This window comes from Syzygium oleosum, unplaced genomic scaffold, assembly GCF_021117445.2.
Source record: "Syzygium oleosum isolate NSW1041296 unplaced genomic scaffold, Sole_v2.1 Sole_v2.03, whole genome shotgun sequence".
Taxonomy (NCBI): Eukaryota; Viridiplantae; Streptophyta; class Magnoliopsida; order Myrtales; family Myrtaceae; genus Syzygium; species Syzygium oleosum.
Window position 1 is genome coordinate 5,481,492 of NW_026607487.1, and position 65,893 is coordinate 5,547,384.

Below are 65,893 nucleotides of genomic sequence, written 5' to 3' on the forward strand. Positions count from 1 at the left end.
TCATTTCTGTCTTCGTGTCAGAAATGGCTACAACATCGACGACGCCTATTGCGTCTGTTCCAACTCATGGAGAGAAGCCGGAAAAGTTCAATGGGGCTGATTTTAAGAGATGGCAACAGAAGATGTTGTTCTACCTCACTACATTGAACTTGGCAAGGTTCCTCACGGAGGATGCTCAAAAGTTGGATGAAGGAGAGACAAACAAGGAAAAGGTTGCTGCTATAGATGCATGGAAACATTCTGATTTTCTGTGTCGCAACTACGTCCTCAATGGTCTAGACAATTCCCTCTACAACGTTTATAGTCCGCTAAAAACGGCTAAGGAGTTGTGGGAAAGTTTGGACAAGAAATACAAAACGGAAGATGCTGGATTGAAGAAATTCATCGTCGGCAAATTTCTGGACTTCAAGATGGTAGATTCTAAAACTGTCTTAAGTCAAGTTCAAGAACTTCAAGTGATCACGCATGACATTCATGCTGAAGGTATGATGATTAGTGAATCATTTCAAGTGGCTGCTTTCATTGAAAAGTTACCGCCGTCTTGGAAAGATTTCAAGAATTATCTCAAACACAAGAGAAAGGAATTATCACTTGAAGATTTAATTGTTCGATTGAGGATAGAGGAAGACAATAGGAATTCCGAGAAGAAAGTTGGCAGCAATTTGGCGGTCTCAAGAGCCAATGTTGTTGAAGAAGGATCAAAACCCAACAAGAAGAGGAAATTGCCTAGCAAGTCTGGAGAGGGATTCACCCAAGGCCTGAAGAAGTTCGTTGGCAAGTGCTTCAACTGTGGCAAGTCTGGACATCGAGCCAAAGACTGCAGAGCCAAGAAAAGACAGAAAACTCAGGCTAATGTGGTGGAACAAATTTCCAATGGTGTTGATGATATCAATCTAACTGCTATGATATCCGAGTGTAACATGGTGGGAAACCCCAAGGAGTGGTGGATTGATACTGGAGCAACTCGTCATATTTGCGCCAATAAATCAATGTTCTCATCTTACATGCCTATGGAAGGTGATGAAAAACTCTACATGGGTAATTCATCGACCTCTAAGGTTGAAGGTGTTGGAAAGGTTGCTCTAAAGATGATATCTGGGAAAGTTGTGACACTAAATAATGTGCTACATGTGCCAGACATACGCAAGAATTTAGTGTCCGGATCTCTTCTTAGCAAGAATGGCTTCAAGTTGGTTTTTGTATCCGATAAGTTTGTACTCTCCAAGAATGAGATGTATGTAGGAAAGGGTTACCTCAGTGATGGTCTTTTCAAGTTGAATGTAATGACTGTTGTACCCAATGATGTTATGAATAAAGTTGTTTCTGCTTTTGTGCTTGAGTCTCCTAATTTATGGCATGCTAGATTAGGACACGTTAACTATAAGTCGATAAAGAAATTAATGAACATGGGATTATTGCCAAAATTCGAATGTTCTAGTGAGAAATGCCAAGTGTGTGTTGAATCTAAATTTTCTAAGCCTCCTTTTCATTCTGTAGACAATAGAGTCTCAGAGCCTTTAGATTTGATACACACAGATATATGCGATATGAAATCAATACCGTCAAGAGGTGGTTATAAGTATTTTATCACATTTATAGATGACTGCTCGAGGTATTGTTATGTTTATTTGCTTAGTAGCAAAGATGAGGCTGTGAATGCTTTTAGAATTTATAAGTCCGAAGTTGAAACTCAGTTGAATAAGAAAGTTAAAATGATAAGAAGTGACAGAGGAGGTGAATATGAATTTCCTTTTGAGGAAATTTGTACTGAGTTTGGTATCGTTCACCAAATGACTCCTCCTTATACGCCGCAATCTAATGGAGTGGCAGAAAGGAAAAACCGGTCTTTAAAGGAAACAATGAATGCATTGTTGAATAGTTCCGGTTTACCACAGAATTTGTGGGGGGGAAGCTGTTTTGACGGCGAATTTTATTTTAAATAGAGTGCCCCACAGAAAAACACAACAAACTCCCTATGAGAAATGGAAAGGCAGAATGCCTAACTTGAATTATCTCAAAGTGTGGGGGTGTTTGACTAAGGTTGCGGTTCCTAAGCCTAAAAAGGTTAAGATAGGACCAAAGACCTGTTGATTGTGTTTTTATCGGATATGCTCGAATAGCAATGCATATCGTTTTCTTGTTCACAAGTCGAGATCCCAGATATACATGTTAATACGATAATTGAATCAAGGGACGCTTCGTTCTTTGAAAATATATTTCCGTATAACATAGTATATGAGCCAATTGATAATAATAAGAGGTCTCGAGATACTATATCTAGAAATGATCCAATTGAGGATGAACCTAGACGTAGTAAAAGACAAAGGACTTCCACGTCTTTTGGACCTGATTTCTTAACGTATCTGTTAGAGAATGAGCCTCGGACATTCAAAGAAGCTGTGACTTCGCCAGAAGCCCCGTTCTGGAAAGAAGCTATCAATAGTGAAGTTGAATCCATCTTGTCAAACCATACATGGGAATTGGTTGACCTTCCTCCTGGTAATAAACCACTACAGTGTAAGTGGATTTTCAAGAGGAAAATGAAAGCGGATGGTGCTATTGATAAATATAAGGCTAGGCTTGTAGTAAAAGGATACAAGCAACGAGAAGGTCTTGATTATTTTGATACTTATTCACCTGTTACTAGAATTACATCCATAAGGATGCTAATTGCCATAGCAGCGGTGTATAAGCTTGAAATCCATCAAATGGATGTTAAGACGGCCTTCTTAAACGGGGATTTGGAAGAAGAAATATATTTGGAACAACCCGAAGGGTTCATTGTTCCAAGTCAAGAGAAGAAAGTATGTCGGCTTATCAAGTCACTCTATGGACTGAAACAAGCACCGAAACAATGGCATGCTAAATTCGACCAAGTCATGTTGTCGAATGGTTTCAAGATCAATGAGTGTGATAAATGTGTATATGTTAAGAACACTCATAATGGTTTTGCCATTTTGTGCTTATATGTAGACGACATGCTTATAATGGGCAGCGATAGTGAGGTTGTTAAGGCAACCAAACGCATGCTCACAAGTAAATTTGATATGAAAGATATGGGGGTTGCAGATGTTATTTTAGGAGTTAAAATCCATAAAACATATGGAGGATTAGCTCTATCACAATCCCATTATATTGAGACGATTCTTGGAAAGTGCAAGAATCTAGATATTGTACCGGTAAAGACTCCGATAGATGTTAATTTACATCTTTCGAAGAATACTGGTGAAAGTAAGGCTCAAAATGAGTATGCTAGTATACTAGGCAGTTTAATGTATGTCATGAACTGTACTAGGCCGGACATAGCTTGTGCGGTTAGCAAGCTAAGTCGATTTACAGTTAGTCCAAATGAAAATCATTGGAAAGTAATGAAACGTTTATTGGGCTACTTAAAGCATACTCAAGATTACGCTTTGCATTACACAGAATATCCAGCGGTACTTGAAGGATACTGTGATGCAAATTGGATAACCGGCACTAAAGACACAAAATCGACAAGTGGATATGTATTCACAATTGGGGGAGCGGCAGTGTCTTGGAAATCATCCAAACAAACTTGTATTGCTAGATCCACTATGGAATCAGAATTTATTGCTTTGGATAAAGCCGGTGAAGAAGCAGAGTGGCTTCGAAATTTCTTGGAAGACATTCCTAACTGGCCTAAACCAAGTGCCCGCTGTTTGTATACATTGTGACAGTCAAGCGGCAATAGGAAGGGCAAGGAATGTCATGTATAACGGTAAGTCTCGACACATACGTCGAAGACATGACACAGTAAGACAACTTCTTTCTAGTGAAATTATCACCGTTGACTATGTGAAGTCAAAAGATAATATTGCGGATCCATTGACAAAAGGCCTAACTAGAGATATGGTTGCAAAAACATCAAGGGGAATGGGTTTAAGGCCTATAAACAAGTCATCATAGCGGAAACCCTACCTAGTTGATTGGAGATCCCAAGATCTAGGTTCAAAGGGACAACTAAGTTATGAAGACAGTGTAGAGTACTGTCAAATTTTTACTCATTCCCGGATGAAGACAGTACTAATATGTGAAGGTTAAGCAAAAAGCTTTTAATGATTCTGAATTGAGTATGTGATATACTATATGTTCAGAAATCACCTATGTGAGTGTGAAGTGAGGGCCGCTTCTGTGAGAATTGAAAAGGCTGAATTCTCTAAAACACTCATGAGACCAGGCGGTGTTCATGGCCAAAACGAACACAACAGTGAGAACCAATTTTGTTCGAGAAAAAATTGTGTGATTTCTATTGTCTAGGCTTACACCAAAGGTCGACGGTTCAAAGACATCAAGTCTCTCGATTGACCGAGTAAGTCCGATAGGTTTCACTAAGGAAAGTTCAAGGTCTCAGACTACTTATCCTGATGCAACGTTTTCTCATGGAATAATCGCACCTTGCATCTCATGCATACACGCAGAGTCATGATATCTGAACTTCTCATTCATGTGGGGGATTGTTGGGATTTTGGCACAAAATACCATAGAATTGAATGAGAAGTGTGTGGTTGAAAGTGTCCCACATAGGGTGAAGAGAGATGGGAGATGGGTTCAAATAGTTGAGCCTCACAAATGGGTTTGGGCCCCAAGGGGTACCCCACTTTTGTGGAAGAGAGAGGACCTACGTCAAGCTAGGTCGGTCCACCCCCCGCGCGCGCCGCCGCCGCCGTCCATCCGGCCGGCTCGGCTCGGTTCGGTTCCGGGTCCACTCTCTATCGGTTTTTTATTTTTTATTTTTCGAACAGACACGTTGTTTAGAAATTATTTATTTATTTATTTATTTTTGGACAAACAAACATGTCTGTTCGTGAGGTTCGGTTCGCCCGAACGAAAACCGAAGCCCTTCGCGCCTGTTCACGAACCAAACCGGTTTAAGGCTTGGCTCGTGACTGTTCACATGACCGAACGAAATTGTTCGGTTGGTGACTCTTCGGTTTCATCCTTCTATATCCGAAATTCCTTGGTGACTATTCATTCACACATGACCGAACGAAAGACTCTTGGCATTCTGCTGCACTCTCATTCTTCATCGTTGTCATCTTTTGTGTGATTATTCTGCGAACTTGCGTTCCAAGATTTCCTTTGAAGAAGTACCGCTTCATAGGAAAGGCGATCCGTTCTATCCTGGGAGGCAATTGTTCAACGACCTTTGGGTACCGGTAGAGGGGACAAATTGTCTTAAGGACACAACGTGAATTCGTTGGGCTCGGATCAATCGTCAAATTCGGATCACTCATTTCAGGTTTGTCAAACAACTTTACTTTATATGCACATACAAACACGTGAATAGTGAACAACAATAGTGAACAACACATACATGGATCTGATTATTCTTTAAGAATTAGTGTATATATATTGAGAAATATTTTACAAACCAAACTTAAGCGACGCCTATAGCAAAAAACGAGCGACATACATCCATATACAATGAGGAAACCAAAGCAAGTGAACTGTTAATGAGCTAGTTTCCATAACAGGAAGCTCTCGGTTACGAACACATTAGGCAACTAAACATTGTAATGCAGCAAATTTCTCTACGCGATGCTAAATATAAAAGAAGCACGACCTGGGCGCTTATTTCTTCCAACAAGCATGCACACTGATCTAGCTTAGGAATGTCATCAAACACGTCGCAGGCGTTCGACCAAGGAACAAAATGAAACAGTAAGGGAGAGAGATTCGCAGCCAATGTAAAATACAATCGACACAGCACATTCGAGGTTCTCGTGATAGCTTCAGACGCGATCAATTTTCACAGCGACGGAATTCAGTTGGTGATGGATCGATTCCCTTCGCTCAGCTTGCCCTGTGCACGGGCCGGTTCCAGTGGTGTGGCCTGGGCTGCTCTTGTGGATCTGATGGGCTGAGATGAATTGGGCCAGGTGCTTGATGGGATTAACTAGTGGTCTGGGCTTCAATTGTGCTCGCACCGGGCTGAGCCGGAACAAGATGATCAAGCCGTTGCCAAACGCCATGTCTTTCTTTGGGCTCCTATAAGGTAGCTCGCGTCATTATCTACAAGGGAGTAGTGAATAATTCAACTTCGTTTGCAACGATCATATTTTTCATTTCCAAGGAAGGCTGTTACTAAAGTGCTTTTCTGTACAAGTTTAGTGAATACTTCAACTTCAACACGCAAGGCCGTGCATAACGTGAATTACGTTCAAAGAGAATTACTCAATGAGTGCTTGATAGTTGTAAAAATTTTGGTAAGATTTTTGTAGTTCCTTTGTAAGATTTAGTGATTGTTTCGCAAGGAATTGAGAAGGCTAAACATTATGTGAATTATGGATGTAATTGAGGGCTGAGGAAAATACTGAAAGTGTTTGAGTAACTCGAGTGTGATTGTAACTTCTGTTATATCGTTTCATCAATAGTGGAATCTTGTACTGTTCTCTTTGTGAAGTAGGGCACACCGATCGAGCCACGTAATACGGTATCCGATTACTTTTCTTTATTCTGATTTATTGTTGTTGGATTGTTTTTTGTTTGCAACAATAATCAAGATAAATGTAATGCAGTGCAGATTATTTTCTTACAAGTTTCACTTGATATGTATTCTCTTATGTTGGCCGATTTTTGTGACTATCTATTATTAGCTAAGTCACCCTGAAATTTATGACATATTTAAATAACTTGCAAATTATCTTTTCGACTGTAATGAAATTTACATTTTAAAAAGTAAAATGTATGCGTCGAGATGTAGACTTCAACCAATCCGGCGCAACCGCACGGGTCAAATTCTAGTTGTTTTGAAAGCAAGAGCAATTATTCGGTCCAAGTATTTCTTCACTTTACTTAACAATGAAATATCCATTTTCAAAAAATTGGTCATACATGGTCTGGGAAAAACTCAGTACAATAAAACTTTATAAAATTCATTAATAAGCACCCTAAAGGTGATTCCTTTGAAAACAAGTAGTAGTTATTTTCCTTGAAAAAAAGCCGTGGTAACTAGTACAACATGCGAGACACGCCTCCTTTTTGAGTGCAAATGATTCTCGACATTAGTGTTCCTTCGGAAAAACAACAAAAGGAGGAGGAGACATTATTGTCCTCTAAGGACCTGTAGGTGTAGGCTAATATGAACCTTACATAGCCATGTGAACCACGCCACGATTTTTAGCTGCAAATCATTCGCGATGTCAACGTTACTTTGGAAAAAAAGCAAAAGGACAAGGTGACATTATTGTCCTCTAAGGACCTGCAGTGGAGTGGGGGACCTTATAATTGACCCTTTGATGCTTCATGTCCGAATAAAACGACGGATGGACATGCAGGACGCGAAAAAGACCAAGATGGTCCTAATTTCACAAAAGTTCATCCAATCAAACGCCTCCTGACCATGTGAAGCGCGCCACGTTTCGAGCTACAAATGATTCCCGACATTATGCGTTACTTTGGGAAAAAAGCAAAAGGAGAAGCAGACATTATTGACCTCTAAGCACCTGTAGTGGACTATGGACCTTATTCGTGTCCAAATAAAGCAAGCGGTGAATATGTGATTTGGGAATATCATCTCGCTACATATGGTCACCTCAAGACCAAACCTTTCTTTTTTTTTATTCCCATGATAGTAATAAATAGTTTGTTCGAATCCGGCGCGCGGGGGCAACACTTGGTGGCGCGTGTGTGGTGATGTAGCGTGTCGCCGGGTTTCTTTCATTGTCGGCCGTGCGGGGGTTCCCTGGGTTACCCAAAAAAAACAAAAAAAAAATAAATAAATAAATAGTTTGATTCAAGCCTTTGCAGCTTTCACAAGTAAAATTGCTCGAGTCAGCTCCCAGTTAAATGGTAGGTGAAGCCATGCAACGGACATTGACAATAAATGCGTCTTGACGCATTGAATCTTAGCAAGATTGTTTTCGGTATATCTGTGAATTGGGATTGAACTGAACGGCTGATCCAACAAAGCATCGATTGATCGCCATGACGCGTGAGCTTGAAAAAGTGTAACTCTCGGCAGAATAGGAAATGTCAATGTCCAATATGAGTTGACAATGGCGAGGACACTAGTATTATAAATGGGAGAGTTTGTGACACTCCAAATCTCACATGAAATGGAAAAGAACTTAAGATGTAAGTCGAAACCCGCCCCAAAAAATTCGCAACCTAAAATCTTTTATTGGGAGTTTGACCCATGTTGAGTGCCCGAGTCATTATATGTGTTTAGTTAGATTGAATCATAATAATGATAAGAAAGTACCTATTGCTCATCCTACTTTAGCGCATTAAAAAGTTAGTTATAGACATCTTAATTTTCGGTTTCAAGTGTGGAACCACCCACCTAGATCATACCGTTGTGTATGTTTCTCTATATGCATGTATGTATATAAGTTTTGATGAATAAGACCATGAGTCCTGGGTTGTAGTTTAGTGGCAAGAGTTCCACGTTGTGACCGTGGAGACCTTGGCTTGAATCCCAGCAGCCACGTTTCTTTTTTATATATATATTTTTCCTTCGTGGGAAATATATAATTATGAAGCGTTAGAACTATTTAAAGCTAAACTCGTTTGATATAGAAAATGACAATCCATTTTAAGCTACAAACAACATGTATCTTGCTAGTGAAAACTTTTCTCGTGCCCATATATCCTTGCCACTCCCACGATGGGAGCAAAACTTTTTAGATAACGATTCAACATTTACACAGAAATAACGTTCTCAAGTCTCTGTTGTGCAAGACTTGAATCTTACAAAACAAGTCCTACAAGTTCACAATTTGGCTGGGATAAGTACATTAGAAGTGCCATTACTTTCGTACGACGCTTACTTAAATACGATAACTTTTTTTTTCGCTCGTTTGAGTACCACATCGATGTAAAATCGATCACTTGAATGCCATTTTGGGCAAATCATCCTACGTGGATTTTTTTTAAAAATTTTTCATTTCAATGTGGAATTTTTAAAAATAAACTGAGGTCCAATGTGGAAATTTTTGTCCAGCATGGCAAGAGTACAACAAAAGTCATCGTTTCTTGCTGTTTCTTTAAAATCTTCCCCAATTAGACGACACCGCTTTCATACTCTCTCTCTTCCTCAAACTACGCCGTTTTCAAACTCTCTCTCTTCCATTCACTTAAGTGGTCACTTTTAAAAAATTGATGAACCTAAGTGTTCACTTCTAAAAATTTATGGCATTGAAACAATCATTCGTAAAGTTATTGGAACTTCTACTGTCTTTCAATCATACGCTCAAGCGATGTTGTTAAGTGTTGACTTCAGCTTTTCGACATGTAATGTTAGATGATGTATTATAAATTAATGCCACGTCGGCTTTTCCAATAAAGTAAATTGCCGATGCTATTCAAATGATCGATTTTTCAAATTTGTAATACTCAAGTGAGCGAAAAAAATCCCGACCAAAAAGAAGTGAGCGAAAAAAAAAATAATAGCACTCAATGAAGTAACGTATGAAAGTTAAGGCATTCTTAATGTACTTATCCCCAATTTGGCTACTAGGATTATCCCACTGCACGAGTTCTTTCATGGCCTTCTCAATTTCTCTCACTTCTCTTAGCAAGCTACTCATGTAGCATCCTAGAGCACCCAAACTGATAACCATTTCGCTTTTGATCGCGTCCTCGGCTCTGACACGATGACCGCCACCGCTGATTCAAGGGAGCACCTCACGCGAATGCTGAAGATAAGGGCCCACCATCTTCTCAACGTCACCTTCATCAAAACATGACCCAGGAACCGGATCGGACCGAACCGCCCGTCTGGTTCCCGGGTGGATCCAAGAATCAGTGGGCGATTTCCAATTTCCAGTTTGTGAAATCGATCATTTATAGGTGGTTTCCGATTTCAGAAGAAAAACTAACCCACTCTGAAATTGATCACTCTTAAATCTTAGCAATAAAAGATTCAGTCCGAATGTGGACTGATTTGTACTATTTTTAAGGCGGCAAGCCCGACCTGCAATCCTCGCAACCTTGAGGTCATTAAGTAGGTCAATCCCTATCCCATGCTAATGGTCTGAGAAGGAAATAATAGGAGCGACGTGTTAATTAGAATTGCAAAATCGCTGTATGAGGAGCACCAGACACATCGCACCAAAGCCATGTCTTTCTTGGGGCTCCTATAAAGTAGCTCGCGTCATGATCTACTAGCGAGTTGTAAATAATTCAACTTCCTTTGCAACCATCGTATATTTCACTTTCAGGGAAGACTGTCTCTGGAGTGCTTTTTTTACAACTTCAGTGAATACTTCAACTTCAACACACAAGTACGTGCATAAGTTCGTGAATTACGCTGAGAGAATGTGAATTAAGGGTGTCTTTGAGGGCTGGGGAAAAAATAAAAGTATTTGAGTGACTCGAGCGTGATTATAAATTGTATTAGATCACTTGATCAATAATGAAATCCCGTACTTCTCTCTTCGTGGAGTAAGTCACATCAACCAAATCACGTAATATAAAGTCCAATTTACCTTTATGTATTCTAATTTATTGTTGTTAGATAGTTTTTTTTTGCAACAATAATTAAGATAAATGCAATGCCATGTAGATTCTTTTCTTACAAGTTTGACTTAAATGTATTTTCTTATGTTGGCCCATTTTTGTGACTATCTACGATCAACTAAGTCACCATGAAAATTATAAATTATTTAAATATCTTGCAAATTATCTTTTCCACACTAGTGAAATTTAAATTCTATAAAGTAAAATGTATGTGTTGAGGTGTGAACTTCAACCGATCCGGTGCAACCGCACTGATCAAATTCTAGTTGTTTTGAAAGCAAGAGCAATTATTCGGTCCATGTATATCTTCACTTTGCTTAGTAATGAAATATCCATTTTCAAAAAATTGGTCATGCATGTCTTGGGGAAAAATTAGTACAATAAAAATTTTATTAATTGATTAATAAGCACCATAAAGGCAATTCATTTGATAAACAAGTCGTAGTTATTTTCGTTGAAAAAAAACAAGCCGTGGTTCTTAGGGCAACACGGGAAACACGCCTCCTTTTTAGCTGCAGAAGATTCTTGACATTAATGTTACTTCGGGAAAACAACAAAAGGAGAAGGAGACATTATTGTCCTCTAAGGACGTGCAGGTGTAGGGTACTATGGACCTTCCATGGCCATGTGAACCATTTCCACGTTTTTAGCTGCAAATCGTTCGCGATGTCAATGTTACTTGATAAAAAAGCAAGACGTTATTGTCCTCTAAGGACCTGTAGTGGATGGGGGACCATATCACTGAGTCTTCGATGTTTCAAGTCCGAATAAAATGGCAGATGGACATGCAAGACGCGAAAGGACCACGATGGTCCTAATTTCACATAAGTTCATCCAATCAAACGCCTCATGGCCATGTGAAGCGGGCCACGTTTCGAGCTGCAAATGAATCATGACATTATGCGTTACTTTGGGAAAAAAGCAAAAGGAGAAGCAGACATTATTGTCATCTAAGGACCTGTAGTGGACTGTGGACCTTATTCGGGTCCAAATAAAACAAGAGGTGGATATGTGGTTTGGGAATGTGATATTTGATACTTACGGTCACTTCAAGATCAAACCTCTATTTTTTTATTCCCATTATAGTAATAAATAGTTTAACTCGAGCCTTTGCAACTCTCACAAGTAACATTGCTTGAGTCAGCTCCCAATTCGGTGGTAGGTTAAGCCATGGCTTGAATCGAATTCATACTTCATCCCATCCGAGTGTTGAACGGACATGAACAATAAATGCATCATGGCACATTCGATCTTAGTAAGATTTTTTTCGATATATCTGTGATTTGGTAATTGACTGGACTGCTAATCCAATAAAGCAGGGAATGATCGCCATAATGTGTAAGCTTGAAAAAGTGTATCTCTCGGCAGAATAGGAAATTTCACTGCCCAATGTGAGTTGACAATTACAAGGACACTCGCGTTATAAGTGAGAGAGTTTGTGATACTCTAAATCTCACATGAAATATCAAAAAACTTAAGATGTAAATTGAAACCCACTCCAAAAAAATTCACCACCTAAAATCTTTTGTAGGGAGTTTGACCCACATTGAAGCTCCGAGTCATTATGTGTTCATTCAGATTGAATAAATTTGTGTCACTGTGTAATATTTGACGAAGCATAATAATGATAAGAAACCATATATAGCTCATCCTACTCGAGCACATTAGAAAGTTAGTTACAGATCCGAGTGATAAAGGATCTAGTCTGAATGTGGAGCGACTGGTACTATGTTTTAAGGAGGCAGGCTGGACCTGCAAGCCTCACGACCTTAAGGTCATTGAGCAGGTCAATCCCCATTCCATGATAGGAGACGACATGTTAATTATAATTGCAAAAACATTGTCCCAAATAAAGAACACGTCGCGCCAAAATAATATTAGAATTACACAACTGCATTGTTGCCAAATGTGGCATGTCTTTCTTTGGGCTCCTACAAAGTAGCTCGCGTCATTATCTAGCGAATACTTCAACTTCATTTGCAACTATCATATTTGCCACTTCCAAGGAAGGCTTTTTTTTTTTTATAAGAGGGGGGCTGTTTTTTTTTTAGGGGAAGGCTGTTTGTGGAGTGCTTTTTCGTACAAGTTCAGTGAATACTTCAACTTCAACGTTTCGATTATATTCAGAGAGAATTAATCGTTGAGTGTTAGATAGCTGTGAAAATCTTGGTGAGACTTTTGTAATTCCTTTGTGACATTTAGTGATTGTTCCGCAAGAAATTGTGCAGGTAAATACTATGCGAGTCATTTGATATAATTGAGGGCTGAAAAAACTTGAGAGTACTTAAGTGACTCAAGCGTGATTATAATCTCTATAGTATCACTTGATCAATAGTGAAATCTTATACTGCTCTCCCCATGGACTAAGTAAATAAACTACATAAATCCGATTTTCAATTTACTTTTATGTTTTCTGGTTTATTGTTGTTATTTGTTTGTTCTTTCGCAAAATCAAGATTAATGTAATGATGTGATTTTTATGTTTGACTTATATGTATTTCCTTGTATTGGCTGATTTTTTTTGTCTATCTAGTATTAACTAAGTAACCATGACATTTATAACATATTTAAATATTTTGCAAATGATATTTTCTACAATAAATAAACAAATTCGAAAAAACAAAATATATGTATTGAGGTGTAAATTTCAATCGATCCCGCACAGTAGCACGGGTCAAATTCTAGTTGTTTCAAAAGCGAGCGCAATTATTAGGTCCATGTACATTTCACTTTACTTAATAATGAGATATCCATTGCCAAAAAATTGGTCTTACATATTTTGGGGAAAAATCAGTACAATAAAATTTTATTAATCGATTAATAAGTACCCTAATGGTAATTCCTTTAAAGGACAAGTTGTGGTTATTTTGATTGAAAAACATCGTGGTTATGCTCAACTTTTTCGTGTCCAATCAAAAGGAAAAGGTTGCATTAGTGTCGTCGAAGGACCCATGGTAGTGGTTGAAAATTATGAGTACAACTACTCTTCTTTTTCGCGTTCGATCAAACGTCACATTGCCATGTGAAACGCGCCATTGTTTTACCTGCAAATGATTCGCCACGTTGCTGTTACTTTGGAAAAACAGCAAAAGGGAAAGACATTAGTGTCCTGTCCTCTAAGGGGCCTGTGGTGAAGTATGTACCCATGCGAAACGTTGCCACTTTATTAGCAGTAAAGGATTCGTGACATTAGTGTTACTTTGGAAAAACAGCAAAAGGAAAAGCAGACATTATTGTCCTCTAAGGACCTGTCACGGAGGGTGGACCTTATCACAGAGACTTTTGCTGCTTCGTGTCCGAATAAAACAACTGATGGACACGATAGACGTGAAAAGACCAAAATAGTCCTAAGTTTTCAAAAAGTCATCCAATCAAGCGTGGCATGTCCTTGTGAAACACACCACGTTCCTAGTGTGCAAATGATTCGCGACATTAGTGTCACTTTGGAAAAAAAGAAAAAGAAAAAAGAGACATTATTGTCCTCTAAGACCTGAAGTGCACCGTCGACTTTATTCGTGGCCGAATATAACAACGGATGGACACGTGAGACGTGAAAAGACCAAGATCATTCTAAAGTTTACAAATGTTCATCCAAACAAACTGGGATAAGAACGATATCACTACCATAACTACTGTACGGCATCCATTTTGATGCAACAAAATTTTAAATAGGAAAATTACCAATTCAATCTTATAGAGGTTTGTTTTATGGATTCTAATGCAGTCTAAATTTTTCAATTTTGCTAATGTAATTCTACACTTATGTGTGAGTTTTCAATATAGGCCTTTCGATTAATTTTCATTTAATATTGCTAATGTGGCGGCCCATCATTGTTGACTATCTGACGTGGCATGCCGGCAATCTAACCAAGACAAATTTCAAGTATGATTCATAGATACTATCTAATCACTAACTCGAATTGTGTTTTCTTGTCGAGAATTGGATTTATTTGATTACCAATATTATTGAACTCGAGTTCAGAATAAAATGTCCGATGAAAACAAGAAAAAAGTGAGAGATTTAGGCCACCATTGTAAATCACATTTAATCCTACCTTTTTTAAGTATAACAATTTTGAGAAATGATAAAGACTTTGAAGATATAACATTTGATATTGAAACTTTGAAAGAATGGTGACATTTTAATGATGTTCCCATTATCAAGTCACCTTTCCAAACTCACTAGATAGACTACCTTAACTTCTATGATACTGTTTAATCGTATTAATAAATCAATGTTTTATTTTCTCATGTTCAATTTCGTGTTTGAAGGATGATAGATCTTTGTATGCACTATCCCACGTTAGGAACGAGATGAATATATTTATGTCTAAACTACTTGAGCTATGGAGAAAAAAAATAGAGGAGTAGAGTCTTAAATCGATCACCGGTCAATGTTAGCTAACGCTCTCCTTTTGTAGAGATGACTAAGACAGATAATGTTGGAAACAGTCAACTAGAGTGATATATCAGGTGATATAACAAACTGTAAATGGACCGTTAAACAAAAGAGTCATATGCAACAATTAAGAAAAGTTCGAAACCTCGCATAATTCTTCAATTTAATAAATGAGTCTTAATATACCATTTCCTTTTTCTTTTTTTTTTGCAAGAAAGTAATGTCATTCAGTGATCATCTAAAGAGCCATACAAGAAAACATTATTTGTTGGAGAAACGGGAGGACCGGGTTACACTTAATCCCGCCTTTTCCTAGAGTACAGCAAAGCATAGACCAGAGGCTAAATCTCTCCAGGACAAGGCGCGAGAGTGCAGAGTAGAGCATCAATGGCTAACTTGCAATCACTTCCATTGATGATGTTCGGGAGCTCCAGGACCTTTTCCGTGGTTGCCGGCGAGAAGGATGGCCTCTGCTTCAATTTCGACCTAGGGGACAAAACACAATGAGTTGGGAATTTTGGTTGGAAACTTATAGTTGACACTCACCAATGATTAAATTAATGGAAAAAATTTCATCTCTATTTCAAAATGCTCGTACTAGACAGACTGTAGTTAGGTCCTCCCACTATCCTCCTAATGAAACATGAGCCTGCTCGGGAAACAAAGAGAAGATGTGTACGAACAATATATGTAGCAACAAGAAGAAGGAAAAGGATTGAATAGAGGAACTCCCGAACATTTGGAGATCTACGCTTCAACTAGTCCATCTCCTCATGCCATTTTAAGAGTGCAATCCTCCATATTGGCCAATTTTTTATGATATGATGCCATAGCAAAAACTATAATCTAAGGACCCAGCTGTTTTTTTACCGCTAAAAATATTCGCGCACTATAATAATAGGATATGACTTATTAAGTATTTAATTCTACCTATTTAAATGGCTGGTGGGCATATTGAAGTTATGTAGCTCCTCTCCTTCTGGGACAAAACAATAATCATATTTCATTTGACCTCGTGGATCAAATAAAATGAGGAAGCTTCATTATGAATATAATAATTGTTTCTTGGCAACAAGGGAAAAAGAAAATGAAGCTTGAAGGTTTACAATTTAATTCGATCTACGGCCACTCAATTTCTTTACCCTAATCTTATGCATTATGTGTTGTAAATATGAATGGCTTCGAATCAAAGAGCAATCAAGTCGGACTTTGAGGCGTGATATCACTTTCCTTAAGGATTTATTTGCCCCACAATTGTTGCTAATGGTCACCGCAAAAATCCTCCGGGATACAACAAAGTCTCAAAATGAGAATACTAGATAGCAATTAGTATTTCTCCAGGGTCTCTCTACGAAACAAAGAAATGATGACTGTAGTTTTCGAAAAAAGACTCGAAGAAATTGATCTCTCTTTTCTTTCTTGCCAAAAACTGACATATATAGAAATCGGTCTTAAAGAACATTGGCAACTCTTCACGAAAGGTTGCAAAGCTAACAAAGATATTCCTTCGGAAGAAGTTGCAAACTGAATAGATGCAACCCTTCGGAAAAGATTGAAAACTGAACAAGTATAATCTTCAAAAGTTGTCTTGGAAAGACACATGTAAAATTCGGAATAAAATAAATAAATAAATAAATATATAATTCCGAATTTTCATAATTTCAAAAATTACTTAATAAACAAAAAACAACCTTTCAAATAATAAAAAATTAATAAGACAACCTTACGAAATAAGATAAAAATAAAAAGGGATTAGTGCTAATTAAACCGCGGCAAAATCGCGCAATTATTCGCGCACCCGCACGCGGGTATTGTGTGGACTAGCACACACCCCATTATCTTCACTCTAAAGAGCAAGAAGATATTCACAGTTATAAAGTGGCCCACTTTCTCAAAACTTTCCTATGTGGGACAAAGGAAAATGCACTATTTTGTTTGTTTTACAAACAAACAACCAACATTATGTATCTTTGAAAGAGCAAATTTAGGTAGCAACGACGATAACGAAGAGAAAGTAACAAATATTTATTTATTTTTACCATTATTTAAAAATGATTTGTTATCAAGTGCTTTTGGAGAATAGTTGAGCAATCAATCAGGAAGTTTTGCAGCTTTCAATACATTGAGTTGTCATGTTAAATAGAATTATGATTGGGACCCATATGATTAATGGTGATGATTGTTTCGATCTATATAAAGTAAGTTCATGTAATAACTTCTCCATTATTTGATAATGTGATGGGGTTCATGAGGTTATATTGACCCATTATAATAACTTGGGGAAACTTGGGTATATTTACTATAATCCTAGGCCATATTCAATACGTGTGGAATTGAGAACGTGGGTGCTTACTTGCGGTCATTGTATTTGCGAGATCTATATATAATGACTTATACTAGCAGTGTTTCTTAGAAAAATCCTAATGATAAATATAACACGTTATTGTTGAAAGTGATTTAATTGAGTTCGTTTGCTTTCTTTTTTTCATTTCAAGACCTTCGTATGATTAGTTGTTATTGCGAGAAATGAAAGCACAATAGAAAGAACGAGAAAATTTAGCGTATAATTCAAGTGACGTGCTGGAAAAAAAAAAAGAAATAAAAGGAAAAACTATTGTGGGTGAGTTGGGAGCTAAAAAATTGAAGGTAATTGGTAGCAATTAACAAGTGTTGGTCGCTTAAGGTTGGAGATTCTCAGTCGTGCGCAATGTCTCTACTGTTGTCTCAACAAATTTCAACTGTTAATACATTTAGTCACAAATTTCACGATTATCCTTATTCCCATGGATTAGCGACTGCGATGAAGGAGACACTAATTACCAAATTACGGGGAACCAAACAAAGAGAAATAATCTCATCTCCTCGAAGGGGGAAAATGACAAAAAAAGTTCTAAATCTATTACACTTTTATCAATTCAATACTTAACATTTTAAATATACTAAACATTTTTATGTTTTGCCAATTGAGTCCATTCAGTCAATTTTAGCCAGAAATTACTGACATGGATGCCAACTATTCCACATGGCACAGCTCGCCCTGACGTTGAGATTTTTTAATGATATTTTAATAATTTTTGAATTTTTTTATAATTTTTTTCTTCCCTTTTCTTTACTTTTTATTGTTTTTTGGAGCGAGGGCCAACGACCCTTGCCGGCCCGGTGAGGGTATCATGGCCCTTGCCTAGAAAAAGTAAATTCGGATTCCAACGTATATGAAAAATTTGTCAATTGGATTCCAATCTAATACATTGAAATGGAATGGTTGACCAATTTGTTGAACATAAACAGGGGAAAGCAGCCTTCTAATGCTACTCTTGACTTTGCCTGCCCCACCTTCAAGCTTTTTTTCCTCATTTTTATGTAAATGTCTAAAAACTATAAACTTTTATGTACTTGGCCATCCTTGGCACGAAAAAATGCTGATAATAAAAAAAAAATCGACAAAAAACCAATGTATTTCAAACTCACGTTTGTCTGTTGTGCATAGGCCATAATATTGATTTTACATAAAAACTCTGGGTTGATCTTCAAATGAAATTAATAAGTGGGTCATGTTCACCGTCAATAAAAATTAATCACATCACTTTACTAATTTAGTAAACTTGTGGTGGGTATCCTAGTATTATCCTATGTTATTTCTCTCTATTGTTGTTGGGTTCCGTGTGCTAATTAACATACCAGAGGTGGCTGATTTTTATAGTTTCATCTTGTTGATACTACACTGTCCTTTTCAAAAGATTAATAGATGTTGAAATTCTTACATATACCTGCTCGACTAAAACCCTCTCATTGAGGATGATTCAGCATCGGAAAATTGTAACGCGTATCTCAACTACAATGCTCATGGTCTCATCAATGAATGTACATTAAACTGTTCACAGATTTGTCACAATTCTTCTCTTTCTTTGGGCCCAAGAAGACTTATCACAATGGAGAAAGGGCCATTAAGTCAAAGATTTGATGTGTGCAATGCACGCAGCTAATCAGGAAGTTCTTCAGAAGCTGCCCTGTGATTTCAATGGCCAGATTTTTGGGATGCTTCTCCTAACAAGAAAATTCGGGCATTAAACATCAACAGTTCACAATTTTCCACAGAAAAAGCCACAAAAAGTTATCCTTAATGATACTTTCCTCTAGTAATTTTCCATGGAAAAAAAATATATTTTGCTAACATAAATGTTTATTCTCTTGACAACGAGAAAGCTACCTTACCTAGGTAAATTCTAAATTCATAGAGTACCCTACTACTTTTATGAGATGGGTAAGAAGCGGATTAAAACTTAGTTGAAATATCTAATTGATAAACAAGTTATTTGCATCCAGTCGTATGAAAAATTCGAATAAAATAGACACGCAATTCTCCTTTAAGTGTCAATTATTTAACCATTAAGCCAATCACCCTTTTGTCGTGGCCGCTGGGGCTGTTATTCTGTTCGGCTTCTAGAAAGTAGAATGCAGTCTTTCCCGTGATCATCTGTTTATTTTGTACCGCTAATGTAACATTTATGCACACTGTAGTGATAGGGTATGAATAAGTATATATTAAATTCCACCTATTTGAATGGCTGGTGGGTATATTGAAGCTAGATGGCTCCTCTCCTCATGGGACAAAACAATAAGCATATTTTTTTGACCTGTGGACGAAATAAAGCAAGGAAGCTTTGCTATAAACCATTATTGCTTGGCAAAAAGGGGGGCAAACAAATTGAAGCTTGAAGGTTTGCAAGTTAATTCGACCTATAGCCACCTGCTCTTTTTCCATCTAATCTAATCCGATTATGCATTCTTTTAGAGAGCATATCTAGGTGACAACCACAGAATTGAAGAGAAAGTAACAATTTTTTTTCTTTCTAATCATCATTTAAAAATGATTTTGTTATCGAGTGTTTTTTGACACTTGTTGAGCAATCGACGATGAAAATTTTGCAGCTTTCAAAGCATCGGGCTCTCGTGTTAAGTAGAATAGTGGTTGGGACCCATATGATCAGTATTTAATGATGATACATTTACATAGATTAAGTTTATGTAACAACTGCTCCATTATTTGATAAAGGGATGGGGTTCATGAGGCTGCATCAATGAAAACATGATGCCATATGAGCTAAGCGATGCATGATGATGGCGGGTGGGTGCATTTGGGAATTGTGTGATGGGAGTGGTGAGAGAGAACTGATTGAACAATAATAAAAGCAGAAATTTCGGGGGTTGGGTTGGACACGGGCCCACTTCTTTACCTTCTGAGCCTTTGGGGGGTTTAATGATGCCAAGACTTTGGTCCCATTTCCGACCAACTTGCTTCAGAGAAATTGAGGCAAGACAAATGAAATTAAATCAAATGAGACACGATCAAATGCAACGGCAGCTTCTTCCGAGAAAGAAAGAGCACTTTAGTGCTTAAAAAGTCCTTTGATTCACACCATCATTCGATGCTGTTGTCCTGGACGGAAGAACTTCTGCTTCCTCTCCGCTCTGTACACTTTGTTTCGACCCTTCCGGGCACTCTTGTTTAATCCTCTGCCGCTCACGAACAAAGCCATGCACATCGGAGAGCTCTTTCTTGGCGCCTTTCTCCAGGTGCTGTTCGAAAGGTTGGCCAATCACGAGCTGCTCAACTTTGCGCAGCGCGAAGGGATCGATTCTCAGTTGGAGAAATGGAAGACGATGCTGGAGAGTATCAAGGAGGTGCTGGATGATGCAGAGGATAGGCAACTCACAGGCCATCTCAGGGTTAAGTCGTGGCTCGAAGACCTCAGGAACTTGGCCTATGATATCGAAGACTTGCTTGATGAGTTCACCATAGAATCCGCTGAAAGCAAGTCCAAGGCAGAACCTGGCGCTAGCAAGGCACGTTCCTTTCTGCCCAGTTATTTCTTCGAAGTGAGCCCAAGAGCATGGATGTCCAACCACGAAATGAAATCTAAGATAGAGAATATGGATAACAGATTACAGAAGATCATAGCTCGTAAAGATGGCCTGAGCCTGACAGAGAACAAGGGGAAGCGATCAGCATATCGCCAGCTAGATAAGTCGATTCCCACTACGAATTTGCCAGAGCCTTATTTCGTTAGTAGGGAGGATGACAAAAGGGAGATCCTCAAATTACTGACCGGAGAAGAAGACGATAGAGCATGTGTGGATCTAAAAGTGATTGCCATTGTAGGTATGGGTGGTGTTGGAAAGACGGCTCTCGCTCAGCAAGTTTACAATGATGCTAGAGTCACCGACTATTTCGATGTCAAAGCATGGGCTTGCATTTCCGATGATTTTGATATGCCCGCTATTACAAAGAGTATCCTCTATAAAACCAACTCCACTTTGTCCTGTGAAGAAAAGGACTTTGACTGGCTACAGGATAAGCTCAAGGAAAACCTTTTGGGGAAGAAGTTTCTTGTCGTTTTAGATGATATTTGGAACAAAAATCCTGGAAAGTGGGCTAAATTCTTGAAGCCTTTTAGATCGGGAGCAAAGGGAAGCAAGATCATTGTCACCACTCGTGATTCTCACATTGCTAAAATAACCCATGCTAAAGTGTATCCTCTCAAAGAGTTGTCACAAGATGCTTCTATGACTTTGTTGGCATTTTATGCTCTTGGAGTCGAAAATTTCGATCATCATCCCAATCTTAAAGTATTAGGTTGGAAAATTGCAGAAAAATGCGGAGGGTTGCCATTAGCTGCGACGACATTGGGCGGGCTGCTAAGCTCTTATGTCAGTCCCCATGAATGGGAAGATGTATTGGAGAGCAAAATTTGGGACCTACCAGAACAAAATAATGACATCCTTCCGGCTTTGAAACTTAGCTACCTCCATCTCCCTTCCAATCTGAGGAGATGTTTTGCTTACTGTGCTATATTTCCCAAGGACTATGAGATCGAACGGGATGAGTTGATTCATTGGTGGTCTGCAGAGGGCTTGTTGGAGGGAGAACAACGAAAGAGCCGTTGGAATGCAGGTTTGAATTATTTCAACGAGCTAATATCTAGATCGTTAATTCAAAAGTCAGGTAGCGATGAGTCACAATTTTTTATGCATGATCTTGTGAATGACCTGGCAAAGCTAGTTGCAGGTGCAACTTATTTTGACTTGGTCGAGTTTGAGGGTGATGACAGTACTGCATCTTTAGCTCGTCACGCCTCATTCATTTCCGGCGAATGCATTCTGCCAGAAAAATTCAAGATATATCATGGAATGAAGGGACTTAGGAGCTTCATATCATTAAATAAATCACAGGTCTATGTGTCTCAAAAGGTGCTATGTGACTTGTTGTCAGCATCGAAGTACTTGAGGGTACTTTCATTAAGTCAATACCAAATCACAGAAGTACCGGAATCCATTGGCAAACTGAGGCACCTAAGGCACCTTAATCTATCGTATACTTGTATTAAAAAGCTTCCAAATTCAATTGTTACATTGTACAACCTAGAGGCTTTGATATTGAGGGGCTGCAAAAACCTTGTTGAATTACCAGAATGTATTGAAAAACTGATCAATCTGAAATTTATCGACATTACCGACACTGAGAGACTAGAAGCGATGCCGCTGTATATAGGTAATTTGGTGGGTCTTGAGATGTTGTCTAAGTTCATAGTGGGAACGAGAAATGACTCAAGGTTGACGGAGTTACAAAACCTAGAGAACCTTGGAGGGGAATTGTGCATCTCTAATTTGCATATGGTTCAAGATGCCCAAGATGCCGCCGATGCCAATTTACGCACGAAGAAGGGAATATGTCGATTGACCATGCAGTGCAGTAGAGATTTTGAAAATATCCGGAATGAGGAGCTTCAAGCAAAGGTCCTCAAATTTCTTCGACCTCACCAAAACCTTGCAAATCTCAGAATTTCCTACTACGGTGGCCTAGAATTCCCATCGTGGTTAGGATGTCCCTCATATGCTAACATAGTGCAGTTACGTTTACACGGGTGTCAGAGGGTCAAAGCATTACCATCGCTCGGGCAGCTATCTTTCCTGAAAGATCTATACATCGAAGGTTTAAATGCAATATGCACAGTAGGGTTTGAATTTTATGGAAGTAAAAGTCCTTTTCCATCCTTAATAACTTTGGAATTCAAGGATATGCCATTATGGAAGGACTGGTCTCATTGCGTCGGCACCGAAGAAATAGGAGTTATATTCCCTCGTCTGGAGCATCTCGTCATTCGGCACTGTCCTACGTTGGTCAGAAGATTGCCTAGTCAATTAAGCTCCCTCATAAAGCTTGAAATCTACTCTTGTCCGTGTATGGATGCATCGTCCTCTATCACGAGCCTTCCATTTCTCAATGAATTAGACTTTGGAGGTTGTAATGTGGGGGTGTTGAAGAGTTTGGTAAGCCTAGCATCTCCTACTGCACTTGCCATAGATGATGTTTCTGGTCTGACTTGCTTAAATCATGGGTTTACAAGCTCCTTGACCAAGCTGGAGAAGTTGACGATCGAAAGTTGTACAGAGTTAATATACTTGTGGCGAGACAGAGATGTAATTCGGAATCTCGCCTGTCTGAAGAGCTTGCTTGTCGGAAATTGTCCGGAATTAAGATCTTTTGTCGCTGGAGAAGGAGATATAGAGCTGGCTGGCAACCTCGAGACTATCGAATTGACAAATTGCGTCAATTTAGCAAAGCTCCCAAGCAAGATGCACACCCTCTCCTCTCTTAGAAGCTTGACGATCTATGATTGTCCGAAACTCATGTCCTTTCCCGGAACTAGTATTCCTACATTAGCGATATCATTAAACATCAGCCAGTGCGAGATGTTGCAATCTCTACCCAGAGGAGGATTAAGTGTTCATACGGATGAACCAAGCAGCAGCGGTAGCAATACCCACGGTGATAGTATCTCTTGTCTGCAAGACTTAAGAATCTCCCGGTGCCGTTCTCTGCCAGCCTCTCCATTCAGCGATGGTAGATTTTTACCTGCCACCCTCAAGAGACTTGAAATTAAGGAGTGCAGGGGAGTGGAGTCGCTCGCAGAGATAAATGTAGACGGTCTTCAGTCGCTTCAAGAGATTGCAATTTGGGATTGCGAGAATTTGAGAAGCTTACCCCAGGGCCTACACACACTGTCCCGTCTCACTTCATTTGATTTGTTGGCATGTCATGCTTTGGAGCTGGATTGCTTCCCTCCTCTTCCTCCCAGCATCTCAAACTTTCGTCTTTGGAATTGTCCGAAGATAAAATCATTACCTAATCGGTTGAATCGACTCACATGTCTCCGTCATCTGGAAATTCACTCGTGTGAGAGTATTACGTGCTTCCCCGACGGAGGATTGCCGCCCCGACTACAGTCACTTGTTTTATGGAATTGCGGGAATATAAAGCAGCCTGTGGGGGAGTGGCTTACCCCTCTTACCTCCCTTGAACGGCTGTTGATCAGAGGCAGCGTTGGAGGAGCGGGAGAGGAGGAGGATCTCGTGCTTCCGCTCCCTCCCTCTCTGCTCGATCTCCATATCTCTGGTATGGGGAGAGTGGAAAGACTGTCCAGCAGTCTCCCTCCCTCTCTACGGATGTTATGGATCCATGATTGCCCGAAGCTGAGGGAGTTGCCCCAGGATGGCCTCGCTCCCTCCCTAGAAAAACTCTGGATCGAAGGATGCGGGATTCTGGAGGAGCGATGCAAGAAAGGGACCGGCTGCTATTGGCCCCTCATCCGCGAAATCCCATCACTTTTATTAAAGGGTATAATTAACTGAGCTGGCTCTTTGAAAAGGGGTTCGTATTTTAGGTCCAAAATTATGCCACTTAAAAAAAAATGTGTGTTTTAATTTTGGCAGGTGAGGATGAGGATGAGGACGAGGATGAGGACGAGTACGAGGATGAGGATGAACTAGGGGCGTGTCAAGAATAAACCCCCCTTCATCATCGTCTCCTTCCCCGCCTTTGTTGTGCGCACCTCAATCACCTCCTCTGCTTCGGCTCTCCCACTCCGTCGTCCTCACCTCGATCTCGATCTCGATCTCGTGAAGATTTCTGTGCCTCCATATATAACATTAAAATCAGGTATGATCGATCTTTCCACTTACTACTCTTCTACTCGTGGTCACTTTCTCTTCTCAGATTTGGCATCACTTCCCCCGTCCATTGAAATGCTTTTGCGTGATTTCATCCATCCAGCAAAAATGTCATAAAAAAATCTGGGATGTTATTAACGGATTGTTGCATTTGAATCAGTGACTTCGCCATGAGAAGATGCTGAAGGGGAAACCTGGATGTGAGATTGGTCCTCATTGTAGAGATGAAGGGAGATGCCACTGCAAGCTTGGTTCTTAAGTTCTTGAATTTTGTGGAAGCTTTCCCATGATTAGTTGGTTCTCAAATTATTCACGGGGATAGGTATGTATATGTTCTTCTTCCCTGTTCAATAAGTGTCTGCTTTTCGCTGATGTTCAATCCACTAGATGAATCTAAAGTCTGGACGTAATTTATGTGATAAATAAGTAGCAAAGACAAGTGTGAAAATGTTTGAAAGTTGCATCACATCAAAAAAGTGTAGCTCAGGACTTCAGATGGATAGAGCAAGTTCATGTCATGTTAATGGCAGTTTGGTGTCTCAAATCCTCTTTCATGTTTTAGTTTGGAAACTCCATCTGAACATATTTACTAAGTTGTGGAATGCACTTGACTAATTTCCCTTATTTCTGATTCTGATAAAATGCGAAAATTACTTTTGTAGCATTCACCGGATTAGGAAGGAACTCGGTATTAATTTTCTGTCTGCATTTACCGATATAAAGTACTTATTTCCACACATGCAATCTTATCATTTCTGAGCATACTGTGATGCACATCGAAATCTATGGGGGCAAAGAGATTTATTGCGCCTCAACCCTTCCATTCCAGCATTTTACTCACCATCCAAGATTAAGGAATGGTTTATTTGGTTTGAGTACAGACACAAATGAAGGTGTTTCATGGACTGGGTAGCACTCATTGAAATCTTTGCCCATTGTTCATTTTGATAACTATTCATATTCTGCTTCGTGGAATCAAAGATGCATAGCCCTTGAGTCGCTGGTTGGCAAAGTTTAAAGGGTGAGTAGATTTGTTTATGCTATTTCTTTTGACTTGCTGTTTAAGAGGCCGGTAATGATCATGGGGTATAATCAGAATCTAGAAAGAATCTCTTCTGAAGGATTAGCATATTGTCCGCATTCTATTTGTTCATTTCTAGTATTATATCAACGCACGTGTCAAAATGGTTTAAAGTTTCTTTTCTGTTATGTTGTTTGTTATCATTTCCTCGATTATCTCATTGACATGATTACGTACATCTTCTGTTGTGCGTGTGTAAGGGATTGGTTCTACGGAAGGGGAGTGTTAAGTTATACGTTATATATACATTGCTCGGCATGTTTCCTAACAGCTTAAGCTTTTTAAAAATGCATTTGTCTAACATGCAGCAATCAAATCAAACAGCATGACCAATCAGCCAACCCTATGTTCTTGTTTGGTTCTTTCTTCTAGTAATTGTGGATTATTTGGAAGACTTTCAGACAAGGATTATAAGCCTCTCATAAATTCATCGAATTACAACAAGATTTAAAGCTTGGAGAGCTGAAAGCCGCTCATATGCCAGCAAACTTCAACTTATTGAATCTGTTATTCAGTCTGGTTAAATTATTAGTGTCAACTCTTTTTGTTGCCCAAGAAAGTTTTTGAAATGGTTGAGCGAAAGTGTAGAGCTTTCCTTTGGAAGGGAGATCCTAATGCTAAAGAGGGAGCAAAAGTTAGAGTGGACACTGTCCGTCTTCCTAAGCAGTTTGGAGGCCTTGGCATTCGAAGACTGGATTTGTGAAATCTTGCTTGTATTTTAAATTGTCTATGGAGTATTTTGTTGAGGTCTGGTCTCTATGTTTTGCCTGGCTCTATAGCTATCATCTCGACTGTAAACCAGATGCTACTTATGCTTGGAAAAAGTTACTAAAAGTCGGGAATATTTTGAAACCCCGCATTAGATATATAGTGGGTAATGGAGATAATATTTCTCTTGGTTTGATTTGTGACACCATGCTGGGATTTTGCTGGAATCATTTCTCAAGGAGAATTAACTTATGAATCTTCTCTTCCTTTGCAGGCCAAAGTATCTGCCGTAATTCGTAACTCTCATTGCCTGCTGCTAGGTCTAGAGAGTTGGTCTCCATCCAAGCTGCTGTTTGTGGTGTGAATTTTCCTAATTCCTCAGCTGCAGAGAATGTTGTACTCACAGCTTCTTCAACTGGTTGCCTTAACTCTTTTGTTGCTTTGGAAATTGTCAGAAACAAGAATGCTCGGGAAATTGGCAGAGACTTGTGTGGTTCTCCCCTAATTGCCAAGATTTGGCTTTAATTCTTGGTTAGTAATACATGTTAAACTCCATACTTTTGAGTTGATTAATTGTTGGTCTGTTGGGAGAACAAGATCTATCTGCTTGTTCTGTAATCCAAGCATTGATTCTCGTTCTCATCTAATTTTCGAGCGTAGTTTCTCTAATGAAGTACAGAGGAAGGTCTTAATCCGGTCAAACTAATCATTGAATCTCGCTGTCATCTAATTCTCGATGTTTAATCTAATCAAGATTATCATGTTCTCTGTTAAGCATAGTTTTGAGAGTTGCCTTGGTCTCAAAATAAGATTGGCACCAATAAGCATTGTTGGTCGTGTCCTGCTTTGAATCTAAGTTTGTGAAAACTATCCAGCTAGAGTAAGGCTTGTTTGAGGTTGTGCTTATTGTTGTTTTTTGGTGTGTAAAGTTGCATGTTGTGCTCTGAAAACTATCCAGTGATGGCAGATAGATGTCAATTTCAATCATCTTCTTTGAGGGTCCAATTTTTATAACGTCCAGTTACTGACCTTCGCATTTCTTTAGACAGTTATCGGAGGAAGAAGCACAATCGATGAAAAGCAGTTGTTACAAGATTAAAAAGAGAAATATTTATTGACTAAAATTCAAAGAGAGACTTTGCAACAATTTTTTTTTTTGCATTCATGATAATTTCACTCGGTTACATCCGTAGGAAATTGAACCTCTAAATTTGGACTTTTTTCTTGTAGTTGTTTGCCATAATATCATCAGCATTTCAATAAAGAAATTATTTGGAACGGTTGGTGGTTTTTGTGCTTGTATTTACTTTAAAAAGCAAGTTTGCCGATGAAGGGGGTGTTTGGTTCAGCTTTGGGAAGGGGCTTTGAGCCTCGAAAGCCCCTTCCCAAAATGCTGAGGTGTTTGGTTCAGCATTTGGCCTAGCATTGGCCAAATGCTAGCATTCCAAATGCTGAAAGCCCAAGGCTGGTCCGGACCAGCCTTGGGCTTTCAGCATTCCACGAATGCTACTGTTCACATATTTTATTTATTTATTTATTTTTTTGGGTTGAATCTGTTCTTCACCAGGCAACCGGCGAGGGCGGTCGGCGAGGGTGGCCGGCGAGGGAGAGCGGCCGGCGAGGTCGCCTGGGGTCGGGCAACCGCCCAGACGACCGCCCGGGCGACGCCGTCCCCCAGGCGGCGGCCGCCCTGGGTCGCGCGACCTCAGGCGACCTAGGCGGCCGTCGCCCGGGTCGTGCGACCCCCGCCGAGGGTCGCCTGGCCTCGGGCGACCACTACCGGCGGCAGATCTGGCTCGCCGGCGGTAGCCCGAGGTCGGGTGACCGCCGGCGAGCCAGATTTGCCGGCGGCGGCGGCCGGCTCCGGCCATGGTAGGTTTTGTTTTTTTTTTAATAAATAAAATAATTCTCAAAGTCCATTTACAAAAAAAAATTCACCAAACACTATATTTTGGCAAAAGTAGCTTTACAAAATATTTTTACCAAACACCATTTACATTTGCCCAATGGACTTTCACTCAACGGTATTTGCATTCCCCCAAGTAACATTTTCAAAGTTGAACCAAACAGGCCCGAAGACCTCTCCCAGGAAGCAGCCCTACGTCTTTGCAAGAAAATCCAACTTAATGAAGCCTTTTCTCCTTTGCTTATTTCTTTAGGACCATTGAAGGAAAGTTCTTGAACATTTTGAACGACCCCATGTCGATGATGGTCGTCATTGAGGGAGTTTTATAAACAACTATGGACTTTTGTAAACTTATTTAATATTAGAGCATTAACGCAAAGTAGTAGATGTTAATCAACTACAGCTACTTGACTTCATCGCAATCTTGTAATCTTGTGATTATTTAAATCATATCATGATTATTGTTAACTGATAGAACTGGTACTTCCTATGCACGCTATATGAAAAAGTTCAGCCCTGAGCGGTCTTTCCTTTTTGATAATTATAAAATCCCTGCAATGGACAGGCGACGTCTCTAATTTCAAAATAAGATTAAGCGTAGTGATTTAACTGCTTATGCTTCGAGCAATTGATTGTCTTATGTATCATTGTACTTTTAGGACGTGTTATTCCTTCCAGCTTTGATGAAGACACAGGATAGATGTGCAGAATTCGAAGCTAGACTTCTTTTTGCATTGTAGGTTACTGTTTTCGAGCAATTTGCTTGTAAATTAGCATCTCTGAATCAAAAGCTGATCGGTATTGAAACGGGTAGTGCAAACGTTATTTACCTTCTGGCTTTGTATCTGATATTTTTACACATGACACGTCCAAGACTTTTAGCCGCTCCATTCCTATATGAAGGATGGACTCGTTTTAGGGCAGCTCTTGGGAAATTGATTTACAGTCACGACACGGTAGAAATGATGTCACTTTTATGTGTGGCTGCATTAAACCTTTCACAGTTATAAAATTCGAACCTAAAAGTAAAACGTATAGTGAGATAATTCCCTAATTGCAATCTTAAACTAAATGGCATCAAATTAAAACTATTCCTAAGATGCAACTACCTAACTGCGATTTCCATTCTTCATATTTTGTAATTTCAACTATTTTCCTTTTGAGTTTTTTGATTTTTTATTTTTTGAGGATTTAACGACCAACTCACCACCAATAACACGAGGGGTGACGTCTTTACAATCTAAAAGCGTGAATGGCAAGCTGAGAAGATGTCAGCATGATACAGTGAAGATTTAGCTCAATATACTCACTTTACCACGAGGAATGCAGCTTTCATCTGTGCACACTATTGGCCAATATGAGGAAAAGAAAATTGATAGCAACACTAACGGGATACACAGCAAAAAGCGCCAGTAGCTAGCTATTGCAACAGAACGAAGACCCCACCCACCACAAATACAAGCTTATCATCCAAATGAGATAATTCACTGCACAAATACATACGGACAGCAAGCTCCTAGGACATCTTAAGCACGCTTTGAGCATAAGAATATGATAATCCAACATGAAATTGATACGAGTCCAAAGCGTCAGCTTCTTACGTGGATATACATGCTGAGGAGGTCCAAGTAATGCAAAAGTAACACCAAAAAACTACTAAATTTACTTGACTCGAATCTGGGCAAATATGAAATCGTGCATTTTTTATGTGTTTCGAGCCTTGAAACGCCCCAATTTGATGGAAATCGAATTACATTAATGCAGCATCTCTCTACATATTCACATGAGTAAGGCACTATCGAAATGAGATCAAAATCCTCACATTCCAAATATGAACAGAAGTGACCAGCCAACACCCTTGTTATGTCCAAGGCTTGGAAAGATGACAATTTGATGAGATGTCAATATCCACAAAGCATTAGACACGTCTATCTCACTATACATGTTTGTGCACATCAAGGACTATGTATATAACATCATACATACTTCATTCGAACCAGAACTTCTCATGTCCAGCAGCTTAGACGAGGTATACCATGTACACTTTCAGAGCAGGTTGGCTTGAACTTGGGCAGGCTTTCCTGCCTATAATGAGGTGCGACAGGTCCTTATAGCGCTACTAACTTGAATCACTTTATGAATATCAGCATTGTCCTTGCAGCGCTACTGCCGTTTTCTGGTTGAGCCTCTGATAGGGTGCATGCGAGAGTCAGTGTCTATAATCTAACAAATGCTGTGGTGAGTTTATTTTCCACCTTAAATTAGCGAATGAAGTCACTGCTATATGGTGCAGCCCTTCATACTTGCTGAATTATTTTCTTCAGGCTAAGGTGATTGATACATTCAACTCTTCGTATCTCTACCAGCGCTTTGGAAGTGGTTCTGTGCCGACTCGGCGATATTGGTGCAGCATCACTTCGAGGAGAATGGAAAAACGCTGTGAGCGTGATTCTTGATCCGAGGGAGGGGGATATCCTTTTAATGCTTTCTTTTCCCGTTTGAGCTCACAAAATAAAAGGATTTGCTCAACTTGGACGCCTTCATTTTGTACTTTAACTTAGGCTTTCGATTTTCATCTTTACTTGAGCCCACATTATTGAGCTTATGTGTCAATTGTCGCTGTTGGGAGTGTTTTTGGCTAATGATAGAACACCTATGCATGTAAAGCACAGAGTTCCCTCCGTTATGCTGGACTTGCAGAAACACGTTTAGGATGGTTGTGTGATTGGGTCAGATATGAGAATGGCCCTTTTAGCTCGAGTGAACTTAGTAGACCTAAAGTTATGCCGAAAATTAAACAGCATGATGATTGCTTGTATTTATTTTCCCGCGAGAGAAATTTCTTGATAATAGTGGGAGAAAGATACTTCTAAAGAGAACTTGGCTCGAGACAATAAGGGTAATATTTCTTCTATATTTCTGGACATTCTCTAACATTTGTTTGTATTGTTTCTAAGCCTCAGACCGCAAATAGACCAAGTAGTGATACATCATACAGCAAAAGGACCTTTAAACAAGTGGGTGATCTGCATCGTATTAAGAAAAGCCTGACGCGCATGGTATTACAATTTAATAAATCGATGTTTCTGTACTTTTTACTATTTTGCTAGAAAGTAATATCATTCGTTGATCATTTAATGAGCCGTACAAGAAGACATTATTTGTTGGAGAAACAAGAGGACCAGTTTACACTCGACCCTGGCCTTTCCCAGAGTTGGAGCAGAGCAGGGCATTAATGGCCAACTCGCAACCACTTTCATTGATGATGTTTGGCAGATCCAGGTCCCCATATTTAGCTGGCTCAAGAAATGGGGGCCCAGACAACAACAAGAAGCACTGTGCGAAGGAGAGGAAGAAGGCACAAGAAATGAAGCATATATCCAAGCAATGACAATGTTGAACTGAAGACAATTTATAGACCATTAGTTGTGCAAAAGATCAACGAGGAGAACCATTGTAAATTCCTCAAGGAGCCGCACCACCTACTTATTATGCACTCATTTTGTCTTGACTAGAAGAATGTTACGTGCGTCACCCATGTTAAGGCAATGTATGTTTTTGCCGATGTGCATAGATCAAATTTGATTGAACATGATTTGAGGATTCTTTATTTGACTATTAAGAGTTAGGGTTTTGCTAGCATAACAATCTTTGGGTTACTGTTAGAATAACAATATGCTGTGAGTCACAAATTCTTGAATGAGTGGACCCTATAATAATTTTCAGTTATTTGTTAGCTATTTTTTTGTGACTCAAAACAGGCTATCGTTCCAACAGTAAATTAAAAACAGTCAAATAAGCATTTCTCTGAGTGTTATTAAGTAAGGGATATTTACCGTATTTTTATGAGAATCATAAATAAATAAAAAACAAACTGACAATTTCTCTTTTTAATCATACATAATGAGAAAATTCACTATTTATCAATTCTCTTGTAAAATTACAGACCAAAAAAAAAATCTCTTGTAAAATTACAAACCAAAAAAAAAATCTCTTGTAAAATCATTGAATTTTCTGCAACATGAGATTGACACTCATATGAGAAAAGGATAACAATAACAGTTTGGGGTACCGATTTGAGATTTTTAGTGATCAAAAAATTAGTTCGGAGTAAAATTGTTACAGGTATATCAATTTGGGGCTTTTCGTGATCAAAAAAATTAGTTCGGGATAAAATTATCACAGGTATACCAGTTTGGAGTTTTTTATGGTTAAAAAATTAGTTTAGGGTAAATTTGTCACAAGTGTATTAATTTAAGATTTTTTGTTGTATTAACCTCATATTTTTAGGTATATTTTTTCGTAATTTTCACAAATTTTAACACGAAAGCGTCATATCAAACAAACTTAGAAACGTTCTTAATCTGCTATTAAGATTTTCTTTTTATGATTCAAATATTCATGAACCCTCTGTCACATAAATGGTTAGCCATGGGTGGGGTCAAGTTGCTTTCTGGCCCTTCATCGGTCACGTGGCCATTATTAGGCTTCGTGTCAGGTCAACCTCGCGTTGCAGAGGGCGGTACTGCGACTTCATACACGCGCAGGCTACGATTGGTACAGTTGGTACGTGTGTGCACAACCCTATATATTTATATCTCGAGTCCCCAAATCTATACAAATTGTTTTACGAATAACAGCAACAGATATTCTAAAAGAAGGCAACCTCTTAATTCGGTAACATAATGGTTTTAATCGATGGTAAAATATACTTACCCATGTAATCCAAAATTTAGTCATCGTGCATGTATAAATATTGTAGCATGGGATAAGGACAATCAGGAGTGCCATAATTTTCGTGCGGCGCTCACTTAAATATCATAATTTTTTTTTTCGCTCACTTAAGTGCCACAAATTTAAAAAATTTAATCACTTAAGTGCCACAAATTTGAAAAATCAATCACTTAAGTGCCATCGATAATTTGCCTTGCCGAAAAATCCGCTATCAGCCCCACCCAGATATGGCGACGACCTTTGCGCCTTCGCCCATGGCCGACGAGGCTGCCATGGCCGTGGGCAAGGCCATCTCGGCAGGCCGCAAGCGAGGCGGCCTCCCCCGTAGCCGGCGATGGCTTCGTAGCCTTGCTAGCCGAGGGCGAGGCCTTTGTGGCCGGCACATAGAAAAAAAAAGGAAAAAAAAGGAAAAGAATTATAAAAAATCAATTTTTTTTAAAAATAATAAAAAATACAAAAAATTCACGTAGAATGATTTGCCAAAAGTAGCACTCAAATGATCGATTTTACTATGATGTAGCACTAAAGTAAGCAAAAAAAAGTTATGCCACTCAAATAAACGCCGTACGAAAGTTATGGCACTCATGTTGTTCTTATTTCTAATAGTGCCGCAAGAAAACTTTTTTTTTACTGTGCACATGATAGAAATTCTAACTAAAACAGTATATATTCCATATTTAGCTTTGGCATTCAATTTCTATACTAAAAACAGGTAATGCAGGATAAAATTATAATGAACTACAGAAATTAAACAAGCCTGTCCCCTCCCTACAGATAAACATCTCCATGCACCATTGTAGAGGATGAAGAGATTGTCTTGTTGATCCGCTTTGTTTCTTTATGCAAATCATCTCTACTTCCTCATTCTTTTTACAGCTTGATGGGCAAAAATTAATTTATATATACGGAATGAGAAAAGGCAAAACAGATTTGAGTGCAAAAAGGAAAGAAGGAGAGGTCCCGGGTAGGACATTAAAAAGCTTCATCTCGGATCTCGTCCAGTTCTCGGGATCTTCAAGATGTAAAATACTAAAAGGGTACTCTCTCCCCTCAAAAAAGACAAAGATACGATGAGAACTTAGGGATATGAGACGTGCGGGCCCTGACACGTCAAAATAAAGTGTGTATCCGTGAAAAGCACCATCTCTCACTAAAGTGGACAAGCCGCGGAGACCTTCACAAGTGAAAACACCCTTTTCTTAGAGAGGTAACTTTAGAAACAACACCAAGGATCCAAGGAAAACTCCCTACACAAAAATGCACCATTGTAGAGGATGAAGAGATTGTCTTGTTGATCCACTTTGTTTCTTTATGCAAATCATCTCTACTTCCTATTTTTATTATAGCTTGATGGGCAAAAATGAATTTTTTTTTATAAGAAATGAGAAAAAGCAAAACAGATTCGAGTGCAAAAGGGAATAAAGGAGGGGGAGCATAGGAGAGCAATCAATGGAGAAAGAAGCACCAGTAACTTTTTGCTGAAATATTTTATCACCAACGATATTCAGCGCCAACAATCCAACGACTTAGAACCTTGATAAAGATCCAAACGACAAGAAAGAAGCTGAAGATGGGTCAGGACTGCGATATTGCGTAACCTAACCTTAATTAAGGCTTTAACTAAACACCAATCATTTTTTGGGAAGCTAAAAACTTTGGTAGAAGACCACTGTAAGTAATCACTAGTCGAAACTAAATAGTAAAGAAAGACCGTTGTCGGTTACCCCAATCAAGCCAAGTATAAGTACGAATATCGATGATTAGGTACTAATCGTAAACCCGCTCCTTGTTTGCCATTATTGGGAGAAGAAACGAAAAGAACAAAGATGAAGTGAACAGAGGTGAAGCATGCTGCTTAGGGGCGAGCAAAACGGATCGTCTGGACCGGATCAAACCAGCTGGTTGGGTCCAGTTCCCGAAAATATCGGTCCGATTCCCGATTCCTAAAAGTGGAACCGACTTCCGGGCGGTTCGGTTCCCGGTTCCAAGGGAGAACCAGACCGGATCGGACCGACTATATATACGTTTTTTTATTTTTTATTTCTTTAAAAAAATAGTAAAATGTTAACTAAACCCACGTACAACGCTTTACCATTATCGTCACACCACAATGACTTTTCACTCATCGTTGCTTTCGTCATTATGTTGAAATTTGCCACTCTCTCTTATTGTGGTGGGAAAAAAATAAAAAAAAAATCACAGGTTCCATTAGACTGGACAGGTGGTCCGTCTGATCCTTGATTCTCAAAATTGAAAACTGGTCCGGTTTTCGATTCCAAAGTGATTCGGGACCGGATCGGGGAACCGATCACCCCTAATGCTTACTTGGTGGAATAGAGACATTGAGGAATGAGACCCTCATTTTGAATTAAATTTGTCATTTCGGATCCTTATTTGAGACAAAATTTATTTGATACCCTTGTCTTTAGAAAACATTCCAACTTCAAGCCTTTATTTGAAATTTTCTCTAAAAATATTCACCGAGATTCCTGAGTCACTTTATATGCATGCTTTTTTTTTATAGCAGAGTAGCACATCTCCTTATCACGAGCAGCGGAAAGCAAGCTGTATGGTTAAAAATTATTTTTGTGGTCATGTGGGCTTAATGTTTTCTAGAGAGATTTGTCGAGTGTGATTCCCGGATACTATCTAATTAAGAACTCAATATGAATGGCCACTGCTTCAATTTTTACCTAAGGCACAGAAGGTTTAAATGCCATGAGTTGGGGATTTGAGTTGGGAACTTACACTATATTTTGATCAACGGTTAAGATAATGGAATCCCATCCCTGTTTCGCAAATGATCGTACTAGAGGCAACCGCTAGTTTCCCCGTCGAGAATTCGATTTATTAGATTACCAAAATTTTTTTAACTTGAGTTAAAAATAAAGTGTCAGTTAATAAAAACAAGAACAAATGAGAGATGCAGATCCCCATCGTGAATCACATTTAATCTTACCCTATTAAGTATAACAATTTTGATAGACTTTGAAGATTGAACATTTGATATTGAAACTTTAAAAAAAATGGTGACATTTTAATTATGTTCTCATTATCAAGCCACCTTTCCGAACTCACTACGTAAACTACCTTACTTCTATGGCTGTGTTTGGTCGTTTTAATAAACCGATGTTTGATATAATAACATTTGATTGAAGTGAAAACCCTATAGATTTCTCGTGTTCAATTTTGCGTTGGAAAAAATGGTAGAGTTTGCTATGCACCATGCCGCATCACAAATGCAATGAATATGTTCAGGTCTAAACTACTAAAGCTATGGAAAAAATGAGGCAGTAGAGTATCTGTTGAAAATATGTCTCGAGTTTGAGCCCAATAGACAAAATTCAACCCGAGATTAATTATTATTTGTAAAGGTATGAATATTCTGAGTTGAATATTTTTACGGACGTTTGAAATTGAGCAATACATAAACTCTTCTTTGGGGCACACAAATTAATCTTATGGAGTCAAACTCTTCAAGGTGATGTCACGGCCAAGCATAGAGGCGGCCAAAGAAGAGATAAAATAGGAAAGTCAAAATTTAGTTTTGGTTGACCGTATATCACTTGGATTACTTTTCCTATTGGATGAGGCTATTTTCCCGATCGAATTTTGCACTTCCTCTGGCGGTGGGTTTAATATAAATACTTATCAAGATTCCTTTGGAGAAGTCAGAGAAGTATTGAAGCACCGCGGTTGACGTCGAGTGCTTGGCGTGGGTTTATCTCCCTGAGATTTTATTCGTGGAATTACACGAAGAGCTCAAGTGTTCGTAGCGATTAAATCTTGTGTTAAGATTAGTGTACAATTCTTTTGCGAGATTGAGAGATTATTTCGTGAGGAATTGAGAGCTAAACACTACGTATGTTATTGGGTGTAATTGGGGCTTGGGAAACATCGAGAGTGTTTGAGTGACTCGAGTGTGGTTATAATCTCCGTTGTATCGCTTGATCTATAGTGGAATTCCGTGCTGCTCTCCCCGTGGACGTAGGTCACTACGACCGAACCACGTAAATTCGGTGTTCGATTTATTTTCTTTTTCTGTCAATTTTATTGTTCAATCGCTTGGCTTCCGCAACAATTGGTATCAGAGCCTGGCTTGGCTGAGTTGAAGCAAATCGATAGCGATAGAAGAAGGAAAAATGAAAATCGATAGATTTGATGGGAAAGATTTTGGTTTCTGGAAGATACAGATTGAGGATAATTTATATCAGATGAAACTGCACTTGCCCTTGTCTGGGGAGAAGCCAGAGACAATGAAGCAAGCTGATTGGGAATTGCTGGATAGACGAGCTTTGGGTGTTATTCGGTTGACGTTGGCTCGTAACGTCGCGTTTAACATTGTGAAAGAGACAACCACTGTGGGTTTGATGAAAGCCCTGTCGGACATGTACGAGAAGCCCTCTACGATCAACAAAGTCTATTTGATGCGACGTCTGTTTAACTTGAAGATAAGCGAAGGTGCGTCGGTTGCTGATCATATTAATGAATTCAATGTGATCGTTAGTCAATTGAGTTCAGTTGACATTGACTTTGAAGATGAGGTGCGTGCTTTGATTCTATTATCCTCATTTCCTGATAGTTGGAATACTACTCTTACTGCTGTTAGAAATTCGTCTGGGTCAACAAGTTTGATGTTTGATGGTGTTCGAGATTTAATTCTGAGTGAAGACATTTGTAAAAGAGAATCTGACGAATATGTATCTGCTGCTTTAGTTAGTGAAAATAGAGGAAAAACTGGTACACGTGTTAGCAGGAGTAATATGAACTCGAATAGACGAAGTCAGTCTAGGACTGGTGGTGTTGTCTATTGGAGTTATGACAAGAGGAGGCATTGCCTTAAGCTGAAAAACGACAAGGGTAAGGGAATTAGAGTTGATCCTGCGGATGATGTTGCAGCTATAACTGATGGTAATTCGGATGATGCTGATTATGTCTTGTCTGTCACTGATAATTCGTTGTTTAGCGGATGGATTATGGATTCTGGTTGTTCTTTTCACGCTACACCAAATAGGAACTGGTTTACTACTTATCAGTGCACGGATATTAGTAAAGTGCAGTTGGGGAACAATTATGAATGCGATGTTGTAGGTGTTGGTGATGTTAGAATCAGAATGCATGATAGTATTATGTGGACATTGACTGGAGTGAAGCATGTTCCAGAGTTGAAGAAAAATCTGATTTCCTTGAGTGCCCTAGATTCAGCTGGGTATCGATATTCTTCAGAATGTGGAATTTTGAAAGTTCTTCGAGGTGCCATGGTGATAATGAAAGGAATCAAGCATAGTGGCCTGTATAAGCTTCAAGGTGAGACAGTGACGGAATTCGCTGCGGAGACATCGAATGCATCGGTTTGAGAGTCTGAATTGTGGCATATGCGTTTAGGGCACATTAGCGAGAGAATCCTGAAGGTTCTAAGTGAAAGAAATTTGCTATGTAGTTATGTTGCTGATGAACTGAATGTATGCAGGTGCTATGACTTAGATCAATAGCGAAAAGTGCAGTTCAGTGCAGTTGTCAAAGAAACCACGGAAATTGCAGAATTAATTCACTTAGATGTTCGCAAGTCGTCATGATTTCCTTCGAGGAAGAGTGCCAGATTTATGCTAACAATTGTTGATGACTACTCGAGGAAGACGTGGGTGTTTGTGCTAAGGCACAAGTTTGATGCTGTTGTCAGAATCAGGCAGTTAAAAGCTTTGATCGAAAAGGAGACTGGTAAAATGATCAAGTAGGTGCGGACTGACGGTAGTATGGGGTTTTGCTCGAAGCTGTTAAATGAATTCTGCATGAAGGAAGGCATAGTGAAACACTGCACTAATGCCAGTGAACCACAACATATTGCAGAGTTGATGAGCAAAATATTACTAGAGACGGCTCATAAAATGCTTTCTAGTATTGGTATGGCTAGGAGATTCCTGGCGAATGCGCTTAGTACGACGAGTTACCTGAAAAATAGATCCCCATCGACTGCGATTGAATGTCGAACTCCCGAAGAAGTGTGGTCAGGTAACGTTGCTAATTATTCTGTTCTTAGAATATTTGGTTGTTCATGTTATGTTCGAGTTAGTGATGGTAAGCTCGATGGAAGGACAAGAAAGTGCATGTTCCTAGGTTATGCACAAGGTAGTGGGGTATAAGTTATGGTGCCCGGAATTAAATTCACCTGTTGTCAGCAGAGAAGTTACATTTGACGAGTCTTTAGTACTTCTGGGTAAGAGTGTTAATAGCAGTGTTTATACGGATCTGGACGGTGTTTAGCTTGAGGTGGAGTTGCAATCAGAAACTCCTGAGGTAGCGGGTACTAACGAAGTAATCGACATAGATGGTGCTTGTAGCGAGGTGGAGCCTATTGAGCCAACGGTTGCTGTAACTGCTGATATTGACAAGGTGCGTATTCAATCTCAGAATAGATATGGATGCAATAATGGTTTTGCTTTATCTGCGATTGAGGAGGTTGTGTCTGAAAATCCTTGTGGAGCGGTTAAAGGTGCATGTGGAGTTGGTATTTTGATGAGATCTATGGCTATGGCGAAGTTCAAGCGATGCTTGGACTTGAAAGACATCTGTGGCGGTTGAGCCCATTGGGGCTGTAAGAGAGTAGTAGCGAAATTCGGATTCTATCAAAGCGATTGTGACTTGGCTCAAACGTCGAGCCAATATGGAGATTGTTGAAAATATGTCTCGAGTTTGAGCCCAATAAATAAAATCCAACCCGAGATTAATTATTATTTGTGAAGGTATGAATATTCTGAGTTGAATATTTTTACGGACGTTCGAAATTGAGCAATACATAAACTCTTCTTTGGGGCACACAAATTAATCTTCTGGAGTCAGACTCTTGAAGGTGAAGTCACGGCCAAGCATAGAGGCGGCCAAAGAAGAGATAAAATAGGAAAGTCAAAATTTAGTTTTGGTTGACCATATATCACTTGGATTACTTTTCCTATTGGATGAGGCTATTTTCCCGATCGAATTTTGCACTTCCTCTGGCGGTGGGTTTAATATAAATACTTATCAAGATTCCTTTGGAGAAGTCAGAGAAGAATTGAAGAGCTGCGGTTGACGTCGAGTGCTTGGCGTGGGTTTATCTCCCTGGGATTTTGTTCGTGGAATTACACGAAGAGCTCAAGTGTTCGTAGCGATTAAATCTTGTGTTAAGATTAGTGTACAATTCTTTTGCGAGATTGAGAGATTATTTCGTGAGGAATTGAGAGCTAAACACTACGTATGTTATTGGGTGTAATTGAGGCTTGGGAAACACCGAGAGTGTTTGAGTGACTCGAGTGTGGTTGTAATCTTCGTTGTATCAGTTGATCTATAATGGAATTCCGTGCTGTTGTCCCCGTAGACGTAGGTCACTACGACCGACCCACGTAAATTCGGTGTCCGATTTATTTTCTTAGTCTGTCAATTTTATTATTTGATCGCTTGGCTTCTGCAATAGTATCAAATCGATCGGTGGTGAGAACAATGAATTGATTTGTCAGACTATTATCATTGATGTTAGCCAATGCTCTCCATTTTGTATAGATGACTAAGCTAGATGATTTTAAGAATACTCAGCTAAATTGATACACCAAGTGATATAACATACTGCAAATAAATTATTAAACAAATGGGTCATATCAAGCATATTAAGAAAAGTTTGACACACGCATAGTATTCCAATTTAATAAATCAATCCGAGTATACTTTTTATTATTTTACTAGAAAATAATACCATTCATTGATCATTTAAAGAGCCGTACAATAAGCATTATTTGTTGGAGAAACGGGAGGACCATGTTTCCCTCAATCATGGACTTTCTTGAGTTATAGCAGAGCATGGATCAGGGGCAGAGTAGAGCATTAATGGCTAACCTGCAACTATATTCATTGATGATGTTTGGGAGATCCGAGCATCGATCGGGCGCAGAGCAGAGCATTAATGGCTAGCTTGCAACTACTTTCATTGATGATGTTTGGGAGATCCACGTCCTTTTCGAGGTTGCTGGCGAGATGAATGGCCACTGCTTCAATTTTTACCTCAGGCACAGAAGGTTTAAACGCTACGAGTTGGGGATTTGAGTTGGGAACTTACACTATATTTTGATCAACGGTTAAGATAATGGAAAAATCCCATCCCTGTTTCGCAAACGATCGTACTAGAGGCAACCGCTAGTTTGGGTTAACCGATTCCTACAACAATAGAAAGTGAACACGGGCTTTCTAGACAGTTCTGCAATCATGTTGGTAGAACATTAGGAATATCATGGGAGCCCCATCAACATCGACCTGCTTAAGGATCATGCTGCTCATCGAAATAGACACGTATCTCATCCATACGCCAGAGGGAGCTCACTCTTGACCATAACCAGTGTTCGCTTGACCCTAGGAATGATGCACTTGGCATCTAAGGAATGTGCACTAGACTTAAACCAGAGCGTCTATTATCATGAGAAGTATGCCCTTCGCCGTAACAAAGTGAGCAATTTATTGTGAGGAGTGGGCTTCACCCTAAAGAGCATGCACCTTATTTAGAATAGGACTGCATCTCAACAGGAACCTTGTAATTTCTGGCCAGACAACAAGTACTGTGCAAAGGAGAGGAAGAAGGTACAAATTGACAAGATTGAAGGCATTGTTAGTAGAGAAAGTGTTGTGCCTGAACTATTAGTGTGGTCTTTTTCCCCTAGTACTAAGCGTTGAAATATTTAATTGGGGAGGCAAATAGGGACTTAGAATATTTGAACTCAGAACCTCTTGCTCTGATATCATGTGAGATTTGATTGGACCATAGCCAACTGTTCTAAAAGCTTAAACTGTTAGCTGAAGGCATAATTTATTATTTAATTATTCCAATAGTACCCAAGTCAAATCTTTTTTTCCCGTCAATGAAGCATATATCCAAGCAATTACATTGTTGAACTAAGACAATATATGATCCATTATACGCTCGTTTGATCTTAACTAGTAGGATGTCACGTACATCACACATGTTAAGATAATATATGTTTTTGACAATGTACATAAATTAAATCTAATTAAACATGATTTGAGGATTCTTTATTATTCGACTTTTAAGTGTTATTAAGTAAGGGATATATATGTGAATTTCAAGAGAATCATTAAGAAGACGAAGCAAACCGACTTCTCTTGTTAATAGTACATAATGAGATAATTCTTCATTATTTATCAAATCTTTTGTAAAATCATTGAATTTTCTTCAACATGAAATTGAAAAGCACTCGTGCGAGAAAAGGGATAACAATAACAGACAAACTATACATAAAATAGCAATGAAAATTGAAAAGTTATATATATAGAGAGGGAGTAATGAATAAATTATTTGCGCAAAAGAGCAATGAAAATAGAGAAGTAATATTGGAATGAGTTAAATGGACGGGCGGTGGGAAAATTGTCAAATCAGTCCTAAACCTATTGTACGGCGGCCAATTCAGTCCTAAACCTTTTAATTTTGCCAATTCAGTCCTAAACCTTTCTAATTCTTGCCAATTCAGTCCTTCCGGCCAATTTTGGCCGGCCGGCGCTGACGTGGCCGCCGGCCGTCCGGCCAACACTGACATGGCAATTTTTTATTATTATTTTTTTCAAATTTTTAATCTTTTTTTTTTTTTTTTTTTTTTCGATTTCTCCCCTCCGTGCCGTCCGGCTGACCGCGACCGGGCCGGCCGGCCGAGGGGAGGGCCGCGAGGTCGACCTCGCCGGCCTCGCCGTCGCGTCGCCCAGCTCAGCAGCGGCGAGGCCGACCTCGCCGTCGCGACCCAGGCGACGGCGAGGCTCGACCTCGCCGTCGCGAACCAGGCGACGGCGAGGTCGGCCTCGCCTCAGCAGCGGCGAGGCCGGCGAGGTCGACCTCGCTGGCCCTCCCCTCTGGCCGGCGCTGACGTGGCCGCCCACGAACAAAGCCATGCCCATCGGAGAGCTCTTTCTTGGCGCCTTTCTCTAGGTGCTGTTCGAAAGGTTGGCCAATCATGAGCTGCTCAACTTTGTGCAGCGCGAGGGGATCCATACTCTGTTGGAGAAATGGAAGACGATGCTGGAGAGTATCAAGGAGGTGCTGGATGATGCAGAGGATAGGCAACTCACAGGCCATCTCGGGGTTAAGTCGTGGCTAGAAGATCTCAGGAACTTGGCCTACGATATCGAAGACTTGCTTGATGAGTTCACCATAGAATCCGCTAAAAGCAAGTCCAAGGCAGAACTTGGTGCTAGCAAGGCGCGTTCCTTTCTTCCCAGTTGTTGCTTCGGATTGAGCCCGAGAGCATGGATGTTTGACCACGAAATGAGATCTAAGATAGAGAAGATGGATAATACGTTACAGGAGATCATAGCTCGTAAAGATGGTATGAGCCTGAGAGAGAACAAGAGAAAGCGATCAGCATATCGCCAGCTGGATAAGCCGATTTCCACTACGAATTTGCCAGAGCCTTATTTCGTTAGTAGGGAGGATGACAAAAGGGAGATCCTCAAATTACTGACCGGAGAAGAAGACAATAGAACATGTGTGGATCTAAAAGTGATTGCCGTCGTAGGTATGGGTGGTGTTGGAAAGACGGCTCTCGCTCAGCAAGTTTACAATGATGCTAGAGTCACCGACTATTTCGATGTGAAAGCATGGGCTTGCATTTCCGATGATTTTAATATGCTCGCTATTACAAAGAGTATCCTCCAGAAAACCAACTCCACTTTGTCCTATGAAAAAAAGGACTTCGACTGGCTACAGGATAAACTCAAGGAGAACCTTTCGGGGAAGAAGTTTCTTGTCATTTTAGATGATATTTGGAACAAAAATCCTGGAAAGTGGGCTAAATTCTTGAAGCCTTTTAGTTCGGGAGCAAAGGGAAGCAAGATCATTGTCACCACTCGTGATTCTCACATTGCTAAAATAACCCATGCTAAAGAGTATCCTCTCAAAGAGTTGTCACAAGATGCTTGTATGACTTTGTTGGCATTTTATGCTCTTGGAGTCAAAAATTTCGATCATCATCCCAATCTTAAAGTATTAGGTTGAAAAATTGCGGAAAAATGTGGAGGTTTGCCATTAGCTGCGACGACATTGGGCGGGCTGCTAAGCTCTAAAGTCAGTCCCGATGAATGGGAATTTGTATTGAACAGCAAAATTTGGGACCTACCAGAGGAAAGTAATGACATCATTCCAGCTTTGAAACTTAGCTACCTCCACCTCCCTTCAAATCTGAGGAGATGTTTTGCTTATTGTGCTATATTTCCCAAGGATTATGAAATCGAACGGGATGAGTTGATTCGTTGGTGGTCTGCAGAGGGCTTGTTGGAGGGAGAAAAACGAAAGAGCCGTTGGAATGCAGGTTTGAATTATTTCAACGCGCTAATATCTAGATCGTTATTTCAAAAGTCGAGTAGCTATGAGTCACGATTTTTTATGCATGATCTTGTGAATGATCTGGCAAAGCTAGTTGTAGGTGCAACTTATTTTGACTTGGGGGAGTTTAAGGATGATGACAATAATGCATCTTTAGCTTGTCACGCCTCATTCATTTCCGACAAATATATTCTGCCAGAAAAATTCAAGATATATCATGGAATGAAGGGACTTAGGAGCTTCATATCATTAAATAAATCACCAGTCTTAGTGTCCCAAAAGGTGCTATGTGACTTGTTGTCAACATCGAAGTACCTGAGGGTGCTTTCATTAAGTCAATACCAAATCACAGAGGTACCGGAATCCATTGGCAAACTGAGGCACCTAAGGCACCTTAATCTATCATATACTTGTATTAAAAAGCTTCCAAAATCAATTGTTGCATTGTACAACCTAGAGGCTTTGATGTTGAGGGGCTGCGAACACCTTATTGAATTACCAGAAGGTATGGAAAAACTTATCAATCTGAAATTTCTCGACATTACCGACACTAAGATCCTAGAAGTGATGCCGCTGTATATAGGTAATTTGATGGGTCTTGAGATGTTGTCTAAGTTCGTAGTGGGAACAAGAAATGGCTCAAGGTTGAAGGAGTTAAAAAACCTAAAGAACCTTGAAGGGGAATTGTGCATCTCTAATTTGCATATGGTTCAAGACCCCAAAGATGCCATCGATGCCAATTTACACACAAAGAAGGGAATATGTTGGTTGACCATGCAGTGGAGTAGAGATTTTGAAACTTTCCGGAATGAAGAGCTTGAAGTAAAGGTCCTTGACTTTCTTCGACCTCACAAAGGCCTTGAAAAGCTTGAAATTTCCTACTACAGTGGCCTAGAATTCCCATCATGGTTAGGATGTCCCTCATATGCTAACATAGTGCACTTACTTTTACACAGGTGTCAAAGGGTCAAAGCATTACCATCGCTCGGGCAGCTATCTTTACTGAAAGATCTGTACATCGAAGGTTTAAATGCAATATGCACAGTAGGGTCTGAATTTTATGGAAGTAAAAGTCCTTTTCCGTCCTTAATAACTTTGGAATTCAAGGAGATGCCATTGTGGAAGGACTGGTCTCATTGTGTCGGCACTGAAGAAGTAGGAGTTATATTCCCTCGACTTGAGCATCTCGTCATTCGACGCTGTCCTGTGTTGGTCGGAAGATTGCCTAGTCAATTAAGCTCCCTCATAAAGCTTGAAATCTACTCTTGTCCGTGTATGGATGCATCGTCCTCTATCACGAGCCTCCCATCTCTCAATGAATTAGACTTTAGAGGTTGTAATGAGAAAGTGCTGAAGAGACTGGTAAACCTAGCATCTCTAACTGCACTTGCCATATATAATGTTTCTGATTTGACTTGCTTAAATCATGGGTTTACAAGCTCCTTGACCAAGCTGGAGAAGTTGACGATCGGATGGTGTACAGAGTTAATATACTTGTGGCAAGACAGAGATGTAATTCGGAATCTCGCTTGTCTGAAGAGCTTGCTCATTGGACATTGTCCGGAATTTAGATCTTTTGTCGCTGGAGAAGGAGATATAGAGCTGCCTAGCAACCTCGAGACTATCGTATTGATAAATTGCGTCAATTTAGAGAAGCTCCCAAGCAAGATGCACACCCTCTCTTCTCTTAAAGGCTTGACGGTCTATGATTGTCCGAAACTCATGTCCTTCCCCGGAACTAGTATTCCTACATCAGCGATATCATTAAACATCAGCCAGTGCGAGATGTTGCAATCTCTACCCAGAGGAGGATTAAGTGTTCATCTGGATGAACCAAGCAGCAGCGGTAGCAATACCCACGGTGATAGTATCTCTTGTCTGCAAGACTTAAGAATCTCCGGATGCCATTCTCTGCCAGCCTCTCCATTCAGCGATGGTAGATTTTTACCCGCCACCCTCAAGAAACTTGAAATTAAGGAGTGCGGGGGAGTGGAGTCGCTCGCAGAGATAAATGTAGACGGTCTTCAGTCGCTTCAAGAGATTACAATTAGGGATTGCGAGAATTTGAGAAGCTTACCCCAGGGCCTACACACACTGTCCCATCTCACTTCATTGCATTTGTGGACCTGTCCTGCTCTGGAGCTGGAATGCTTCCCTCCTCTTCCTACCAGCATCTCAAGCTTTCATCTTAGTAATTGTCCGAAGATAAAATCATTACCTAATCGGTTGCATCGACTCACACATCTTCGTAGTCTGGAAATTGGATGGTGTGAGAGTATTACGCAATTCCCAGACGGAGGATTGCCGCCCCAACTAAAGAAACTTTCTTTATCTAATTGCGAGAATATAAAGCAGCCGGTGGGGGAGTGGCTTACCCGTCTTACCTCCCTTGAATGGCTGTCGATCAGAGGCAGCGTTGGAGGAGCGGGAGAGGAGGAGAATCTCGTGCTTCCGCTCCCTCCCTCTCTGCTCGATCTCTATATCTTGCGTATGGGGAGAGTGGAAAGACTGTCCAGCAGTCTCCCTCCCTCTCTACGGATGTTATGGATCGAAGATTGCCGGAAGCTGAGGGAGTTGCCCCAGGATGGCCTCCCTCCCTCCCTAGAGTGGCTCTACATCTCTGGATGTGGGATTCTGGAGCGACAATGCAAGAAAGAGACCGGCTCCTATTGGCCCCTCATCCGCGAAATCCCGCTTGTTTCATTAGAGGGTATAATTATCTAAGCTGGCTCTTTGAAAAGGGGTTCGTATTTTAGGCCCAAAATTATGTCACTAAAAAAAAATGTGTGCTTTAAAAAAAAAGTTGTGGAATGCACTTGACTAATTTCCCGTATTTCTGATTCTGATAAAATGCGAAAATTACTTGTGTAGCATTCACCAGATTAGGAAGGAACTCGGTATTAATTTTCTGTCTACATTTACCGATATAAAGTACTCATTCCCACACACGCAATCTTATCATTTCTGAGCATAGTGTGATGCACTTCGAAATCTATGGGGCAAACAGATTTATTGCGCCTCAACCCTTCCATTCCAGCATTTTACTCACCATCCAAGATTAAGGAATGGTTTATTTGGTTCTAGTACAGACACAAATGAAGGTGTTTCGTGGACTGGGTAGCGCTCAATGAAATCTTTGCCCATTGTTCATTTTGATAACTTTTCATATTCTGCTTCATGGAATCAAAGATGCATAGCCCTGGAGTCGCTGGTTGGCAAAGTTTAAAGGGTGAGTGGATCTGTTTCTGCTATTTCTTTTGACTTGCTGTTTAAGAGGCGGGTAATGATCATGGGGTATAATCAAAATCTAGAAAGAATCTCTTCTGAAGGATTAGCATATTGTCCGCATTCTACTTGTTCATTTCTAGTATTTTATCAATGCACGTGTCAAAATGGTTTAAAGTTTCTTGTCTGTTATGTTGTTTGTTATCATTTCCCTGATTATCTCATTGACATGATTACGTACATCTTCTGTCGTGCGTGTGTAAGGGAAAGGATTGGTTCTACGGAAGGGGAGTGTTAAGTTATACGTTATATATACATTGCTCGGCACGTTTCCTAACAGCTTAAGCTTTTTAAAAATGCATTTGTCTAACATGCAGCAATCAAATCAAACAGCATGACCAATCAGCCAACCCTATGTTCTTGTTTGGCTCTTTCTTCTAGTAATTGTGGATTATTTGGAAGACTTTCAGACAAGGATTATAAGCCTCTCATGAATTCATCGAATTACAACAAGATTTAAAGCTTGGACAGTTGAAAGCCGCTCATATGCCAGCAAACTTCAACTTGTTGAATATGTTATTCATAGTCTGGTTAACTATTAGTGTCAACTCTTTTTGTTGCCCAAGAAAGTTTTTGAAATGGTTGAGCGGAAGTGTAGAGCTTTCCTTTGGAAGGGAGATCCTAATGCTCAAGAGGGAGCAAAAGTTAGACTGGACACTGTCTGTCTTCCTAAGCAGTTTGGAGGCCTTGGCCTTCGAAGACTGGATTTGTGAAATCTTGCTTGTATTTTAAATTGTCTGTGGAGTATTTTGTTGAGGTGTGGTCTCTATGATTTGCCTGGCTCTATAGCTATCATCTCGATTGTAAACCAGATGCTGCTTATGCTTGGAAAAAGTTACTAAAAGTCGGGAATATTTTGAAACCCCGCATTAGATATATAGTGGGTAATAGAGATAATATTTCTCTTGGTATGATTTGTGACACCATGCTGGGATTTTGCTGGAATCATTTCTCAAGGAGAATAACTTATGAATCTTCTCTTCCTTTGCAGGCCAAAGTATCTGCTGTATTTCGTAACTCTCATTGCCTGCTGCTAGGTCTAGAGAGTTGGTCTCCATCCAAGCTGCTGTTTGTGGTGTGAATTTTCCTAATTCCTCAGCTGCAGAGAATGTTGTATGCACAGCTTCTTCAACTGGTTGCCTCAACTCTTTTGTTGCTTTGGAAATTGTCAGAAACAAGAATGCTCGGGAAATTGGCAGAGACTTGTGTGGTTATTTTCTAATGTACCAAGACTTGGCTTTAATTCTTGGTTAGTAATACATGATAAACTCCATACTTTTGAGTTGATTAACTGTTGGTCTGTTGGGAGAACAAGATCTCTCTGCTTGTTCTGTAATCTAAGCATTGATTGTCGTTCTCATCTAATTTTCGAATGTAGTTTCTCTAATGAAGTACAGAGGAAGGTCTTAATTCTGTCAAACTAATCATTGAATCTCGATGTCATCTAATTCTCGATGTTTAATCTAATCAACATTATCGTATTCTCTGTTAAGCATAGTTTTGAGCGTTGCCTTGGTCTCAAAATAAGATTGCACCAATAAGCATTGTAGGTCGTTTCTTGCTTGGAATCTAAGTTTTTGAAAACTATCCAGCTAGAGTGATTAAGGCTTGTTTGAGGTTGTGCATATTGTTGTTTTTTGGTGTGTAAAGTTGCATGATTTGCTCGGAAAACTATCCAGTGATGGCAGATAGATGTCAATTTCAATCATCTCCTTTGAGGGTCCAATTTTTATAAGGTCCAGTTACTGACCTTCGCATTTCTTTAGACAGTTATCGGAGGAAGAAGCACAATCGATGAAAAGGAGCTGTTACAAGATTAAAAAGAGAATATTTATTGACTTAGGCTCCGTTCGTTTGGCGGAAAATATTCTCCTTTTGGAAAATATTCTTCCGGAAGTCATTTTCCTGGAAAATGTTTTCCCGGAACATAATTTTCCGGTGTTCGGCGATCAATATGAAAAAGTTTCGGAAAATATTTTTCGCCGGTGACCGGCGGCGAAGCGGGCGGCGGCGTCCGGCGGCCGGCAATCTGCGACCGGCGGCGGCGGCGACCGACGGCCAACGTCCGGCGGCGGCGGCGGCGGCAGCGGGCAACCGACGGCCAACGTCCGGCGTTCGGCGGCGGCCGGCGACCGGCGGCGGCGGCGGCGGCGGCCGACGACCTTAGTGAAGAAGAAGAAGAAGAAGCTCCGGAAAATGATTTCCGCTTTTGAAGAAGCGGAAATCATTTTCCGTAGACTTAGGCTATTTTGTGAGGGGGGGAAGGAAAATATTTTCCCACGGAAAACCCGGAAAATATTTTCCGGGAGAATATTTTCCGCCAAACGAACGGAGTAGATTCAAAGAGAGACTTCACAACAATTTTTTTTTTTTGCATCCATGATAATTTCACTCGGTTACATCCGTAGGAAATTGAACCTTTAAATTCGAACTTTTTTCTTGGAGTTGTTCGCCATAATATCCTCAGCATTTAATTAAAGAAATTATTTGGAACGGTTGGTGGTGTTTGTGCTTGTATTTACTTTAAAAAGCAAGTTTGCCGATGAAGGCCTCTCCCAAGAAGCAGCCCTACGTCTTTGCAAGAAAATCCAACTTAATGAAGCCTTTTCTCCTTTGCTTATTTCTTTAGGACCATTGAAGGAAAGTTCTCGAACATTTTGAACGACCCCATGTCGATGATGGTCGTCGGTGAGGGAGTCTTATAAACAACCTATGGACTTTTGTAAACTTATTTAATATTAGAGCATTCACGAAAAGTAGTAGATGTTAATCAACGGCAGCTACTCGACTTCATCGCAATCTTCAAGCTACTTGACTTCATCGGAATCTTCCAATCTTGTGATTATTCAAATCATATCGTGATTGTTGTTAACTGATAGAACTGGTACTTCTTATGCGCTATATGAAAAAGTTCAGCCTTGAGCGGTCTTTCCTTTTTGATAATTATAAAATCCCTGCAATGGATGGGCGACGTCTCTAATTTCAAAATAAGATGGAGCGTAGTGATTTAACCACTTATGCTTCGAGCAATTGATTGTCTTATGCATCATTGTACTTTTAAGATGTGTTATTCCTTCCAGCTTTAATGAAGACACAAGATAGATGTGCAGAATTCGAAGCTAGACTTCTTTTTGCATTTGTAGGTTAGTATTTTCGAGCAATTTGCTAGTAAATTAGCATCTCTGAATGAAAAGCTGATCGGAATCTTATAAACAACCAATGGACTTTTGTAAAGTTATTTAATATTAGAGCTACTCGACTTCATCGGAATCTTCCAATCTTGTGATTATTCAAATCATACATCATGATTGTTGTTAATTGATAGAATTGGTACTTCCTATACACGCTATATGAAAAAGTTCTGCCTTGAACGCTCTTTCCTTTTCGATAATTATAAAATCCCTGCAATGGACGGGTGATGTCTCTCAAAGATTGCGTGTAGTGATTTAACTGCTTATGAGCAATTGATTGTCTTGTGCCTCATTGTACTTCTAGGATGTATTGTTCCTTCTAACTTTGATGAAGACACTGGATAGATGTTCAAAATTCAGAGCTAGACTTCTTTTGGCATTTGCAGGTTATTGTTTTCAAGCAATTGCGAGTAAATTAGGGCACGAATGATAAAATTTCTCTTCTCCGGCCCTATTTCTGGCTAGTAATAAAAAAAAATCTATTTCTATTCCTCGGACGAGTTTTTAAGCAAAACATAGCATTTGATAACAACACAAGTTCCTAGAATAGAAAAATGTTTGATAGATTATTCTTAAATTTCTTTCCCGGCGGCCGGCGAGCAGCGAGGGCGGCTGGCGGGTAGCCGACGGTGGAGGAAGGGTGGCCAATGGCCGACGAGTGACGGCGGATGGTAGGCGGCGGGTGGGTAGCGAGGGCGAGCAATAAAAGAGAGTTGTTATTTTTATTTTTGTTCTAAAAATAGAAAAGTAGAAAATTTTAACTTCTTATTTCTATTCCAAATATATTTCTAGGATAAAAGTTTGTCTAAGAAATAGAAAAATGAAATTATTATGCCAAACGTATTTCTGTTCCAAGCCTGTTCCTAGGAACAAAAAAATAGAAAAACAGTAAACAGAATGGTTATTATTTGCGCCCTTGACAACATTTCTCGGCCCTACTTCTAGCTAGAAGTAGAAAAATCTATTTCTCTTCCCCATATGAGTTTCTAAATAAAAAGTAGCGTTTGATAACGACATAAAATTTATGTTTCCGGAATAGAAATTTGTTTGCTAGGTTATAATTAAATTTCTATTCCTGGCGGGTAACGGGCGGGCGGCAGCAGACGGCCAACGAGCGGCGATGGACGGGTGGCACGCGGGCTTACTAATTTGTGACAAATTTACCCTTCAGTAGTTTCCATTAAATTTTACCTTCAAATTGCTGAGTTTGATGACACATAATAGTTAATAGGTGTACCAATTTAGGGTTTTATCCCTCTATTTGTCACAGGTTTACCAATTTGTGATTTTTTGTATATTAATCCAATCTTACGGAGGGTAAATTTGTCATAAATGTACCAGTTTGAGGTTTTTTGTGGTCAAAAACTTATTTTAGGATAAATTTATCACAAATGTACCATTTTTGGATTTTTGGTGGTCAAAAAATTAGTTCGGGGTAAATCTGTTGCAAGTGTACCAATTCGGGATTTTTTGTGGTATTAATTAAAAAAAATTGATAGCAACAGTAACAGGAGACCCAACAAAAAGCGCCAGTAGTAGCTACTTCAACAGAACCTAAGACCCCACCAACCACAAATACAAGTTTATTATCCAAATGAGATAATTCACTGCACAAAAACAGACGGGACAGCAAGCTACTAGGACATCTTAAGCACGCTTCGAGCATAAGAATGTGATAATCCAACATGAAATCGATGCGAGTCCAAAGCATCGGTTTCCTACGTGTATATACATGCTGAGGAGGTCCGAGTAACACATAAGTAACACCAAACAACTACCAACTTTACTTGACTCAAATTTGGGCAACATGGAATTGTAGCATTTTTTATGTGTTTCGTGAGGTTACTAGCAATGATCATCTAGAGGTGGGTGAATAGGTGATTTGAAATAATTCTTGATCAATTTAAAGTGGAAGTAAAAGATTAAGAATAAAGTATGAAAAACGTTCAGATTTAAAACAGATTTTGATAGCAATTGTGCAATGTAATAAATAAAAGGAGCTTTAAGGGATGAAAAAATCTGCACACAAGACATATAGTGGTTCGGCTTAGATCAAGCTAACGTCTACTCTCCCTTGCTGATAGCCTATTGGCTGAATTCCGCTAATCAAATCAATGAGAAGTTACAGCAAGTTATGCCGCTTAATCCCAAGATCTTCTATCTGACCAAAAAAAAAGAAAAACTCAAGCACTTCTCCTCAAAGCTGGTGCTGCTTATACCAAGCCGACATATCCCACTATCTCACACCTAAACACACACTTATGACATTGTCTACACCTCTCAATTGATTACACTTTACATCTCATGAAAGATATGTTCTTGGCGCCTTTCTCTGGGTGCTATTTGATAGGTTGGCCTCTCGCGAGCTTCTCAACTTTGCGCGGCGTGAGGGTATCAATATTCTGCTGAAGAAATGGGAGAAGATGCTGATCAGTATCAAGGGGGTGCTGGATGATATAGAGAACAAGCAATTGAGCGGCGATCTCGGGGTGAAGTCCTGGCACGAAGATCTCAGGAACTTGGCCTATGACTTCGAAGACTTGCTTGATGAGTTCGCCACAGAATTCATGAAAAACAGGCCCAAGGCAGAATCTAGCACTAGCAAGGTGCGATTCCTTCTTCCGAGTTGTTGCTTCATATTGAACCCGAGAGCATTTATGTTCCACCACACAATGAGATCCAAGATGGAAGAGATGGATGTTAGATTACAGGAGATCATAACTCTAAAAGATAGTCTGAGCTTGAGAGAGAATATTAGGAAGCGATCGGCATATCACGGATTGCATAAGCCGTTTCCCACTACGCATTTGACCAAGGAATTTTTTGTTGGTAGGGAGGATAAAAAAATGGAGATTATTGAATTACTGACCGGAGAAGAAGACAATAGAACATGCATGGATATAAAAGTGATTCCTATTATAGGGATGCCTGGTCTTGGGAAGACAGCTCTGGCTCAGCAAGTCCACAATGATGCTAGAGTCACCTACTATTTTGATGTGAAAGCATGGGCTTGCGTGTCCGTCGATTTTGACGTGCTTGCTATTACAAAAAGTATTCTACAAACAACTAACGGCCATTGAACCTGTGAAGGTAAGGATCTAGATTGACTTCAAGATAAGCTCAGGGAAGAAGTTTCTTATCGTTTTAGATGATATTTGGAACGAGAATTATGAAAATTGGACAACCCTCTTGAAGCCTTTTCAATTTGGAGTGAAGGGAAGCAAGATCATCGTCACAATCCGTAACCTTGAAGTTGCTTCAACAACCGGTGCTTCTCCGATAACTCTCGAAGTGTTGTCACCGGATGCTTGTATGACTTTGTTCACATTTCATGCTCTCAGAGCCAAAAATTTTGATCATCATCCCGAACTTGAACTATTAGGTAAGAAAATAGCGGAAAAATGCAAAGGGTTGCCATTAGCCGTGAAGACATTGGTTGGGCTGCTACGCATTAAATTCATTAGCCGTGAAGACATTGGCTGGGTTGCTACGCATTAAAGTCAATCCCCATGAATAGCAAACTATATTGAACAGCAAGATTTAGGATCTACCGGAAGAAAGAAATAACATCGTTCCGGCTTTGAAACTTAGCTATGTCCATCTCCCTTCCCATATGAGGAGATGTTTTGCTTATTGTGCTATATTTCCCAAGGACTATCAAATTGAACAGGATGAATTGATTCACTGGTGGATTGTAGAGGGCTTGTTCGAGGGAAAAGAAGAAAATAACCGCTGGAATGCAGGATTGAATTATTTCAACGAGCTAGTATCCAGGTCGTTATTTCAAAAGTCTAGTAGTGATAGATCACGATTCTTGATGCATGATCTTGTGAATGACTTGGCAAAGCTAGTTGCATATGCAACCTATTTTGACTCAGAGGAGTTTGAGTTTGAGGGTCATCACAATAATGCATCTTTAGCTCGTCACGCCTCATTTTTTCCTAGCGATCACATTGTGTCAGAAAGAATCAAGATTTATCATGAAATGAAGGGACTTAGGAGTTTCATATCATTAGAGAAGCAATCTAGGTATCATAAAAGGTCCTTCTTGTCCCAACAAGTCCTATGCGACTTGTTGTCGGGATTGAAATACTTAAGGGTGCTTTCATTAAGTCACTATGGCATCGGTGAGGTACCGGATCGCCTTGGCAAATTGAGGCACCTAAGGCACCTTAATCTGTCATATACTTGTATTAAAACGCTTTCCAAGTCAATTATTGGACTTTACAACCTATAGGCTTTGATGTTGCGGGGCTATCATGAGCTTATCAAATTACCTGGAGACATGGAGAAATTGATCAATCTAAGATTTGTCGACATTACTGACACTTGGAACCTAAGAGCAGTGCCGCCGAATATAGGTTATTTGGTGGGTCTCGAGATGTTGTCCAAATTTGTAGTGGGAACGGAAAACAAGTCAAGGTTGAAGGAGTTAAAAAACCTGAAGAACCTTGAAGGGGAATTGTGCATCTCTTATTTGCATAAGGTTCAAGAACTTGGAGATGCCAAGGATGCCAATTTGCACACGAAGGAGCGAATATGCCGATTCACCATGCAGTGGAATACAAATTTTGAATATTTTTGGGCTAAAGAGCTTGAAGCAGAGGTCCTTGACTTTCTTCGCCCACACCAAAAGCTTGAAATTCTCTCGATATCCTACTATGGAGGCCTAAAATTCCCGTCATGGCTAGGAAGTCCCTCTCATGTTAACATAGTGCGCTTACGTTTACACGGGTGTTGTAGGGCCAAATCATTACCATCACTTGGGCAGCTATCTTTGCTAAAAGAATTGTACATCAAAGAGAATTAGTTGATACAGCGCATAATATTTTTCAATGGCTATATCTTGCTTAGGCAAGAAATAATGAAGATGCAAACTTGAGGAGAAACTCAGACGTCCCAACTTCTTATTCTTCTTCTATCTTGATGATGACAACAAATGCAAAGTTAGTAAAACGCAGACGACTTCCCAATTGGATCATCAACTGCTAGAAGAAACCCCAGCTTGAACTTGATCCCTCGCTGCCACGAGTTCTCTGGGGATATTATAGAGAATCTGGAACATGAGGGTACTTTCATCTTTTAAATTGAATAGCCGTCAACGTGGCCATTTTGGCAGTTGAATTAGAGGTATAAATTTTAGATAGTGAGCAGAGAAGCTTTTAGGCATAACAATCAATTGAACGGCGTGCTCATGAATTACACCCTAAAGAAATTGCAAGTGTTTTGAAGTCAGTGGTAAGATTTGCGTATTCCTTGGAGAAATTAAGAGATTGTTTCTCGATAAGTTATGAGAGATAAATTATAGAAAAGAAATCATTTTTCACAATTCATAGATATATAAGGTTACAATAAATAAGCTCATGTTAAATATCGTGACAATTGTCAAATATGTGATCCTGCTTGGTAGCTGTGATCGTGGTGGGTGCGATGATCCCTCTACAGCTCATGCGGAGATGGCATTGGAATTGTCTGAATGCCTTCTTCCCAAGTCATTCTTGCAACTGGACTCAGGACGTGCATTTGATCTCATGAAGATTTCTATGCCTCGTTATATATCATTAAATTAGGTATGATCTTGCTTGCTTCTCCTACGCTACTCAGATTCGGCATCAGTTCCCCTGTCCATTTAAATGCTTCTCGTGATTCCCACAAACGGACTGTCGCGTTTGAATTTGGATTTCTCAGCTTATTTTTGCATTCTAGCTGTTTGTGGCATTCCCTCACCCCACTCTTTTGTCATTGTTGTGCTCTGTCTCATTCACCAAGATGCTCTCAATCTTGCTTGCCCTGCAGATCACATTGGAATTCCATTGGTGAAGTTTGTCGGTACGACCCAGCTACCAATGGAAAGCTCTATATAGCCTTCCTTCAGCATCGCCTCACCGGTGTTAAGTCTAGGAGAAGATGCTAAGGAGGAAATCCGATCCTGGATGTGAGATTGCTCCTCTAGAGACGAAGGGACATGCCACTGCAGGCTTTCTTGTTAAGATCTTGACTTTTGTGGAAACTTTTTCCATGATTAGTTGGTTCTCGAATTTCTGTAGAGGATAGTTATGTATATGTCCTCTTTCCCCATTCGATAAGTTCCTGTTTTTCCTTGATGTGCAATCCACTAGATGAATCTGAAGTCTGGACATAATTTATATGATAATTAAATAGCAAAGACAAGTACGTTGGAAAGTTGCATCTCATCTAAAAAGTGTAGTTCAGAACTTCATATGGATAGAGCAAGTTCATGTCATGTTAATGGCTGTTAGGTGCTTTGAATTGTCTTTCCTGTTTTAGTCTAGAAACTTCATTTCAACACATTTACTAAGCGTGAAAAGTACCCGACTACTTTTTTTTGTATCTCAAATTCTGATATGAGAAAATTACTTTTTGCAGCATTCACCAGAAGTGGAAGAAACTCGGTGTTAACTTTTGGTCTGCATTTACAGATACAACGTACATATTCCCACACACATGATCTTCATTTCTGAGCATACTGTGACGCACGTCGAAATGGTTGTGGGAAACGGATTATTGTGCCTCAACCCTCATTCCATTAATTTACTCACCATCCAAGATTAAGGAATGGTTTAGTCGGTTTGAGTAGAGACGCAAATGAAGGCTTTTCACATCCTAGATAGGAATCAATGAAATATTTGATTGTTGTTCATTTTGATAACTATTCGTATTCTGCTTCATGGAGTCAAAGTTGCATTTTCCTTGCAGTCGCTGGTTGGCAAATTTTAAAGGGCGAGTAGACTTGTTTCTGCTATTTCTTTTGACAGGCTGTTTGAAAGACGCTAGTTATGATCAAGGGTATAATAACAATCTAGAAAGGATTTTTTCTAAAGGATTAGCAAATTGTCCACATTCTACTTGTTTTGTTGAATTTCCAACAAACTGTCCTCATTCTACCTGTTCATCCCTAGCATTGTATCAGAGCACATATCAATTGCTCCAAATTTCTTTTCCGTGATGTTGTTTGTTATCATGTTCCCCAATTATCTCATTGAAGTGATAATGTCCACATTCTGTTGTGCATTAGGGATCGGTTCTACTCGAGGGGGAGTGGTAAGTTATTTGTTGAATATACATTGTTTGGCCATTTCCTAACAGCTTAAGCTTTTAGGAAATGCATTTGTCTAACATGAAGCAATCAAATCAAACAGCATAACCAATCAGCTAACCCTATGTTCTCTTTTGGTTGTTTCTTCTAGTAATTTTGGATTGTCTGGAAGAATTTCAGAAAAGGATTATAGGCCTCTCATAAAAGGATCGAATTACAACAAGATTCAAAAATTGGACAGCTAAAAAACTCTCATAGTCTGGCCGACTTCAGCTTTTTAAATCTGCTGTTCATAGTCTGGTTAACTATTAGTCTCAACTCTTTTTGTTGCCCAAGAAAGTTATTTAAATCTGTTGTTCATAGAGCTTTCCTTTGGATGGAAGATCTGATGCTAAAGAGGGATCAAAAGTTAGCTGGGACAGTCTGTCTTCCTAACCAGTATGGAGGCCTTCGCATTCGAAGGCCGAAATTTTGAAATCTTGCTTGTACTTTAAGTGTCTGGAATATTCTGTTGAGGTGTGGGTCTCTATGTTTTGCCTGGCTCTGTAGTTATCATCTTGAATGTACACCAGATGCCACTTACGCTTGGAAGAAGTTGCTAAAAGTTGAGAATATTTTGAAACCCCACGTTAGACAAATAGCGGGCCAAAGTATGATTTGTGGCACCATGCTGGGATCTTGCCGGATCATTTCTAAAGGGGAATAACTTATGACTCTTCTCTTCCTCTGCAGGCCAAAGTATCTGCTGTAATTCTTAATTGTCTTTGGAAGTGGCCCGCTGCTAGGTCTAAAGAGTTGGTTCCCGTCCAAGTTGCAGTTTGTGGGATGATTTTTCCCAGTTCCTCGGCTGAAGACAAAGTTGTATGCACAGCTTCTTCAAATGGTTGCCTTAAGTCATTTGTTGCTAGGGAATTTGTCGAAACAAGAGTGCTAATGTTGACTGGCACAAACTTGTGTGGTTCTCCCCTAATGTGCCAAGATCTGGCTTTATTTCTTGTTTAGTCATACGTGATAAACTCCCCACTTTTGAGAAGATTAACAGTTGGTGTGTTGGGAGTACAAGATCTCTCTCTGCTTGTTCTGTAATCTAAGCATTGAATCTCGCTCTCATCTATTTTTCGAGTGTGGTTTTTCTAATGAAGTACAGAGGAAGGTCTTTGTTCTGTCAAACTAACTATTGAATCTCGCTGTCATCTAATTCTCAAGGTTTAATGTAATCAAAATTACTGAGTTCTCTATTAAGCATAGTTTTGAGAGTTGCCTGGGTCTCAAAATAAGATTGGCACTGATAAGCATCATAGGTTGTGTCTTGCTTAGAATCGAAGTTCGTAAAAACTGTCCTGCTAGAGTAAGGTTTGTTTGAGGTTGTGCTTATTGTCGTTTTTTGGTGTGCAAAGTTGCATGTTTGCTCTGAAAGCTATCCAGTGATGACAGGCAGATGTCAACTTCAATCCTCTTCGTTTCAGGTCTAATTTTTATGAGGTCTAATTACTGACCTTTGCATTTCTCCAAATAGTTATTGGAGGACGAAGCACAATCGATGAAAACGAGTCTTTACAAGATTAAAAAGAGAATTATTTATCGACTACAAGATTCAAAGAGACTTTACAACATTTCACTGGTTTTTTTTTTTTTTTTGCATTCAAGGTAATTTCTCTCGGTTAAATCAGTAGGAAATTCAACCTCCAAATTCAGACTTTTTTTCTAGTAGTTATTCGCCATAACATCATCATCATCATTTCGATATAGAAATTATTTGGAATGGTCGGTGGTGTTTGAGCTTGGGCTTACTTTTAAAAGCAAGCTTGCCGATGAAGGCCTCTTCCAGGAAACAGCCCTACGTCTTTGCAAGAAAAACCAACTTATGAAGCCTTATCTCCTTTGCCTATTTCTCCGGGCGCTACGCACGAGCGTCCGATTAGATGGTTATACATAAACATCATTAAATGTTTAACATGAAATGGATGGTTATAGGTGCAACGCGGAGATGATCTAGGAAATATGATGTGAGATAAATGCCACTTTTCACCCACCAATGACTTGAAGAAATTGGGGGTTGCTTATTAGAGATGTGTGATGCGAGAATGTTTAGGAATTGGAAAATCTCACTTTTGATTTATATATGTGGACTACACGAGTATCTTTTTGTGCCATTCTCTGTGTGAGAACGGTGTGGATGCTCCAGTGAACGTTGGTGAAGCTAGCATCTCTGACAATTTAAATTCATATGGCTCTAAACCTGGGTTTCGCGCTTCCATCATCTTCCTATGCAACAATGGCCATAAGAGAGCTGCTGAAGACATCAACATCTGTGAGTATGCGACTAAAAGTTCTTCGTGCTCTTCTGGATTACTCAAAGAAGATACACTAAAGGCGAAATAAGGTGCAGTCCTTATTCCCAGAGAACATGCAGAGACCCAAAGAAACGAGAAAAGTATGCAAAGTGAAAAAAGACAAATATTAGGACAGGAGTACAGTAAAGTAATAAAATCACAGTTTGACCTCCAGTACTTTGAGAAAGTATTAGTATCTACTTGAGTTTGGAAAAGTTGCCTCCATATTTGCGTGGATTTAGAAGTGAGCCGATTTGATACGGAGAAACAAGAACAATGTACACATAGTTAGGCCCTCCTTTCTTGATTTCTTTGTAAAAACCTGTCTTCAGTTCGACATTTCCTGATGCGGGTCCTGTTTCATGGAAGCTTAGGTGAGGCTACTGGAGTGCTTTATATATTGGCTTTTGCTAAACCTAGGCAGTTTATGACTCTTGCCATTCTAAGACGGAAGGTTTATGAGCTGATCTAACTTCTAATGGGCTTCTCCCATTCCCACAAACTGCCTCATTAGCTAACGTGTAGGATCAATTGCCTAGAGTGCATCTGATTCTCTCCGACATTTCTTTAGTGTTGAAATTTGATGGTTGACTCTTGCAATGCAATAGTCGGACTGTCTTACCAGAGGCTTTAAATTGTTCATGCTTAGAAATTATAACTTGGGTCATTATGCATTTGCAGGTTGCCATTCACTAAAACATTAAACCATGAAACATGCTCATTATGAATTCTACTGTCGCAAATCCAACCGAAAAAACATAATTTAAGTACAACTCGTAAAATTCCTCACATCTCATATTGTCACGTATCTTTTCGCAGTCTGCTTCCCAGCGACTACCGCTGAGCTGATCTATTATATACTAGATGGAATTGTACAAATTGCCAGAATTTTAAGAATGAGTTTCCAGGTGATATACAGATTAGAACCTAGACAGCTTATGCAAAAGTCTTTTGACTTGCATGTTCAGTGGTGCTTAGAGCTTCTCCCCATTAGGGGTCGGGTATTGATTTTCTGTTATAGGTGCAAATAAGGGAAGGGAAGGTAATACAACGGCTCATAGTTTAGCCAAGTTTGCTTTAAATGTAGATCCCATTTCTTCAAGAGAGATTTACTTTTGTTTTCAACTTGTGGTCGAGTGGGTTTACATTTGTTCGAAATCGTATTAAAGAAAGCTAACCTAACATGTTGCTGCCAATCATGGCCCTGCCGCTGCCTTATAAAGCGTACCTGTCACAAATAATCGATTCCACCATCTCATGATGCTGCAAAAACGAGAAAAACATAGTACTCAAGCACAAAAAAGAATTCCATAAAATATTAGGATCTTCAAAGCAAGTGAAAAGATAAACTTCGATAAGCCATGCCAATAAAAAAGCGATATACGTATTAGGAATCTCTCTAAACAAAAAATGCCTTCCTGATCTCAACCGAACGAATTTCATCATCTTATCACCGATTTGCTTGTAAAGACTATCTTTTGCATAATTATCTAAAAAAGGGTACACATGATGAATCGCAATGTGCAGAATTAAGAATCGGAAAGGAGCAGGCCCCTTGTCACCAATGTTGTAAATTACCGTTACATCAACATGGTAAATTTCAGCTAGGCCTAGTTAATTGGCTAATTGGGGTCACAGTACACTTCAAGCATTTCTTCGAGTCATTCAATTTACAAAAAAAGAGTTCGTTAAAAAGTGCCTTAGGGGCAAGTTCTAGTGTAATGATTGCCCTCATGACGTGCACAATCAATACTTTTCTTTGTTTAGGTGCCGAATTTCATCGTGACATCAAATATTTTCCATCAATTAATGCCATAATGTTATGTGCCCAACCTATAAATTTTGATTCCAACAGCCTTTAGTGATATCATTCTAAAAATAAGAGGAAAATCGTCATATTTATCACTGTTGTTAGCCAGCACTCTCCATTTGTGGAGTTGACTAATCTAGATGATCTTAAGAACAATCAACAAGATTGATACACCAAGTGATATAACGGACTGCAAATGAACCTTTAAACAAATGGGTCGTGTGCAACATATTAACAGAAGTTTGACACATGCATAGTATTCCAATTTAATAATTCAATGTGTACCACAAAGAACCCCAAATTGGTACATATGTGAAAAATTTAGCACAAACTACTTTTTTTTACCACAAAAAACTCCAAACTGGTATACATATGACAAATTTACCCAAAACTAATTTTTTGTCCACAAAAAACCCCAAATGGGTACGCCTGTGAAAAATTTGCTCTAAATTAGTTTCCATTAAATTTTATCTTTAAATTTCCTAACCTGGATGACACATGATGGCATGGTACACGTGGAAATCCATAGGGTAAATATCACGAAATATCTCAAATCGGTACACTTGTAACAAATTAATTAAACCAGTTTGAGATTTTTCATGGTATTAACCCTATGGATTTCCACGTGGACTTGCCACGTCACTATACCACGTCGCCATATGCCACGCATGTCTGAAAATTTATTGATAAAATTTTACGGAAGCTAACGGAGAGTAAATTTGTCACAAATGTACCGGTTGGAGTTTTTGATAGTCATAAAATTAGTTTGGGTAAATTTGTCAAATGTGTACCGGTTTAGGGTTTTGATGGTCAAAAAATTAGTTTGAAATAAATTTATCACATGTGTACCAGTTTAGGATTTTTTGTGATTAAAAAATTAGTTTGAGGTAAATTTGTCACATGTGTACTAGCTTGATGGTTTTCGTGGTATTAACCCTAAACCAATCTAACTATACTTTTTAATATTTTGCTAGAAAGTAATATCATTCATTGATCATCTAAAGAGCCTGACAAGAAAACACTATTTGTTGGAGAAACAGGAGGACCAAGTCACACTCAATCCTCGCCTTTCCTGGTGTTAAAGCAGAGCATAGATTGGGGGGAGCAGAGAGCATCGATGGCTAACTTGCGACAACTTTAATTGATGATGTTTGGGAGCTCCAAATCCTTTTTTGAGGTTGTCGGCGAGAAGGATGGCCACTGCTTCAATTTTGACCTAAGACACAAAAGGGTCAACCGCTCTAAGTTGGGGATCTTAGTTGGGAACTTATATAGGATTTTGACCGACGGTTAAAATAATGGAAAAATCTCATTTATATTTCACAAATGATCGTACTGGACTCAACTGCTAGTTTGAATTAACCGGTTCCTACAACAATAGAAAGCGAATATGGGCTTTCCAAGTCATGTTGATAGAGGAGCCCCATCAACATCGACCCGTTTAAGAAGCATGCTCCTCATCGAAGAGGCACGTTTCTCATCCAAATGCCAAAAGGAGCTCACTCTTGATCGTAACAAGTGTTCATTTGATCCAAAGCAGAATGCACTTGGCCTCTAAGGAATGTGCACTAGGCCTGAACGAGAGTGTGTATTATCATGAGAAGCATGCACTTCCCCGTAAAAAAAGCAAGCAATTTATTGTGAGGACGATGCATTTCACCCTAAAGAGTATGCACCTTATTCAAGATAGGACTGCATTTCAACAGGTGTCCTAATTATCTCTAACAAACATAAACCTTATAATTTTTGTTAAAACATAATCGTTGTCGCTCAATAAATAATTAGATGGTGGGCGAATTGTGATCGATTGAAAGTTATAACACTCAAGTAAATGTTTTCTAAAAGTCGTGGTATTCAAGAGATTGAAAAAAAAAAGTTGTGATAATTTTTTTTTGGTCAAAAGTTGTGATACTTAAGTGAGCACTCATTGTGATGTTTTTATTTGAGGTCTTTACCTTCTGAGCTTTGCTCTTTCAAAAATTAAAAAAGATTGGGTCTAAAAAAAAGGGGGAATGAAATTGAAACAACCTTTTTCTGATTCCAGCCTTGGGTGGCTTTATTTAATCACGCCCAAACTCGGTCCCATTTCCGACCAACTTGCTCCAATAAATTAAATCAAATGAAATGCAACGTCAGCATCGATCGGCATTTTTGTCTAAACGAAAGGGGTATGGACCATCAAGCTCGGAAATCTGACCTTCGTTAAGGCCTTAACTAAATACCAGTTAGTTCCTCGGGAAGTTGCAAAGTTAGTAACATATTGCATCAAGTGGTCACTGGCATAAACCAAATGATAAGGGTTACTACCACAAAAATCCCTAAACTCGTATACCTATGATAAATTTACTCAAAATTAATTTTTTGACCGCAAAAAACCCCCAAACTGGTACATTTGTGACAAATTTACTTTTCGTTAAATTGGATTAATACTACGTAAAATCATAAACTGATACACCTATGATAAACAAAGGGTAAAATCTCAAATCGGTACACACGTCAACTATTAGGCATTATCCAACTTAGCAATTTAATGGTAAAATTTAAAGGAAACTAACGGAGGGTAAATTGTCACAAATGTACCAGTTTAGGGTTTTTTATTGTTAAAAAATTAGTTTGGGGTAAATTTCTCACAAGTATATCAGTTTGGGGTTTTTGGTGATATTAATCCTAAATAATATATATAGAGAGAGATATGGATGATTTTGTGCATTTTATATATATTTTACTTGGCCGATCACTTCCACCAATGTGTTTAAGTCCGCATTCTTATCTCCACCGGTAATGGACAATTGATTAGGTATTAAGTTAAGGACCAAATTAAATTGTTAAAAAAAGACGGTTGTCAATTGTCTCAATCGAAACAAGAGTGGCAGACTCATAAACAATCGAGTAATACAGATGGTGACCATAAATTATATATAGAGAGAGATATGGATGATTTTCTACATTTTATATATATTTTACTTGGCCGGTCACTTCCACCGGTGTGTTTAAGTCCGCATTCTTACGTCCACCACTAGTGGACAATTGATTAGGTATCAAGTTAAGGGCCAAATTAAATTTTAAAAAAAGACTGTTGCCAATCGTCTCAATCGAAACAAGAGTAGCAAACTTATAAACAATCAAGTAATACAAATTGTGACCATAAATTAGAGAGAGAGAGAGAGAGAGAGAGAGAGAGAGAGAGAGAGATGATTTTCTACATTTTATATATATTTTACTTGGTCGGTCACTTCCACCAATGTGTTTAAGTCCGCATTCTTACGTCCACCGCTAACGGACAATTGATTAGGTATTAAGTTAAGGGCCAAATTAAATTTAAAAAAAAAAACTGTTGCCAATCGTCTCAATCGAAACAAGAGTAGCAGACTCATAAACAATTGAGTAATACAAATAGTGACCATAAATTATATATATAGAGAGAGATATGGATGATTTTCTGCATTTTATATATATTTTACGTGGCCGGTCACTTCCACCAGTGTGTTTAAGTCCGCATTCTTACGTCCACCACTAATGGACAATTGATTAGGTATCAAGTTAAGGGCCAAATTA

At 39.4% G+C, this 65,893-nt stretch overlaps 3 protein-coding genes and 2 pseudogenes across 8 annotated transcripts; all 5 read left to right on the forward strand.

Annotated features, from left to right (window-relative positions):
* The first annotated feature begins 20,187 nt into the window (after positions 1–20,187).
* On the forward strand, positions 20,188–49,312 carry LOC115681036 (putative disease resistance RPP13-like protein 1). Of its 6 annotated transcripts, none has more exons than XM_056310303.1 (4): positions 20,188–24,878; positions 24,993–25,211; positions 47,752–47,891; positions 48,939–49,312. In XM_056310303.1, the coding sequence occupies exon 1, from the start codon at positions 20,417–20,419 to the stop codon at positions 24,569–24,571; it is 4,155 nt and encodes a 1,384-aa protein (XP_056166278.1). In that variant the 5' UTR covers positions 20,188–20,416; the 3' UTR covers positions 24,572–24,878; positions 24,993–25,211; positions 47,752–47,891; positions 48,939–49,312. The 6 variants fall into 6 exon arrangements, with proteins under 6 accessions (XP_056166278.1, XP_056166276.1, XP_056166279.1 ...); XM_056310301.1 differs by having other exon boundaries at positions 25,050–25,211; XM_056310304.1 differs by having other exon boundaries at positions 25,068–25,211.
* On the forward strand, positions 25,659–27,751 carry LOC130137620 (uncharacterized; annotated as a pseudogene).
* Positions 43,358–44,335, forward strand: LOC115681033 (disease resistance protein RGA2-like). The gene has a single exon (XM_056309313.1). The coding sequence runs from the start codon at positions 43,358–43,360 to the stop codon at positions 44,333–44,335; it is 978 nt and encodes a 325-aa protein (XP_056165288.1).
* Positions 44,723–47,401, forward strand: LOC115681032 (putative disease resistance protein At3g14460). The gene has a single exon (XM_030604892.2). It carries the CDS (start codon positions 44,723–44,725, stop codon positions 47,384–47,386), a length of 2,664 nt encoding a protein of 887 aa, XP_030460752.2. The 3' UTR covers positions 47,387–47,401.
* A 6,111-nt stretch (positions 49,313–55,423) lies between the features above and the next one.
* LOC130137621 (uncharacterized) lies at positions 55,424–59,407 on the forward strand (annotated as a pseudogene).
* The last annotated feature ends 6,486 nt before the right edge of the window (positions 59,408–65,893 follow it).

What these genes read in the sequence shown, in the direction of transcription:
- LOC115681036 (XM_056310302.1), top strand. Translation starts at nt 20,417, where the DNA reads ATGCACATCGGAGAGCTCTTTCTTGGCGCCTTTCTCCAGGTGCTGTTC.
- LOC115681033 (XM_056309313.1), top strand. Translation starts at nt 43,358, where the DNA reads ATGCTGGAGAGTATCAAGGAGGTGCTGGATGATGCAGAGGATAGGCAA.
- LOC115681032 (XM_030604892.2), top strand. Translation starts at nt 44,723, where the DNA reads ATGCATGATCTTGTGAATGATCTGGCAAAGCTAGTTGTAGGTGCAACT.